The following is a 60948-nucleotide window of genomic DNA, read 5'->3' as shown; positions in this document are numbered from 1 at the left end:
CCCTCGGCTTCTCGAGTGACGCGTGGCTGGAAAATTAATTTTCTTGAATGAAAAAAACGGCTTCTCACAAAAACGCGGTTTGAACGACTCTTCCGTGTAACCGGAAAAACGGTTTATTAAATTCCGGAAAAGTGGTAGAATGAAAAATTCCCCCTTCTTGAGGCAATACCGAATCTAATTCACCCGAATCGGTCGAGTGATGTTTCGTCTGAGAACGATACAACCGAAACTCCACTCATTCCATTGTGGCACGTAAATTGTGCTGAAATCTTCCTCGGCGTGAAGCTTCATAACGTTGTTCCGGTAAATAACCAACCGGTTCAAGGGAATAGAATTAAATCGGGATTGAAAAAACGTACGAAACTTTCTTCAGCACGAGAAACAAAATCGGCAAGTCCGATCTTGATGCCGCGTTTTCTGACGGAATGAGACCTCCACGAAAAACGATCCTCGGCAGTTGCTCGACGGTATAATTATCGCCAACGCGTCGAGATTGAGAAATGGTGTGTCGAGGTGTGTCCAGCTTCACCTGCGGTTGAAAAACAAGATCAAGAATCCAGGGCCACGGCGAGAAAAGCCTTTTGGTATATTCAAGTAAGCAGCGTTGGGGCTCTTGAGGCGTCTTTGAACTCTTTGAGGCATCAAAGTCTCGGATCTTACCTCGCCGAGTCGAGGTGGCGTCATTGAATTTACAAATATACGAGAAGGCGCGGAAGACGGAAGTCGTACCCCGCCGGGTGCTTTCTCAAAAAGAAAGGATTAGCAGCGATCAAGGAGAGGAGCTACTGGGACGAGAGAGACGCGAGGGTTCAGGCAAAGAGACATCTGAAAGAGCTTAAATAATCAATTGCTCCTGCTGGCTCCAGTTAGGAGGCATTTTGACCCGGTTGACCTGTGTGTCGAGTGTTTGCCGACCCCCCCTCCCCCACCTCTCGCCCTTATTTCTCTCTGCTTCCTCGCCCTCCATATCCTCCTTGCTTGCCCCTTTCCTCTGCGCAAGAATAAGGCAGAGGCAGAGCACAAAGGGACCTTAGCCGTCGAGTTTTATGGTCGAGGACGGGGGAGGCCGACTTACTCGGTTTATGAGAGTGACCCTCCACCTACACCACCGAGCCACCCCCTCGTTCGAGGACCTTCAAGAGATGAGGTCCATGCTCTGAGAGTCTTTATTAAATTTCAGAAAAATATTTCCCCCAATAGCATGTGGTATGTCTACACACACATACACGTTCACAGCGGATGCACTGCAGCAGTTGTTTTTTAGTCTAGGTGGTAGGGATATTTGGAACGAATATTCCTGCAGTAATATTCCGTGTGAAAAATACTTCGCACGCGATACGAAAATTAATACGAAACTTTTAACGTGGCTTAACGCGATGCGACGACGCGCAATATCCGAGGTCCTTCAATTTTCGATGCGGGGCTTTCGTGACGGGTGTATTAGCGTTTGGGGAAGATGTGACTGCCTGCGCCCCCTCACCTCCTGCTCCGTTTTGCTCGGTTCTACATACCGTGGAGGGAAATTAACATGCAGCAACAAAAGGATGAATTTCAAGCGAGTTAATTCTCTCGCGCACGAGTTAATTTGGGAAACGTGCTTCCTGGATTGCTGCTATGGAAATGAGACCATCCTGTTTCCTTTTCCACCCTTCCTGTACCCTTCCTCCCCCCCCCCCCCCCCCCCAGTCACCGCGGGTAGATGCCTCGACGGTTTGTCCTAGTTTTCTCAACCCACAGAACAACGCTTTTTGGATCGACATACAACACGGGGTACAAGAGAGCGCAAATCGTTGAACCGTTTTACAACGATGCTTTGGAATTTTAGCATTTCACAAATCGAAGCTTTGCACTTGTTACATTCGTGCGATTTTTAACTTGTCTAAATACTACGGGCACGTCAATTTTACTTAGACAACCATCCTCGCGAAGACCCATTCAGTGTAACCACCATTCGCAAATCACTTCACCGCAATTACGCAACGTGTCTCGCAAGTTTCTTCGGTTGTTAAGACGAACCTCTCTGGCGCTGTGAGTTGCTAAACTGTTACTACCTATCGTTAGCATAATGAACTTAGCGATGTAGCGTCAAGCATCGTCAGTGATAAGTCACGTGCCTCTGCTTTCAACGCGCTGGCAAAGTGTCGTTTCTTATCATGACGGAGCGTGTTGCACTGTGGTTCAACCGTTGAATTAATAATAGAAATATCACGATAATTATGCAGTCGTTACTGTCTTAGCAGATCCGTGCCTTGATCTTGGCTGATATTGCCAAATACTAACGGATGTCAAATAAAAGTATAAGAATTGATTTAACTTAATTACTTTTCATTATTCAGGGCTTATGGGGAAAGGGGGATAAAAGGATGGTGTGCATGCACCTTATACAAAGCGGGTGAATAGTGAATATCGGTAAAACTGGCGATAATTTATTGACGGCTGATAACTGATCATGAGTTGCAATATTTACAGAGGAGTTGATATACCAATGTGAAGAATTATTTGAACATCATGCGGTGAAATTTATGATAGAATAGCAACTCTTCGGAGACCTTAGCGAAATCTGATGATTATTGTGAATTGGGAATGTGATCATTGAACACGAATACCGTTAATGATTAGTTGAACAATTTTGTGGTTAGTGCTAAAATCGCGGTTGCGCAAAGGATTGTTGGACTAGACGAGGGAGTGAGCCCTCCACTGGTGCTTTCACTCGTCGTCTCTTTACCTAGAGCTTCCCAATAACTTGCTTCTACGAAATAGGGCAGGATCTCCAGGGGAGCTGGGTAGTCATAGATCCAGGTTGGACCCTCGTAAGTTTGGTACGGACTGTAGGAAGCGTCACGCCAAGTTCCGCTGGGCAAAAAGATGTCTCTGGTTACAGCACCCTCCTCGATGACTGGAGCCACCAGGATTACTTCACCCAGAAGATACTCTGCGAAGAGAGTTTGATTTCGCTTTGTTAGTTATGGTGCAGAGGCTTGAAAAGTGATACTGATATGCGGAAAAAGTAGAACTAAAGGTTTGACATATTTGTTTGCTGGAACCGGGTCAATAATGTCGTAACGCATGATCTTATCGATAACTTCCATGATACATAATATTGCTCGATAGATTAATTGCGATGTTGTAAATTCTTGATGCGATCTCGAGTCGCTTTCAACGCGTGGACAATATACTTAGAAAACATTTGAGAGATAAGCGCAGGCTTGATTACCGTCGGAAATGTTAAAGGCTTCACTGTTTGTTGGGTCGAGCCACCAAACCGGAGGATTGACGGGGGTCCCATTGGCCACGAGGGCGTTCATTGCCTCAATTATTGTCGGAGCATACTCCTCGTGGAGGTCGGTGTATGTGCGACAGATTTCGACAGTCTGCGGGATGAAAACGTTATGAAAAACACTGAATGATATTGGGTATCAAAGTCCATTTGTTGCCACGACACTTACTTCGTTGTCATAGTCCCAGGGCACAAAGGAGTACTGGATCGAGGGCATGAATGTGTTGGCCTGCAGCCACCTGATGAAGAGCTCCTTGCTTGGGTACTCGGTCAGAGTGCTGGAGCTGTTGATGTACCCGTTGCCACCCACCATGTCCGGAAGTACGAACCCATACCCAGCCAGGTTCATGGCCAGTAACGTCGTGATCAGTGTCGGCAGGCCATTGTCTATGGTCCAGGAAGTCTCTTTGTCCAGCATCCTGACAAAGATCGGAAGGTCCTGAGTCTGCCATCCAGTACGCACCTCGATCGCCGTTCCAAATGCCGCTACGGCTCTGGTGTACTGGTATGTCAGGATCCCGGGTGATTCTTCAACGTTGCCGGTGAGGACCGCTGGTTCCGGGGCCCAGGATGCCTCTCCGGCATCGAATTTGAACGAGTCGATTCCGGCGCTTTCCTTCAGCGAAGTCAGTCTCAAGCTGAACCTGTGAACATAGATACACCATTTCGTTCGATACCTACTTGGCACAACCATTAACACAGAGTGGAATGTACTTATTCGCTGGTTACCATGTCACAGCATCTTCGTTGGTGAAGTCTATGAGGGATGAGTTTTCCCCCCGCCACCAGGTGGTCAGCATATTTCCACTTTCGTCCTTAACGAAGTACCCGGCGCTCTCGGCGATCGAGTAGTACTCCGTGCAGTCAACATTGATGAAGGGGTGGATCCAGAGGGTGACCCTGAATCCAAGATCGTGGAGATCATCGGTCAAGTTCTTGATGTCCGGAAACTTACTGTCGCTCGTGTTGAAAGTCAAACTGCCGTAGCAGGTTTCCCAGAAGTCGTCTATTTCCACCTGACTGTGATTGAACCCGTTGTCGAGGATTTCCTGGGCGTATTCACGAACGATGCTGTCGTTCACGTTCACCTTGTACCTCGCCCAGGTGGACCAGATCGGTAGGGTGATCATCCGCTCATCCGGGATGTCAGTTGGCTTCGCAAAGAACTTCTCCACAGCAGCTTCGTGGGCAGTTTTTGGATCATCGTATCTACCAATCCAATACTCGAGGCTGGTGTAATTCCGAGCTCTGTACGGACTCACGTTCTGTGCATACAAGCAAAGGAATCCGTCGTGGAGATGGTTTTGATCTGAAAAATTCGACCCGCTATTTACTCGGTTCGGATTCATCACCACCAGATCTCACCTATGAACAGAGAAGTCGCAGGATTCGCGTAGAGATACGTTCCCTCGCTGCTGACCCAGTACGGTTCTGCTATCGCGACTGCATCGTCCTCTTTTGTATAGTAAGCCGTGTAGTTCCACTGGTCATTTTCAATGGGCCAAACTTGTGTCCACTGTTCTGGTCCACCGAACCACTCTACCCCATCGACAAGTTCCAGACAAGTTCCAACCGTAGTGTTGTCACTGGTAGCATTTAAACTTGCGTGTGTGTACCCAACTCGAGAACTGACGTCTCTTGTTAGAACCAAAGTTAGGTCATTCGCGATGAATATAAGGCAGGCTTCCTCATCCGACGTGCAGTCAGTTACCGAGTATTCTTGATCAGTCTTCACCGAAGCCGATTCATCCGTGACAAAGCTACTCCTGATCGTTGGCTTATCTATTTCAAAATGCGTAAAGGAATAGTTAGCAAATTAATATGTCAGAAAAAGAATTCTATTAATGGTCACTGGTATTTGAGTATCCTCACTAAATAATGAATGATAATAATTTTAGATGTAGAAATAGATTTTATAACTCCTTCAACAGTCCACCTTCTTCGGAGATTGTGTAAAACACGCCGTTAGTTTCTTCTGAGAATGTTACCAAGCCATCGCCGAATTTCACGGATAATGGTAACGTGATTTCGGAAGTGGAGATCGCATCACCGATCAACCATAGAGTCAATACTGAGCTCCACATACCGCGCATTTTGTGCACTGTAGGTATACTGTTTGCGAAATACACAGCCCTCTCTTTTATAGCCGTTATTGCACTGGAATTATCGTTTTTACCTGATGAAAGCAATCCTACCTTGTTAGATGCAATCAATTCAGTTTGGGAATTTGATAAACTGGAAGTATGCCTTGTTGAGTTTTCCACTTGTGTGATCAATCAGAGTTTCGTCGATAAGAATGTTTACAGATAGGAATTTTAACGGAACTACCGACACCTTGACATTCAATTCCCATCGCAAAGCGAAAGATTCGACAATTGGTTTTAGATATTTTATATTTTTCTCTAAAACGATTAGGGCTCTGCTAATTATGGTATTAACGAAATGGGTTATCGCGATAAGAATAATAACACAACTTTAATAGCAAGTACAATTTTAACGATCAGTAACTTTCAGGATTTTTGAGTCCTTATTACTAGGTAAAGCTGCTTTACAATATGTTATGACCTCAAGTTACATGTTTGAGACGATTATGGGTAATACCGATATACATATATCTATTAACTTATTAAGTTACATAATATTTACAAAACACCAGTTCACTTATACATTAACGTACACAGACTGTGGCGTTATTTTTTTTTTTATCGTTAAAGAGCGGGCATTTATCGGAGCAAATATAATTGTTCCGTTCTTATCTATCTATGGATCCAAATTTGAAATGGATTGACCATAACGCTACTGGTGATCAATTGAAATGTTGTGTCAGCAAAGCTAAGATTGCTGACGCGTAGATCACTGTTAGACTGGACGATGGAATAAAAGCTCCGCTCCCTGCACTCAGCGTTTCCCAGTAACTTGATTCGACGAAGTAGGGCAAGACCTCTAGTGGAGCCGGGTAGTCGTAGATCCAGGTCGGACCCTCGTAGATGTCATACGTGCCGTAGGTGGCATCGCGCCATGTTCCGCTGGGCAAGAAGATGTCTCGCGTTACGGCACCCTCAACGACGACTGGAGCCACTAGGATTACTTCGCCGAGAAGGTATTCTGCAGAACAAAATCCATTTTACTTGGTTGTCGAATCATTTTCACCCTGACCCAAGCGGATCAAGGAATGCGGGCACAAAGTCGCAGCTGCTCAATGAAACTAAGTAAGTGGATCTTATTTGGGGCATAGAGAATAATCATAAATTTTCTAGATATCATCGAATATCACACTTCACCTTCGTCTTACAATTACAAGCGGTGGATTCAATACCGCCAATAGACTATGGCACGCGGTGTTATCTAAAATTGCTTTGAGTACATGTAAGCGGTCTTGATATGCGATAGCCGTCGATCTGATTACCATCTGAAATATTATAGGCTTCACTGTTCGTTGGGTCTAGCCACCAAACCGGAGGATTGACGGGGGTCCCATTGGCTACGAGTGCGTTCATCGCCTCGATTATCGTCGGGGCGTACGCCTCGTGGAGTTCGGTGTACGTGCGACAGATCTCGACAGTCTGTGGGGGGAAAAAATGGCATGAAAAACGCAGAATGATATCGGATATCGGCGTTCATTGATCGCCACGACGCCTACCTCGTTGTCGTAGTCCCACGGCACGAAGGAGTACTGGATCGAGGGCATGAATGTGTTGGCCTGAAGCCACCTGATGAAGAGCTCCTTGCTCGGGTACTCGGTCGAGACGAGTACGCCGTCAATGTAGCCGTTTCCGCCCACCATGTCCGGAAGCACAAATCCATAGCCAGCAAGGTTCATGACCAGCAGAGTGGTGATCAAAGTTGGCAGCCCGTTTTCGAAAGTCCAGGAGGTGTCCTTGTCCAACATCCTCACGAATATGGCAAGATCCTGAGTCTGCCAACCTGTACGGACTTCGATGCCGTTTCCGAATGCTGCCAAAGCCCTGGCGAACTGGTAGGTGTAGATGCTCGGTGATTCTTCCACGTTACCAGTCAGGACGGCTGGTTCCGGTGCCCAGGATGCTTCGCCGGCGTCGAATTTGAACGAATCAATTCCGGCGCTGGTCTGCAGAGCTGTTAGCCTCGAAGTAAACCTGCGAAATTTTATTCACATCATGGACAGGTTGCGGGAGGCAGAAGTTTGGTACAATTTCTGATACTACTTCCGCTGCGAGATAAGAACTAGGCAACTGATGGGTACCATTCAACCGCCGCTTCGTTGGTGAAGTCGATGACAGATGCGTTTTCTCCTTGCCACCACGTGGTCAGTATAGTTCCGTTAACATCCTTAGCGAAGTACCCGGCGCTCTGGGCGATCGAGTAGTACTCCGTGCACTCGACGTTGATGAAGGGGTGAACCCAGAGAGTGACCCTGAATCCAAGGTCGTGGAGATCATCGGTCAAGTTCTTGATGTTCGGAAACTTACTGTCGCTCGTGTTGAAGGTCAGGCTGCCGTAACAGGTTTCCCAAAAGTCGTCTATCTCCAGTTGGCTGTGGTTGAACCCGTTGTCGAGGATCTCCTGAGCGTACTGTCGCACGATTGTGTCATTCACGTAGATTTTGTACCGCGCCCACGTGGACCAGACTGGCTGAGTGATCATCCGTTCGTCCGGGATACTGGTTGGCTTAGCGAAGAATTCCTCCACTGCGGCTTCGTGGGCTGTTCTAGGATCTTCGTAGCTACCAATCCAATACTCGAGGCTGGTGTAATTCCTTTCTCTGTACGGCGTCACGTTCTCCGCGTAAATGCAGAGTGATCCGTCGTTGAGATGGTTTTGATCTAAAAGACACAGTGCGACATTTGGTTCCAGTTTAAAAAATCTTCAACTGGTTGTGTCGGTTTCAGGACTCACCAATGAACATGGATGTGGCAGGATTAACGTACAAATACGTCCCCTGGCTACTGAGCCAGTACGGTTCTGCTATAGCAACGGCGTCGTCCTCCTTCGGATAGTAACCTGTGTAATTCCATTGGGCATCTTGAACTGGCCACAGCTGGTACTTCGCCTCTGGACCGCCGAACCAGTCAACGCCATCGCCTAGTTCGATGCAAGCACCAATTCTCACACCATCCATAGTCGAGTTTACTACGACATGTGAGACAGACGAAGCCCGATTGCTGGCGTCCTTTTTGAAGATGACATTCACGTCATTTATGACAAATTCAACGCAGGCTTCTTCTTCATCAGTTGAACACTCCGTCAATGAGTATTCTTGATTATTCCTGGCTACGTTAGATTGTCCAATGGAAATGCTGTTCTCCACGGTTAGTCCATCTGTTTGAAAGAGGTAAAAAAGCATGGTTAAACACATGAAGGTGCAAGAAATTCTGCCTTTATAATGAGTGGACATGATGTGAACGTTAATCTACCTTGCTCGTTAATGGCGTAAAAAACTCCGTCAGTATTTTTTGAAAAGCTTAGTAGGCCGTCACCAAATTTCACAGAAACCGGCAAAGTAACTACGTCGGCGAAAACTGCGCCGAAACCAGCGCATAGGAACAACACTGGCCACCACATGCTGCTTGCCCACATAACCGTGTACTGTTCGAGAAGAGCTTAGTTTGCTTTTATATTCTCTGTTAGCGATTACCATTATCTGCTAAGCTCAGCCCTGGAGTGTCCAACTTGGGCGATAACAGACTTTTTCACTGGTGCAGTAGATCGACTCCCATTTGATTTCCCAGGGATTAATTCATGTTCAGCCTCCATGAGCAGCCTGATGATAAATATCTGATAGCTAGTCAGGAATGCTTTCCTTTCGGTAACGGAACGACGTTTCTCGCGTTTCGATACATTCTATGATGATTGTCGAGAACTATTTTACACGTAAAATTTTTATTCTCAAGTGGCACCGTGTGTCTTCTCAATCCCATTGCAAATCTCGCAATCAAACTCTATTGGTACAATAATCACGTTATCAGGAAATATGACTGATGAGGTTTACAACTGTCAAAATCAGCTCTGACGAATTTCTACTTGTTGACATGGATTAGGGCGAGCAAGTTGACATTGTTGAGTCAAATTGTCAGTATAATATTTAGGTCGATGAAAATGCACAAGTGGTAATTTTATAGTCTCGTTCATCGTGGTATAAAATAATTCCAGTCCTAGAGCAGACCAAATAATTCCTAGAATGAAATGTGTATTCTTCATTGAAATTGATTGAACGGGATTACAGGCAATTTGAGGCAGTCTACCGTTGAGGATAAGTGAGGTGAGCGGTATTCCATGTCTGCAGGACCCGCGACGTGGTGTGCAATTCGGTCTGGCAGCAGTTTCTATGAGCTCACAATCAGCTCAAGAATTCAGTGCAGTTTCCTCGTGCAATAAGGTTCGGGCGAGATCTCGGTCCGGAGTTCTGCGGCTTCTATATTTGCGACTGAGGATCGGGGAGGAAAGGGATTGCCGAGTTTCTGGGTGAAGGGGGAAGGTAAACCCGTTCCCTACAAGCTGAGAATGGCTGAGCTACCACACCTGGTTCATTAGCGGAACACTGCCAACGTAAGCATGCTCATTTGAGCCACTCGCTTCTGAATACGTGCGCGCAAAGTCTGCTCAATGTGTTCATGTGGGCACATCTCCACGTGCGATAATGTACATGTGCAGCAATTCAGCGGCTGTTATACTGACAGATGTGGCATGAATTTAGCGGTGAATTGAAGGGTCTTTTTTTGCCGATTTCAGGGCAGGATCCGTTAAAATGTGCTCCCCAAGGATGAACATAAGATTCAATAACATTCCTATGTTTCTCGGCAATCTGAGTGTCGAAGAGAGCAAAACAGGATGTTCAATTGATTATAAATTTAATAATAATATTTTTCAAGAATTTCCTCAGCGATTTTTGGAGGCGGAAAACTTTTTTCACGGAATATCTTGTCTGTTTGAAATACTTGATCTAATATTTCGCGAACAATACAAGTAAAATGTAATTTGACGGTATATGTTTATTAAAGGACATACGATCCTGTAAAGACAAGATGGAAAAGTAGTGAAAAAAAAAAAAAAATGCAACGGTCGATAAAAATTCCTATATACATACACTCTTCGGTATTCGGGAATTTATATTAAAATATGCAAATTTATCGTAGCGTATATTTGAAAACAGATAAATTATGCCCCGATTTTGTACATCGGGCTCCTCGCTCGTGATGTAAAATATAGGTGATCGCGACTATCGCGAGCTGTTCTTCGCCCTTCGTTCGTTCATTCGTTCGTTCGTTCGTTCGCTCGTTTCGTTGGTTGGTGGGCTCAGATGCAATTTATGACGGTTATTGTGTGACGACCATAAATTAGGGTGTTATTCCACCGCGTTTCACCGATACAGCCCGTTGTTCTGGTTAGCCGCTTAAAGGTATACGTCCTTTATTTATTTTTTACTTTTTTCTTTTTCCTCTTCTTCCATTTTTACCACTTTTTATCCTCTTCTATACACCTCCACATCTAGCACATTCTTTCTTTTCCCGCCTTACATTAACGCCGATGCAATAAGATGAAATCCAACAACAGAACCGTGGAAAAATTGTTACGGAAATATGGAAACCAGAATTTGATAGAACATTTCTCTTCTCGAATTCTTTTCTGTTCTTAATTTTTGTCTCTCCACGATGTAATACGAATAGAAAAGTGGAATTTGAAATCAGGAGGACATCTACCCCTCTCTTGTTTCTCGAAAACCTAATGGAGTTAGGAAAAAGTTTTTCTGGGAAAAAACAAAGGGGGAATAAAACAACCGCGGCTGCAGTTTGTTACAAGGGTGAAAAAAGAGAGAGAGAGGGAGGGATGGATGGGTGGATGGACGAACGACAGCAGAGTGTCAAAGAAAAGCAGTGAAAAGAAAAACTAAAGGCACAATCATACAGAAAGAGAAAAGGAAAAGCACAGTCTAGTCTATCCCGATCTAGAACTAAATCTAAATCCATCGCCAGCCACCACTGTAGCAATAGCTCTCGAAGACCAATGGTTCTGCAGCGAGCGAACGATTTACGGAGATAGTAGCAATTGACAGCAACGAAGAGAAGTGAATTAGCTCCATTGGTTCCGGTGATGAGACGACGCAGCCGAGGCCCAGGAAGGGAGGATCGCCATACGCCTCGCAGATTCCAACGGCGAACCAGGAGGCAACTTGTCAGCTTTAAAAACTTCCAGATCCTCAATTGAGCAAATACGGTTCCTTAGCTTTAGCAGCAGCGCGAGTAGCGACAAGAAGTTTATGTTTGAAGATCCCCAGGGAGAGCCTCGTTGACATTTATCACTGTAACAGAGCCGACCGGCTTGGAATTGAGATCTGAAGACTTCCGCAGACCACGGCTCCTTTTATCACGTAAGCAGCAAAGCTTGGCGAGGATTGGGACGCATCCATCCTTTGAGCTTCTTCGAACGAAGAATTAAGAAACGTGCGGAGACCGTGGCTCTATCACCGACGGTCGGGCCAAGCACGGTGACCACCTGTATGACAGAAGGAAGAATGGCGTGCGAAGAAGGACGGGGAACCCCGGGGAAGAGGAGCTCAGTGTCAGCTTCGTGGATATGTGCTGAGGTGCGCCGTAGCTCCGGTTGATCCGCAACCTGCAACTCGCGGAGCTCCGCAACGTCAGTCTCGAGGCAATTTTTTTCGTCAACTTGAGCGCGATTTTGCTGTTTGAGTTCACTGAGCCGAGATGTGTTAGAGTCGATCTTGAATTGCAGGTAAGCAATTAAGCAATCCCTGTGGTATAGGACGGATTTGGTGTTGGCTATTATTTATGAACGGAAAATAAAATTCGCTGGATTAATTTAACGCTGGTACTAAGGACAGGCGTCCTAAACACGGTTTAGGTACCTGTGACGAACGCGGAGTTTTCCTCTCTTGGTTGAACTTCGTGTTGAGAGGATTCGAGATGAGCTTTTGAAATCAAAGCTGTCACTTATCTTTCGTTGATCTTGATGATTCGGGCTGTGGGCGGCTCTGCGTGCTCGACGGTGACTGTATATGATATAAATTTAAAATATTTACATGCGATGGGATACGAATTCGGGTCGCAATGATTAATCTCATAGAGTGAATCGATACCAAGGAAAGGCGGAGACGTCACTGGAGTGCAAGTTAGTTGACCTTGAACTTGTCTAGGATACGATTCCCTATCTAACACGTTAACGCACTGGATTCGACAGTAACGCAGTCCTTCTCAACACTTCGTTGTTCGTGGAAGCGACTGCGCGAGAGGCATGTTCACGTTTACCCCATCGTTTTCAGTCGAGGAAGAGCAGAGCCAGAAATAAGTGGAGGGACTACTAAATCTTCGTTGTTCATGTATTTGCCATTAAATAAATTAGTCTAATTTTTCTGAGCATCGGATCTTTGCGAACGTTCACATTGTTCCCCAACCGTCGACGGTCTCCAGAGATCTGGATCCAGCTGTGATCTCTCTTTCTAATTATAGCTTCAGCTCTCTAGGTCTACAAACCGTGCAGTCTATTTATAAATTTACGAGTACGAAGCGCCTGCGTCTAGACAACCGGTGTTACTCCTTGCACTCTAAGCCATTCGGCTACTCGATACTCCGGTGGTCTTACCGCGTTTTACTTGCTCGATATTTTACCCTGTTTCTGATACTCTCGCGACTCTTTTGTCGAGCGCTGCATACAGAGCATGACAACTATAAGCTATTCTAGCTATTCTTAATACCATCGATGTACGGAGAGCCGAAATATAACAGTTGTAATGTTTCGAACATCTTCGAAATCGTCAATTCAATAAAAAAATTTCGTTCTTTTTCAGACTACAGACTTTTTGATGTGGATAGATGTAGAACCAGTGATAAATGCGGTTGCCCATCTCGCTCTAATTGACCCGTGGTATAAGCGATTTGTATGCTTAGTAGAGAGGCACTAACGACACTACAGAGATAGAGTCACCAGCGGAGCGACGCGCCGAAATCGGTGGGTGGGAAAGAGTGAGAGAATCTGAATAGGCGTGGGGTGACAGGTTATGTTGGCCTGCCAGCAACTGGATTACGGCAGGAAATGTGCAGAAAAAAACACTGCAGAAGCAGAGAGCAAGCCGGAATGGGTGGCTTGCAAAAGGGCGGATGTGAACGCATGCAAGGAAATAGACACGGAGAGAGAGAGAGGCGACTCGAACGGTTCGGCGATATCAGCGAGGGGATGCAGCGGTTACCGATTCTTATCTCATCAATGCGATGGTCATCGCGTTGTAGGTATAATAAGGGTAAAACGAAGTTTACGACGAGGGCCCGAGACACGGCAGATGTTATAAGAGGCTGTAATTTCTGTGGGCATCTGCAGGCTCGGTCATTTCACCGCGATCTGCTTAATATATAAAACAAACAATAATAAGAGTAGGGAATATTGCGAAAAAGTCAAATAAAGAAAGCAAAGGAGCGATAATTAAATGTACACAGCGAACGAAGGCGTGCACGCATCGTCGTCACGTGTGGCGGCTGAAAGGAGAGTTGGGTAATATTATCTGGATCATTTTTCTCCCGGGGGTGAATGCGTTTCACTCTCTCTTCCCGCCTCTCCTCTCCCTCCAGGGTTCCTTATATCCCTTTGTCCTGCGCTTTTCGGCTCCACTATATGTATACTTATATTTTCTATGTGTATCCCTCGTGCCTGTGAATTTTTTGCGATCCCTTTTATCTTCCATTCGCGGTGCCGCGAGTCATGTAAGGCTCTCAACACACATTGAGGAAAATCTCCGCTAAACACTCCCTCGTTTTCTTTGACGCTCAAACGATTTTCTCGCAAGAATCCTGATTCAAACATCTTTCATAACGTATATCGATGCTCAAAAAATATTCCAAAACGTTGTCAGAGCGAAGAAAATGGACAAAAGCATTGGAGTATTAGAATCCACTGAATTACTAGACCGAGTTTTGACTTTATTCTCGTAAATGGTACACTTTTGGAACTCTGACCGACCGTCGTTCAGCTCATACTTCACGGTTCTCCGGTGCGTCTGATGGTTAATTCGGTGACCTGCAATGGAAGAAGAATTTTCAGTTTTGGTTAACAGTCTTTTACTATTTTCAGTTTTTACCATAATCGAAAAAAAAAGTTTTGTCTAAGAAATGAAAATCAGTCTTGTGATTAATCGATTCATCATTTTTTCGTTTAATCGATGATTTCGATTCATATACCGATTGAAAAACTCGATTAATCGAAGCTGTCGATTAATGTCAGCCCGGCCATATTTGTTTCCATCTTACTAAGACAATTCGAAGATGGTGCAGCACCAAATCCAAATTAAATCTTTGTTTGATTGAAAGGATTAGACAGCCAACCTGAATGTCGCAGTAACCAGAAAATGTGGTACGGACGCCAACAAGTCACTTCAAATAGTTACGTGTACCATATTTGCTTGTAATATTTCCATTTCACAGTAACATTTCTTATTTTAATGTTATATAACTATTGGAAATTAAGTTTTTTTCTACCTGGACCTCCGGTCGAGTGCCCAAAGCGTAGGCAACCGCGTCAGCCACGTCAGTTGGCTCGAGAGCCGGGATTCTTTCGAACAAGTTGCTCAGTTCCGGAGTTCCAGACGTTATCTCCGTCTTGACAAGCCCCGGACTGACGCTCTTAAAGGGAATATAGTTGCGGTTGAGATTCCGCAGATCCTTAGGCAAAATCGCTACCATACTTACGGTCATCCTGACTTTGGCCTTGACGTCGATCAGCTCCCGGCGCACGATGCTGGCCATCGCAACCGTGGCGTGCTTGCAACTCGGATACAAGTTCCAACCCCGGTGAAGAACGCCTTCGGGAATTTCGTGGCCCAGAAGGCTGAAAGATATATTATATAGTGGAGGAGAATTCAGAGGTGATAATCCGGCCGGACAGGATCGGCCTTCTCACCTGTTGATGATGAAGACGTGGCCTTCGACGTCCCTGACGCGCATCGACGCCACGGCTTCTTTCGTGCAAATGGCGACTGCCAAGACGTTGACGTCCAGCATCCGCCTGAAGACCTCGGTGTCGCTTTCTACAAAATATAGTTTCACATGGTCCTGCATGAATGTTGGAAAACAGTCGATTCCATCTTTGAGAACTGTTTCTTTTTTTTTTAACAAACTGGCGACCGTTCGACTTTTTTTTATCTCATGAACGAAAAGCATACGATAGATTTAGAAAGAATTGGGATCGTGGTAAGAAAGATAAACTGTCCAAGCATGCTGTCTCCAAATTTTAAGTAAAACATGGTCGACGAGTTATTGTCAATACCAATTATGCTTCCTAGTAAATAATTCGGCGTGATAAAAAAAAAAAAAAAAATTAAATTTCAACGAACACCATCCAAGAATGAAAAATGCCAATTGAATTGAATAATTAATGAAAATTCATCCACTTTACTACCTACTCGCATGAGACACCACCTTAATCTAATCAACGTTCCCAGCTAAGAATAACCGTTCGATAATTGAACGGGCAATGAATACCGATCACTTTCGAGTAGTGGGTGATCCCGGCGTTGTTGACGACGACGTCGACCCCTCCTAGGTTCTTCGCCACCCATTCAAACCCAGCAAGGATCTCGCTCTCGCTCGTCAAGTCGCACTTAACTGGGAAAAGTTTAGCCCGACCTTCCTTCGCCCCCGTACTTCTCATCTGTGTTTCCCTGTCTCTCAGACGCTGGTACTGGATGTCAAAGGCAGCAACGTTGATTCCCTCCTCGATGAGCCTCTCGGTAATCGCCGAACCGATCCCAGACGCTGCTCCAGTCACCACGGCCGTCTTCCCTCGCCATCGATTCATTGGAGTTAGAGTGCTTGAAATATCGCCTGGAGAACAAGAAGTTATGCTTCTGAAATGTGGTCAAGATTCAATCTAATTATTTAGTCAGATCGTTGAAAGAAATTTCCGCGGTCAGCTAGAAAAATAAGCACAACAAAGCATTAGAGTTGGATACAGACCATCAAAGTTATAAAACATTTTATCACATCGTTCATGTCTTAACTTGCGACATTACAATTTTTTTGAATTCATTCCTATTACGAAGTATGAACGTTGTTGCAATTCACCCTCTATTAATGGCCGGTAAAAATCTCCCCAATCAAATCTCAGGGCAAAATTCTTCTGGATAAAATCAGCCATGCAAAAAAAAAAAAATTATTTATATACATAAACATAAATAAGGATATAAAAAATTAAATCGAAATCGTCGTAATTGACGATTAAATGTGTCGATTCGACGATTGCTCTAGGTGAAGAAAAAAAAATTCTGCAGGCGGGGATTTTGTCCAGGGAGATTTTAACAAAGGATATTGTGTATGGTAACCTCCTTATTACACGAGTTCACTGCCAGTTGATTTGTAAGCACTGATCAGCTGTTTACACAACTCTTTCAGCTGATATCTTATCAGTCGAAATGAACTCTCGCACTCTGTAGTCTAAGATTTCGGCAGATTCATGCACCGCATCGAATACAGACGTGCAACCACTTGGCAAGCTTCCGTTTTCCGCTGGTCGATGCTCTCGAAAATGATGAAACCGCGAACTGGCCGTTGAATGAAACTGAATTGACACTTCCTCGCGTCACGACTCAACTATCACAACTAATAAGTCTTGAAGGCCGACCGCCTGCCAGGCGCTTCATGGAGTGGGGTTAACGAGTTTCATTCGTACATACATAACAAAGTTTGGTCTTCCATTGTAGTGACGACCTTTACTCGCTGGTCTTGTTCTCCATTCATTGCTAAGAGGAGCGACGAACCGAGCACAAGTGCGTAAGACGCTTCTCATTTTATTTGTTACGTTGTTCATTTTATATAATTTAGTTGGTAATTTATTTCACGTTTCGAATGAGAGACGTCTCACGGGTGCCTGTAATATCATGCGCAAAGTGTTCATAGTCAGGAAAGTGTGAAAAGAAGATAAATTGTGTGGTCACGTGAGATGTTGAAAAAAGTGTAAGTATAACTGTGGATAGTAGAATCGTGGTTATTGTTTTCTTTTTTGTTTTCTCAACAATGAAAATGAACTGTTCTTCTAATTTTGTCGGATCAGAAACTTAGTTTCGTAAAATATCATATAAATTTTTTCTCTTGTGACCTGGAGCATTCGACAACGGATGTGATATTCAAATTTTGGCAGCAATTGATAAAACAATTGTGCGATTCCAGTTTGAAACAACTGGAATTACACGAAAAGTTATAACCATGGCTTTTAAATTGAGCTTTTTCATTAAAAAGCCACGGGCAGGAGGCGGTGGGCGTGTATTATAACATTCGGAAGACCCACTTCGCGTTGGACAAATGCTTTTAGGTGAAAAATATGAAAACAGTTGTGAAAGGGGCGGGGGGGAGGTGGGTGCGAATTAAATAAACTCAGGAAACTGGCGGCGTTGGTAGAGCGGATTCGGTATAAAGGAGTCGGGCTGAAATGGGAAATGGAACCACCAACCCTCGTCTCTCAGCTGGTGTCGTAGAGAGCGACAATTTATCGCAGGTCTAAGTACACACGCGACGGGCGTTAAAATTCAGTTAGGAAAATGGCAAACCTCTTCCCCGAGGCCACACTTTGAATGTTCGGAGAATTGAGGTCTCTGCATGCGCGTTTGGCCCTGAAAGACAACAGAAATTAGGTGCCAGCGCTCGTTGACTTTACAAATTGGACCGAATTCTGCGTCTAAGGTATTCGTCAGGAATTTGAAATTATTTTGTCGCTTTAAATTCACACGTTTCGTTTGACTACGTACTTCACTATTCAGAGTCGAGTTCGACGACGGTTTCGAGATTGTTGAAGTTTCGCGTTCTAATGAGAATTCGTTAATTATTAACGGTGCAATCGGTTCAAGACCTGCGAGCCGTCCAAAGTGATTCACGAATATTACCTTGACGAGGGAATGACGGGAATTGATGGCTTCGCGATTAGGACAGACTTGCGTAATTTGCCAAGTTTGATTAGGTACTACCGAATTTTTTCGAAACTGCCTTAAATTCAATGCGAAGGGAAAGAAAAAGGTGAGAAAACTTTCTCCATAGAAATTTCATTCTAAAGTCTTTAACGCAGCTGTCGGTGGAAATTTCTGGAAAAGAAAGGATAGAAAAACCGCGCAACGCGTCCGGAATAAAAATGTCAGAGTTGTATTTTATCGGTGAAACTGGCTTTCACCGTTTATACTCTTTACGAGTGACGTTTGGCTAAGCAACGGATGTTTCCTTCTAGATTTTACGATCATAGTTCCGATAAATTTTCTCGCACAGTTTTACAGCGGACGGACACTATACTTACCCCCGTGAAATATACCGCCTCGCCGTATTATACGTTTGTCTGGATATCAGAAAAGTATCCCCGGTTTACGATGCAGGCTCGTTTATCACCACCACCCCCCTCAAAATTATTTTCGTGCCAAATTTCCAGCGGCTGAATTGCTATTCTCTGATTTGATCCTTACCGCAGTAACGTCAATGATCTTTTGGCCAGCTTATTCCAAATTCCAAAGCATGAAGGAAACCGCGTCGAGTTCAGGGTCGAAAAGAAATTTCGACCATTTAACAGGTATAACTGACGCAGAAAAAGGACAGGTGAATTTTCTTCAATTCTTTCCGACGCGGATCTGTTTTCTTTTTCACCCTCTTGGCAAGTCTCCCGAAATAAGGGTGGAAGAAAAATGTCTTCGACTCCCCCAAATTCTTTTTGGCGAAAGCTGCAGGCACCAGGTGATGAGCTTCACAGATCAATACTCCACTCTACTCGGCTCGTATAGAAACGGTTTTACTCTCGGCGAAGACGCCTTCCGTATATCAATTCGGTTGATGGACTCTTGATTCACGTATTAGGCAGCGTATTTTCACAACGATTATCCAGATTCATTCCTTTCACTTCTTCACAGCTCAATTATGACACCTTCAATTTTGGATTTGAGTTTTGTCATTCTATCTTATAACAAAGAAGGTATCTCAGGTCGATCACTCCCAAAAACTAAGCGACATTTTTTTTTGTTTTTTGTTTTTGAGATTTAACAATTTAAGGGGGTAAAGTCATCCTCCAAAGTAAGGAATGTCAAGGAGCGATTTGGCAGTTTCACCCGTAAGGACATAATATTTTTTAACCAATCCAGCTGGAGAAGTTTTTTCATAACGAGAAATGAGAAATGTAATGTTCTCAATTGAAAACCAAACAAAAAAAAAAAAAAAAGAAATGACCAAATCGCCTCTGACATGCCTTAGTTGCTTTGGAGGGTGGTTTCACCACTTTGAAGTGTTTAATGAGGGATAAAAAAAACCGTTTCGCTTAGTTACTAGTCTACTATAGCATATTACAAACGAAATCAAATCGGAGAGATCGACTTGGGATATCTTTCTTGTAAGAATAATATATTAGATACTGAGAAAGGATCAGCGTTTCACGATTTCAAGATGCTTCCGTCGATTCCATGAATTTTCAGAAAAAAAATATCAACACGAAAGAGACGTAGCCTCCGATTTCAGAGATGAACGGCTCCCGGGTTTCAGCCAATGTTTAGCGATGTGAAAATATGAGAAAACGGAGCCTGTCGGTGATGGTTTCATCGAAACAAAGAAAACGCAGCGTCAACGCCGGAGGAGGACGCGGACACGGAAGGATGGTAGGTAGGTAACCGGATCAGCCTGAGCCGAAGGATCTTGCAGCGAGACCTGCATCCTCTGGATTTGCTTTTCGTCCTTTTTCCGCCTGCAGAATTCGTTGGACCGTAAAACGTGGATTTGTTTCCACGTAGCGGAGGGGCCATTTTCACTGTCCGCGAAAATCCGCGACGACTTGAAGGAAGGCGACGAAGGACCTCGAAGCGAATCCTGCACGCAAACTCGATTTTCAATTTTCCCGAAGAAAGGGAAACTCCAAATCGCCTTTCCGCTACGGTAGATATACTTTTTTATTCTTTCACACTCGAACCGAAACTTTCGTCCTGCAGTGAAAACTTGGCCGTGGAAAGGCAACTTTCAAAATTTGGTGTCGCCTCTCTCGGACCTTTGGGAATATAATGCTCCAATCTACATAATAGGAACTATTCGGTTAAGATTCGGCTCGAGATGTAGTCGGGCTGGGCTTCCCTCAAATCTTAACCACTTAACAACTTTGGCAAGTGTAAGGAGCACCCTCTCCCCTCTCTCTGATCCTGCGCCATCCTGCAGAGTCGACGGACCCTTTTGCGGTTGCCTCGGGACGCCGCAGGTATAGTCAAACCAGCCTTTGGCGACATTTAAAGGGAAGGGACCAATGCGACGGAGCAGGAATCGGGTTCCTGATCGGATCGTCAAATCGTCGGAGACTTCAGATTTCGATGAATTTTTCGTGACGCTAAATTTCTCGATATCCTAATTGGTGGAAAGGATAAATGAACACCGTGAGTTTCAAAAAGATCCAATAAAACGTTCGTTCATTCGGATTTTGGTGCCCTGAGACCGCAGTTTTGACTTTTCTAGTGAGGAAGTCGACGCTTCGAAATTCTTTTTCTCGACAATGCGATGAGCGAAATGCAAGTATTAAACTACCCGAGGGAGGAGCTGCTTGACATTTACGGTGTCTTGATGCCCCATCAAGGGTGAACTGCGAAGAGATTGGTCGCACGGTTTAAGGATCGTGATTTAGGCATAACCCGGATGAAGGGATCGAGCAGCTCAGCGATAAGTGGCTCATATAACCCCCGTGAACTACTTCCTGAACCTGAGCCCCGCTGCTCTCGCTTCTTCAATGACATACCGCCGCGAACCGCGCTCTAATCGTCGCAGCCCAATTTCCCACTGCCAAATTATCTCTTAGCCTAAGCGAAGTTGCGCTTCGATGGCGCCAATTCACTCTCGGAGATCCCAATTTCTGCTGGGGGATTCGGGCTGCCAGTGCCACCGAAGCAAAGAGTAACTGGAAGGTGGAATCCTGATTTTATGTAACAACATTATTCCCAAATCATTACTTTCACAACTGGTTTTTTTCATCGAGTTGCAATGCAAATTTCGAATGGTCAACCATTCGGGGTGATTGCATTGCGTCGGATCTCGTCAGATCAAATGGTCGAAATTTGACCTGTGGTTCCAGCTTCGGGAAAGATCGATGTTCCGAAAGTTTCTACCGGAGGAATCGTCGATTATATTATTCAACTTGGGAGTACGTGTGTGGAATGTTGACTTATGGCGAATTTGTACTTTTCGGAATTTGAAATAGTCGACATTTTGATATGATCGCATTTTCACCGTACCTAGTAATGGGATCCAATACACGCTGTTGGAAAGGTGATTACAAATTTAATACCGTTCTAGTATAATACACTTGATCAGGTGACTACCACACATCAACACCATTGAGATCAGCGTCGTTCAACATTACCAAGAGGTCTCTTACTTTCAATTAACATCGGTTGATATTTTGTAAAAGTTTGCAGGTTACTGTGTTGAAATAGCGGTGTTTTATTTATGAACCCCGTATAATTTGTAGGTTTAGCAATAAATGATTAGACAGATTTGTATTTGATTATTGGCATGGAGTCAAAAAGTAAAACAACCACACAATCAAAGGGTAACTATATCGGATATTAAAAGACATAAAAATCCATTTTACACGATTTTAAAATGTATAAATCCGAAATATGATAGATTCAAAATCCTGATAACTAAAGTATGGAAAGTTGAAGTAAAAAGAATCGACGAATTCCAACGATTCTACTTTTTGGCTTGGAATATATTCTTAAATACACTCTAAGGATTCTATATCCTCACTTTTTACACTTTGCCGCTCCACATTCCAAAGTTCCATGATTGCGGTTTTCGCATCCTTTTTAAAATCGATATGATTTCATCCTTTTGAAATATGCTCATTCTACTTCCTGGCCATTGCAAACTACTGAACTCTTACATAAAGTTTCTCAAATATTGGATAACATCTGAAGATGTATTCTGCATCCTAAATGACGAGCGAGACTTGCTCACTCGATGGAGTGAAGGTGTCGCCGATTTTTCCCGTAAGCAAAGCTCGCCCTTTAATATACTTCAAGACGCAGCAACCACACACGAAAACCACGCGACGAGAAGAGTAAGGCGAGGGCATGCAAGCGAGGGTTCCGCTAAGCCGAGCCGAGGGATGCAGGGAGGAAGGAAGGATGTGGAGATGCTGGGGGGTCGAAACGTGCCCGGCTGAAGGTGAGGGCGATCAGTCCTCGGCCCAAAGTAGAGTAACCTAATGCCACCGAGGAGCTAACCGACGTCGTGCGTCACATCGTCGAGAGGATCAATATCGTTCCGCGGGGTTTTACTTTAACGGTGAAAATTGAACCGTGGATTAGGTACTCGAGGCTGGAAAAAGTATAAAGAGAGAAGATGGAGGAGGTTAAATTAATAATAGAGGTAAAAAAAAACGAAATCAAGCAGATCATCCGAGGGAAAAATACCCCGCGAATCACGAGTCAACCGACCCGACGAGTGATGCTGCCGAAATGGAGGTTGACAACCCCTTTCAGGCAGACTTCCGCTTTCCGTTCCGTTCTCTTCTTTTCACCACCCCCGAGTACAGAATCCTTGGCAAACTTTTCCATTCTTTCGCAGTTGCGGTGAACCCGTGAAATATACAGCGCATACCTGCAGCAGGACCCTGAAGTGGTAGCTCCTCTCAGGAGTCATAAGCCCCGAACTGCGGACATAACACACATAAACCACCGCAACCTCAACCCCTTCTTGACTCCTGTCTCGCGGTGATATTAAGCCACGATCGTGACTCTCGAGTCGTCGACTCCATCATCGGAGACGCAGAGCCTGGGTGTGAATTTCGATCTCGGTTCGCAGAAGAATTAAGAGCCGCAAAACTATACTCCGAGCCAAATATTTAAGGGCCAAAGTAGCTTAATAAGTCGAGTTCTGCGTACAGATCCCAATACCGACATTTATCCACTTTACAGCTCAGACGCAAACCCTTTTTTCGAATAAGTGTAACCCACTCTGGCTGACTTTATCAATCATCGAAAAAAAAAGGTTTGCGTCTGAGCTGTGAAGTGGATAAAATGTCGGCATCGGGATCTGTACGCGGAACTCTCCTTATTATGTTAGTAGTGAACTTTTTTTAGTTAAGGTCCGATAATTCCTAGAGTCACGCTCCTTTCCTGGTCCTAAACGCGCCCTGAATTCAGCCGAGAATATTTCTCACACTTTTCCGTCTGCAGAGGCGCTTCGCGTCGCGAGACACGTGCGTATTCTCTCGTTATCATCATGTCGCGCATAGGTAGATAGATACTGTTTTCGACGGTGCTTCGCCTCTCTCAGGGATCCTGAAGTATGTCCAAAGTTTGATCCTGGAGCCAGGTTTCCCCCTTTAACTACACTATACGTGTGTAACACATACACAGGGATTGTTTTTCGGATGCCCTGCGCCCGGCTGTCCGTGACCGTAAAACTTTTTTCATTTCTGCGACCCTCAAAAACGATGCCAGCTCCACCTTTTTCAACATTTTATTGAAAAAAAAAGAATTATTGTAATATTATTCATTTATTTTTATGTGTACATCTTACGGACCTGTATAATTATATATATAGTATTATTTTTTTGGTATCGTGGTCCAATAATCCAAATTTCACAGCCGAGAACAGCCAGCTGTGGAATTATTAGGCGCGATTGCCACAAGGTGTACAAATAAAAATGAATAAAAAATATTACAATATTTATTACCGACCTTTAAATATTTTCCTACCTCCTTCAGGTCTTACGACAATTTTTTCTCAAATATTCTTTACCAATTTTTCGCGTAGCACCTTAGAAAAAAAAGTTTAAAATTAAACCACCCTGATGTATACGTGACTATCTATCGTGCTATCAGTCCTGATCTCTGTTAAGATATCGTTTGGCTAAAAACAGCTGCCAGCTGATTACGTACAACACTTTGGAACTGACGACATGTAAGTGTAAATACATTGATTGATTTGCTACTAAGCGTTTAATCTCGGAAAAATTTTAGGTCTTCGTGTTTTTTATTTTTCTTTTTTTTTTAAATAAGTTATTGGTTTGGAAGATTGATCACTTTCTTAATTTTTTTCTTTCGTCAGGCTGATCAGCATAAATTCCATTTTTGTATTTAGATGGGTTGAGAAATTTTGGCCGAGAAGTTTTTACCCCGATCGTAGAATGTTTTTGACGAGTGATGTCGGAATCGAAGCGAAAACTTCCGGTTTGACCTAAATACTTCATTCGATTCGACGTATAAGGTTATAACTAAATAGAAAGCGACGCGACGCGGTGTTATACAATGTTGAAAATCTCGACGTTTCAAGTGCTATCTAAACAGGAAAACGATAAGGGGATACTGGAGTGCCTCTTGGAATTTTTGTCTCTCCCGTGGATCAAATTTCCCGGGAGTTCAGTTTCAACAGGTCCCAGCTGGATGGATAGAGGAGGTATATTATACATTCAACTTTCTACGCTGTAATTATGAATACCCACAGTGCACTATTTTCATAGTTCGACTGCTTAGATCAATACATCTAATTTCCATTGTAACCCTTGCACAATACAATAATAATGTTGTCAGCGCGGTTTAAGATGTTGGATAAAAAGATATATATAGTCGGTTGTTAAGCGGTGGTAAATGCAAATAAAAAAAAAAAAAACCTGAATGATTACATAAAAAAATTGTTACCCTTATTTGGCATTGTAAGAAAAATGCGTTGTGAGTGAAATTTGAAAATCTGGATCAGAAAAGAGAAAAATACAATAACATCGGATATTTGAGAAAACGCGAAATATCTGTTTAACAGAATTTGAGATTGTATAAAATTGAAAGTGACAGAAAGTCGAAGTGATAAAGAATCGTCAGAGTTTGAATTTTCAGGTACTAAAGTTTGTGCAAAATAAATTTCGCTGCAGTGGTAACCCCTGCGTTTTCCAATCTTCCCTCATCTTTATCCCAACTAATTTTCAATAACAATACGTTTGAACGACGCCGATTAAAAGATACGCGCGGTAAAAACTGGCGGAAACAAAGAGTTTAAGCGAGAGATTCGAGCGCGAGGCCGATATAACCAGCCGTATGAGTACTGATAACGCGGTTATACGCAGGGAGATAAACGCGACGATAACCGTGCTGGTCTCCAGAGTCGGCAGTGTCTCCGGTTCCGCGATGGCGGAGGACGTGCAGGAGGCAGAAATCCGCGAGGGATCGGTTCTCCGGGTGTCGTGGAAGCCCGGCGGTGGTCAAGAAGTGCGGCTGCAGAATCGGGGGATCGGCCGCATCGCCGGAAACGCGTTCGCCGAGGCGCCGTCAGACCTGGACTGCGTCGACTTCCGGGACAACAGGATAGCCGAACTGCCCGCAGGCCTCTTCGCCGGGCTTTCGATGGTCAGCACCTTGCTGCTGTCCCGGAACAAGATCGGCCAGATCAACAGCGCCGCGTTGGGCGGATTGGCGAACCTTCGGGAGCTGCGGCTCACCCGGAACAAGATAGAGGAAATCCCGGCTCGCTGCTTCGTCGGGACGCCGTTTTTGGCGAGCCTGAACCTCTCTTACAACGAGATATCCCAAGTAGACCCGGAGGCCTTCCGGGGACTCGGGAGGCTGCGGGAACTCGATCTGAGCAACAACAACATCTGCACCCTGAGTGATTCTGTTTTTGAAGACCTCGCGTCTCTGGAGTCCCTCAGGCTCTCGTGCAACGGGATATCCGAGGTGAATGCTCGGACCTTCGGGAACCTGCGGAGGCTGAAAGAGCTGGACCTTCATCTGGTCCGGATAACCGAGCTGAAGGAGCGCGGGTTTGGAAACCTTTCGAAACTCGTTAAGCTAACTCTGTCGTGGGGGAAGGTCGACACCATAGCGTCGGGGGCGTTTGAGGGGTTGGAAAGCCTTGAGGTTCTCGAGTTGAACAGGAATCAGCTGACCTGTGTACCCGAGGGTGTTTTTCGCCCCCTGGTGAAACTGAGGAAGCTGGTTTTGTGCTACAACGACATCACTGACGTCGAGACGAAGGCCTTTCAGCGACTGGATAACCTGAGGGACCTTAATTTGAGCAGGAATCAAATCGCTCAGTTACCCGACGAGGTCTTCGTCGGTACTCGGTCTCTCACGCACCTCAATCTGTCCTGGAATAAACTCTCCGAGGGTCTAAACCCCGGGACTTTCGTCGGGCTGAAAGACCTCGAGGAACTCGATCTTAGCAGGAACGGTATCCATGCTCTTCAGAAGGGCCTATTCTCCGAGCTCGGATCTCTCGGGAAATTGATTCTATCGAACAACGTCATCGCCGATATCGCGCCGGGCGCTTTTCAGGGATTGGCCAAACTCAACGAGCTCAAACTCAACTGGAACTACCTCGTTACCATACCTCAGGGAGCTTTTCTCGGTCTCGATTCCCTCGTCGTTCTCAATCTCTCCTATAACAAAATAAGCCAGCTGGACGCCGGTGTTTTTAAGGGTGTCGAACGGGTCAGGGATCTCGACCTTTACAAAAACAGACTTGAAGTATTACCGGACGACGTCTCGAGAGTTCTCGTCTCCATTGAAAAGCTCAAGATAACTTGATACCGTCATTCGATATCCCGTATAAAAGACTTTCATTTTCACTGCACGAGTTTCTATTCCACCCTGATCGCGTTGTTTGCGTATGGGATTACATGGATTAGCATCAACAATTGATTTGTGAGTTACCTTGCAGTTTCTTAATCAGTGTTATCGTTATTTTTTTACTCGATGACGGCACACGTCAACACTTTCCCCAAATAGTGATTCGCCCACACATATCTACACACAATCGTAAATCATTAGTCATATATAACACAGTTAACATATCAAACAACGATAAGGTAAGATATCTCAGACACCTACACTTGTACATTTATCTCTCGATGTACGATACACCTTGATAAAGAAAAAGAACGCGCAATGTCTCGCGAAAACTTCATTTAGCTAATAAACTTCGCCTCATCTACCTCTCTTCATATATTATACAAATAATGTTGCACATTGTAATATATTCTGCCACTTAAGTGTTTTGCAAATACATAAATCGGTGTCAGGCACCAAGAATATCTTGTACTCATTCAACACCATCCTTGCACCTGGAATCTTCCATAAAACTAATGCTAAGCTAATCAAAGTGTGTAGATAAGCAACAGCTTTCTTGATAGAGAAAATACATAGTAGAATTTGCATGTGCCTCCAAACTCACAAGAAAGCTGTACCAAGTCGATCTCTTCGATTTGATTCCTTTCATAACACGTTATAGTAGACTAAAAACTAAATGGCAGATATTTTGTTTTCTAAACCACCCTTCAAAGTAAGGAATGTCAAAAGGAGATTTGGCAGTTAAAGAATAAATAAATAAATCGAATCAGAGAGATCGAGCTTGGATACCTTCATTATCGGTGGGTACGGTATTATATTTTGGCAAATCAGTCCAAATTGTAATACCTACACGTAACGGACCGATTGCAGGAAGAGACTGAGAATCAGAGGTGGAAATACGGAGGCAAACCGAATTGCTGAACAAAGGCGTGTCTTCGACTAGCTGCTACGCGTTGCAGGGTCGACAGTGAAAGCGGCTGCTGCCGGGGTTGAGGGTCAAAAGTAAGGGCTGCCGGCCGTAAGCTCGGACCTCGACCCGGCATTTGGTTCCTCTCCTTTCATTCTCCGAGTTAAACCACAGGTAGCCCTTGCAGAGGGACTCCGAGTTTCCGCCATCCTATGTACCCCGAAACCTCGGGCCATTCGTTCCTCCATTAGGGCTGACCAAGGCCTGTAAATAGGCATTCATGCACAGATACCCATGTAGACTCGTGTCCCAACTCTCCCCTCTTCTCCTCCTCTCCCTTTCCCTTCTCCATCTATATGTATGTCCAGGTCTGGAGTTAAATGAATGCATTAAAAGGTCCTCGCGTCGCTCTTTCCTGTCCAAGTTTAATGCTTTATTGCGATGCACTTTATCGCACGAATGGAAATTTACTTTTTATTAAGTTGTTATAGTTTAACACGAGATAATCGAATATTGAGACTCTGTAGAGTTCGCAACTTTGTGAAACTTTAAAATGGTATTAAATCTGATAGGATTTGTTCTATTTCATTTGACGATAGTTTATCTGGTTCAGATATTTTCAGCTACAATTTCACTGCCAATCAAACACTTTTTTCATCACCTGGGTATCGGGAAATATTCAATTTTCTAATATTGCACTGATTTTATTTAGCGTAAAAAAGGAATATTGAATATCAAATTTACCCCCAAAAAAATAACCCATCGCGTGAATTACATCGCTTTTCAACCGATTTAAAATGAAAAAAATTTACTTTCTCCAATAATTCCGCGGAAAATGATCCTAACCGAAGATTATAAAAATTAAGAAAAAGGTATTGAATTTGAAATTCCCAAGCACCTGAAGAAGGAAATAGCAATTTGGCGCTGAAAGTGTGAAAGATGATTAAATTATTGCCGGTGCTTTTGGAAGTCAGTTTTCACCGGAATTCAACGCTGGCTTCTATTCACCGAGCTGATGGGCCGAGTAAAATCGCTCGATTGAATTCCCGGATGATCGATTCCGCCCGGGTTTACAGTCAGCTTCCGGGTAACGGGTTATAGGTATGTACTCGAGTTAATAGTCGAGTGCGTTATCGTCGTCGGCGGGAGAGGATGGCGAATTCGAACCCAACTATAACTCAGGCTGACAATGCGTTTAACAAGCGCGTGCATTATCCGTCCGCCAATTAAGTGCCGGCGCGTTGTAATACGCCTCGTAATTCACGCGCGAAACCCTTTAATATTCAGGGACCCGCCACTGGCACCGCCGTCGCTGTCGCTATCCTCGTCCTCGTCCTCGTCCTCGTCCTCATCCTCATCCAGAGCCAAAAACCATACGTCGTTTCCAGATCCGGAAGGAGGTTTTTTTTTTTTCGTTATGTACAATCTATGCTCATCTTTATTTGACTATTGCTTCTGTTGTGTTAAATTCTTTATTAGGAGTTGGAGAATCTTACTGCGGAAAAATTAAGGCGGAATATTAAAATAAAGAAATTACGCCATCTTCTCCATCTCCTTCTCCTTCTTCTGTTTTTTTTTCTCAAGTTTCATTCAACTCTGGAAGAACTTGTAATGAAGAGGATCCAAGAATTGATAATAAACTATTTAGTTTCTAATTTAAATAGTTCTAAGTTTGTCTAGAGTTTTGATGTGATTTATTAATTGGCTGAACTTAGGGATTCAGATTTTATAAACAACTCGCTACTATTTTTAGGAATCGTTGGAAAAAAGATAAAGAAGGGAAAGAGACATTTGGGAATCAATACAGGTAACTTTTGAAAAATCATTATTTCTGTAAACATCTAGTTACGAAATAATCAGTTTATTTGAAAGCAGCTTTTTCATCTTAACTAATCCTCCTCAAGAGTAAAAGTACAATCGAGAAATTCTGTCAACCTTCGAATTTCATAAAGGAGTAAATAAAGCTTCAGAATTAAACTCACGAAAAAATTGAATAATATTCACGAATTTAAATAAACGAAATTAACGTAAGATGATAAATCTTCTTGGTAGAAGAATCCATTTCAATATTTATCTTGGAGGCTATGCTTTAAACGGAAAGATAGAAGTCAGATCTTCCCTCATTGCAGTCTTTTACAGCGTAAATTCGATCGGCAAAATCTCCGAGACTTTCTAACTCCTGCAGTGCACTCACGGGATCGAAGATGAGCGGTAGCTTTCATCTCACGACCATCTAACAACTGGTAATTATTGGGCAAGAAGTTACGTCCGACCATCGCTTCAACTCGCGACTGGCGTTTTCCTCGTTCCGTCGAGTTGAATTTAACCGATAGTTTAAGCCACGAGGGAATGAACTTCCGAATCGATAGATTACCTTTAACCAGCATCCCGGAGTTCCTGCAATCTTGGAAAATCGTGTTATCGCCAATTATCGACGATCATCTCGGATTGATCACATAAATCCACCGTCACCGGGTTTTTATTCATCAAGAAATCGGTGACGAATTTCGAGACCAAAGTTGGATTAACTTCCGGCTTCACCAAAGCTCCTCATCAAAGTTTCGCACTGTAAACGGCTGACTTTTGTAGAATTGGATAATATAATTCACCTGCGGTCGGATTATATTCCAGATCCATAGCTGAGGATCTCTTGTCGGCGCGAGTTTGTCATAGTATCGGATCGATTAATATCGCCGAATAATATAGATCGCTCGAATAGTGCAGCATAAGCTCGCGCCGCACATCAAGGCGGGAAATTGCTCGCGTGCCTGAAACGCCGCCGTCAATGTTGCAGTAATTTGCGTGATAACCGCAAGGAATTGGAATACAAGATAAGAATCTTTCCCTGAACTCGATGAAAAATCGGGAGAAAAAATGAAACGTACATCTAATTTCGTCCAAATTTTGTCTTTCATAGTATTCAGGGATTTTTGGAATCACTGATTACGAATTTGAGATCAGATTTAAAAATCTCAAGATGGTAGATCCAATATGGCAGTTGAAAATTTCAAATTTCATCAAATCCGGAGGGAAATTTTGTATCCAGTTGGATCTTAACTAATCTTTTTCACTCTCTCCTGGGAAAATTATCGCAATTTTTGATACGCTGCCAGTTTCAGCGACGAGGGAATTTCTGTGCTGAAGCTTCCGGTTCTCGAAATCACAGTTCAAGATAGTTGGGAAACGAGCGGAGAGCACATATCCTCCGGGCTTTGCAGCTCGCGTTTGTAATAATGGCACCCCGATGCCTGTGCAACGAAATTTATGCAGCAAGCTGCATAAGAGATTAAATTATTCAGTCATCGCACTGCGGTATAAAAGTTAGCGAACCCTACACGGTAGAAAAAGTGTCCCAGTAGGTCTACTAAAATTTCTGGGTTTATCTGACCATTTTTTAATGCATTACTAAGTGAAAAAAAAGGAGAAATGACAAATTAAATGTTAATATAACAATTTAAATGTTGATATTATAAAAATATGTTTCATATTCACGATCAGACATGTAACAAATAATCGCTTTTCTTTTTATTCGCTGCGGATATTTCGAAAACGATACGACCAATTTTTACCAAATTTCGACATAATGTTTTTGTAATGAAATTGAAAATGGAATTAAAGAACAGTAGAGAAAAGACTCTAACGATTATTGAAATCTGAAAATAAGATGATCGTTTTTAAACTGCACGAGACGCGCTGATTTCCACCCTTCGTTTTGCGGTCCTCGACGCATTGGCCACCTGTTCGCGAAATAGAGAGCAATAAACCCGAAGCTGCAGTGCAGAGGTCGCTTGCAAAGCTCTCGCCAAGGAAAAGCCTGTATTTTAAGCGTATTACTGTAAGCCGATTACGTAATTGCCGCCGGCTATTCGCATGTGGATCGGATGTACGTGCTTGTAAAAAATGTCTATATATACATTGGTGAAAATTTAACGTGGATAAAACTCGCGCCGTTTTCCATTCGGGCGTTAAAAACTGGGATCATATAATCGAGTGCGACAAATTATTTTCGTTTATCTATTCGCAGCTTTGAATAATAGAGAAAGAGAGAGAGAGAGAGAGGAAGTCGAACTGCGTTCCGTATAGACTTGCACTGCGAGCAACCCCGTAAATTTATGGAAATATCAATTTGCGGCAAGTTTGCGGTCTTTGATGTAATCAGAGCTCAATTAACGTGGTATTTACACTCCTGCATACATCACCTACGCGGCTCCGAGCCTTGGGGATAGAATCTGAGGCGAGATGCATTATGCATCGACTGGCTCGAGACGAGCTATTAGTTACAAGACGTAAAATGGAAATCAGACTCAGTCCACTTCCCCCCTCTCCCCTCTCTTCTCCCTCCTCTCCCTACTTCAGGCGACAAAATCTATTCCCGATAACTTGACACGCGGGTACGAATTATTAGACTGGCAACCGCGGAGAATCGATGCGGACGCCGATTCTCGATTGGAAAATAGTCACGCAAGCTCTGCTGGGGAAGAAAGACGTCGATGCAGTGATACGCTGCCACTTGTTACGCGAACCGATGAGAAACGGTTCAATTCATACACAGTAGACGAAGTGAAAAATTCAATACCCTACCCCTAATTTCGAGGGATGATTTTTTCCCCGGTAATGAGAGTCGACGAAAATCTCGGTGCCTCGACGGAGCTTTCGTTCATATTTTTACCCCCAAGGAGGTAAAACGCTTGCGCTAAAAAGCATCGCGAGGTTTAACGGTAGCCTGTTTTTGTTTCATTTAAGACATTCACCGAGTTAAGTAACTTGTGTTACTTAACGAACGTTGAAAAACAAGTAAAAAAAAAAGCATCGGATAAATCACGCTCAAGTTCCCTCTAACTCTTAAATTGATGAATATTTTTATTGCAGTCTGAAGTTAATGAAAGTTCATTACCCCGGAGAATAATATTTCAATAATTATTATGCATCTCCTCTATCGAGTTTTCGAGAGAATTTATACTACCGGTTGAGAATAAGAAAGAGACAGAAAGAGAGAGAGAGAGAGAGAGAGAGAGAGAGAGAGAAAGAGGCGGGGTGGGAGAAAAAGGGAAAAACTCTTCGTTGCGAAATCATAACGAATGATAATTAACTTGACGCAGTGAGACGAGACGAGAGCCGTCTGCTGGTGACGGAACGAAGGCAAACTTTCAGCTACGACTTTGGTTCTGAATTGAAAACCGGCTGTTTGACGGGCGCTCTACTCGGCGGATCCCAGTCTCGATCCGCTGAATTTTCCCCATTAATACTTCCTGCAGCATAGGATGAAATCAAAGTTGTACGTATAGTACCAAAGTTGACAGCGTCAAGTCACTTCGGAGCTGGAAGTAAATGCCGCTTCAGACACAACTGAGAGAGCTCAGCGCGCTCAACTTTATGGCTAATAACTGTGGAGGGATTCTGCGGGTTTACATCCAAGGGTTTTTGTCAGGTTTACTTGCAGGATTCAATTCATCCCAACGTAGAGTCGCGAGATTATATAACCGTGTATAATCGGGTTGAATTTAAGGAGAGAATCAGAAAGCGCTGTGAGTGTGATTTTTTCGAAATACATTTTTAGAATTTTTCGTTTCTGTTTAACTAATTTAGAAGATTTCTTAACGTAGGATTTGTGCTGAAAATGTATGAAATTTATCAGCGTGGAATCCTTGGATCAAAAACTGGACGGTCTAATAATTTTTCATTTTTTATAACCAATCAGTTTCGAAAGCTTGATAAGTTTATTGTTTAAATAAAATTTGGCGACTGATTTTCATTCTGCTTTCACGTTTCCAGCTGTCGCAGTAATCGTTTATTCATCTGCTGATAAGAAAATCAATTTGCGGTAACGCGGACTGCAATATTATTAATTATTTGCATCGCATTGCACGCGCTTAGGGGTGTCAAGTGGCCTATGCCAGATGGAAATAGCCGAGAGAGGATCAGAGCCAGACTGCTCTCACAATCAGTTAGTGGTGTAATTATTGAAATTTCCAGCTCTAAACCGATGCGTCAAAGGCGAGATTCTCGTTACCTGACCAAAATTGGCGAGTTGAATTCCTCGCAAAATTCTAGTCCATTCATCCGTGCAGGGACGTGATGCTCGAGATATATCGAAACCCGTTAATTTGTCTCGATTTCTGGATGATAGGCTCAATACTCGCGTTAATTGCCGGATCGAACTTGGACGATTCGGTGACGAGAAGATATATTTTCTCCTCAATTATAGATCCGTGAAATAAACCTTCGATCAGTACGAAGACTTGTGACTATAAACTTTTTCAAAGTCTTTTGGTCTTTCAAGAAATCGGAAGAAGCTCAGAGCTGATTCTGAAAGTGTCAACTGCATGATCTAAAGCTTCGAAGTATCCTTGGCAAGAATTGATATTCAGAAAAGGACTGTGTATCCTAAAAGGCTCAGTGTTTACGAGGAGGTTAAGGAAGAAGTATCGCTGAATGTAAAATGGGGAGAGTGCAGTAGCAGAGTATAAATCTCCGCGCGCTCGATCCCCGGATTGCTAGATCGGTGCACTTTCGCTCTTGATATTCCTTTGCCGGTGCAGGTCTTTAGGCAATGTAAACTGAAACCGAATAATGCGTGGGATAAACGGAGGACGGGGATCGAGCTCCGGGATAATGCAGCACTTTCGGGAGATGATCCAGCGTTGGCGTAAGTGTACGAGGTATACATATATATATATATATATAAACGTTGGTATCTCACAAGAGAATATCAACACACCGTATGCCGTTTCAGCCCAAACACTCGTCGAGGATCAGAAAAGGCAGGAAAACATACGAACCTATCATCTAGCTGCAGAGTTGAGTGGTAAATACACAGAAATATAAGAACACCGTTCAGGATTGACGCTCAAGTCGGGTGTAATTTTACTCGGTCTTTCAGCGACATGTTTTTCTCGAGGTAAAATATAGCTGTCACCCTGTATAATTCCTACCCATTTAGGAAATCAACGTTTCGATTTTATTCCGGAGAAAGTTTCCCGCGAATTTCAATTCTCGTTTTGATCAATGGTCTCTTCGCTCAGAAGCAAACTCGAACAGTCAAGTGTAACACAAGTTTTGATGATCCTTTTTCATCCTTTTATCCTGAGATCCCTTAACGTCAGCGAGGATCGAGTTTTTCCTATCGTGATCATAGTTCCCGGGATACTATACGCCGATCTTGATACCGGATGCCAGGTAGTCGGATGGTTGAAGAACTTTTAATAAGACTTTGTAAAAGTCTGTCAATAAGAGGGGAGCAAAGATGACTTCCGGTGTCCAATCGGGACGGGCTTCAATCAGAAGAAGCTGATCTACGACTGGCTGAAGAATTTCGACTGTCTTGAATCGCGTGAATTCCAGTCCGGATAAACGAGGAGGTTTTGCGTGGTTCTCCAGCTCTTGATCATGCAGTTGATCCGTTCGTCGACGCTAATGAAGTGAGAGATTCGGGTTGTATTGATCCTCCGTGTTTCCTCTGAAAGTGCGGATCCGAACTCGGCGGTCATCAATCCTCGAAAAAGGCGTCGAAGCCGATCGAAGCCTCTGACCCAGAGACCCCGGAAGACTGTGAAGAAGACGTTTCCGGTAATCGATGTCGCCGCTGAGATTGACGAGCCGGATCGATGGAATCGGGGGTGGATTAATTCGTGGAAGAAAATTAGAGGGTATCCTCAAGGCTTCGGATGGACAAAAGTCCCATTTAGACGTCTCTGAAAATTGGTGACAGCTGTAAACATCGCAGGTGTTGGTTCTGGAAAATGCTTTCATGAGGTCAGAGGCTGGTTGTCGGCGCCATTTTATTACCGTATAACCTATGATTTTCAATTTTAATGGAGAAAAATTGTTATTCTTGGGCGTTCAAATTACTCATGAAACGTAAATTAATTAGACGTAATGAATATTTCAGATCTGAAATTCAAAAACTGTTCAGGTTTTTTGTGCCGTTTCTCAAAGATTTTTAGTCACTGAAATCGGGGAATATATACAAAAAAAATCCATCACGTCAGGTTTTTTCTTGAACTGGTGTTTGTAGTTTTATTTAGAGTGATATTTGGTATCATATTCTTGATTCTAAAATGATCCTATGCACAAGTGATTTCCTACTTTCATTTAATATGTATTAGAGTAATACTCAAGAATAAACACAAACGGGAAAAGAAAAAATGAAAGAGAAGAAGAAAAGGTTTTACAGGGAAAGAGAATGATCGCGAAACGTTAAGTGCATTTCATGAAAAAATTGTTTGTTTAATTTTACAAGAAATATAGTTTAGTTTATTGTAACGAAATAGTGGTTTTTGCATTATTGTTATCCTTTTTTTTTAATGCAAGCACCTTGTATTTTGTAAAAGTATTCGAGGGAAATGAAAGTGATTTTTGGATTCAGTAGACTCGAAACCGTAATACTTATCACTTGATATATAACTGAAATGAAACAAGTCTTTTTCCATCAAATGAGACATTGCAAAGTGAAAATTCCAATCTCAACGGAGCCGTCTTCCTCACGGTTAACGAACAAATTTGCGTCGAGACTCTATCTCGACTGGTGTGTAGTAATACTAAAGGCTGGTCCGCCGCGGCGGAAGTCCCGATTCATGTAGATCCCGCTAAAGTCCTTATTACGCACGTATATCCCCGTCGAGGACGTGACCAGTTTGAAAAATGACGTAAGCCGCTTACACCACTCCTGATACCAGCAGCCTCCCTTCTTCCATTTTCCTTTTTCCTTTTTCCTCCCATCCTTTTCCTCTCCGGATCCTCGACTGGGCAGCGCTTTGCCAGCGTATGACATAAAAGAGGCGGAGTGATGGGAAGTCTGGAGCACCGAGAGGCGCTGAGAAAAATTTTGCCTATGTTACAAGTGAAGTTCATTAATTTTCATTTTTCACTTCCCTCGACATGTTTTCTCTCATTAAGGGGGGGGGGGGGGGGGGGGGGGGGGGGACTTTGGTGAAATTTCGGTGATATCGAGTTTTTTGTTTTTGAAAATTACTGAAAAAGATGTGACTAAAAATTTCTTCCAACAAAATCTAGACTATGGTAGTATGTGTACTGAAAAGAAATTTCTGCCAAAAGTTCCTTGCTTTTTTCAGGACCAATTTTTTTTCCGAACACTTACTATCTTGATCTAGATTTTGTTGGCAGGAATTTTTCATCGCAATTTTATCTTTGTTTGCAGCCTTGATTATAGTGCAAGGATAACGTTGTATCTTCAATTTAAAGAACTGTCAACTTAGAAAGAAAAGAGATATAAAAATAGAAATAAAAATTGTCTGGGTTCTTAAATCCTGCGTAAAATCAACTGCTCGATTCTTCGAACCGTCGACTGAATTAAACGAGGCACGCGGTCTGCAATTTCTTCGGCCCGTCTTTTTCGCTTTTGTCCTTTTCTCGATCTCCTCCTCGAAGGAGTTGATAGACACCGGAATTTCATATATAGATCGCTCGCTGCCCGTTCCATGGACTCTTCTTCTCTGAATAGCATCGGAGGGGGTGGAAATGCTGGAGCCTGTGGCTACGGGGAAGGTCAATTCTCGAATATCTTGGTCGCCCTGAAAACGAATCGTGCAAGATCGATATGGTTTTATAGGGTTTTTCGACAGAGCGCGGATTCTTGTGCGTGAAAAGTTGAGCCATGAAAATCGATTCTTTTAAATACTATATATTACGAGATCGTCGTGCTTTGAGGGTTGAATAAATTATTATATAGGAGAGGGTGGCTAAGATCTTTTAAAAAATAAAAAGATAGCAACTATATTGGAATTATAAACAAAAGCTTCGATATCCATGCTTTATTTCAAATGGCTTCAAAAGGGTTAAAAATCTACTAGTAATTTCGTTAGATTTAATTATATAGAGGCTCAATTCGTTTGCTATATTGGATAGCCATTTTGGATTTAGTATTCTGACTTCAGATTCGTGATGAGCCACCCAACAAACCGATGAGTATCAATTTTTATTAAAATCCAAAGGATTTTAATATTTTTCAGTTTATTGAATACGCCAGATTTAAAATTTTGCAAATCTGACATTAGATTCGTGATCACCGATCCAAAAAACCTGACGGTACCAATTTTTCTTCAAATCCATTGATTCATTCTCAAGATATCGTTATTTTTATTTGGTTTTTCGGAATCTTCTTATTTAAGTGATTGAAAAAGTATCGATCAAAGCCAAAATCCAATCAGTTTTGAGTTCAAAAAACGCCGCGTCGATTGACTCGAAACTCATTGAAATCCGGTAACTTGTTTTCAAGATATCGTCGGACGAAATAATTGATCATTGTTTATACATATGTTTTTACGGCATGGGCATTGAAAAGTTCACTTTTTGTGGCAGTTTTCGTTCCGTAAAGTGACGCTTTATACGGCAGCGAATAAAGACTTTATTCCGCAGTTTTGATGCGCAGTTCGAAGTGCGCATGCCAAACTGCCGAATAAAGTAGCTTCGTCGAACAGACCGCGACATAACCTCACTCTTCGTTTTGCTTTTCAATGCCCATGCCGTAAAAAATATTGTATGTGGCATACCCGTAAACCGTTTTTTGGCTCGGATAATTTCAGTACTCGCTTCCGGCTCGCCTTCAGCTCGTCCTGAAATCTTTATCCTTGCCAAAAAAACAGCCGGTTTACGGGCATGCCACATAAATAGCTATTAGGTATACGTACTGATACACATCAGAGGCGATGCTCTAGACGTTGAAACTCAACTTTTCACGAGTGTAGAATTTTCGACGCTCTGGACACGAATGGAGGCAAATGTGTGGGCATGGTTCTTAATCTTATCAACGCATTATTCAACCGCGGAGGCTGTTCAGGACTCTAACTGCCTGTATTTGCATAAATCCATAGATCTCGGGTCCGCCGGCCGGTGTCTATCCGTCTCTGAATGCATGCATACGGCAAATTACGGTCTCGTTGGCAAAATTGAGGGAGGCTGGTCGTCGAGGACGAGAGGATACGTCCTGGGCCACTTCATGGATCCTGCGCATACATATCCAGGCCGTGTTGGAGCTCGACGCAGAGGAAAATTCGTAACGAAGGACCGAGTTGCGGAGGAAAAAGTGCCAAGTTCAGCTTCCGCGGAAAAACCGGGAAAGAGGGAACGAGGATTCGAGGATTTGCAGTACAGGAGCTAATTTAGTGGAAAAATTAATCGTCGGGGTAAGAATGGCGCTACGCCGACCTTTTTCGTGGATGTCGCGCGTGGAAACCGGCGGTTTGTCCCAAATTTATTCCAGGGTAAATTAAGGGTTGCGTGGCCTCTTAATGGCCGGCGAAAAAAGACGGATCCATTTTCGCTCTTTGCTAAATCAGGATGCGAAGGCGAAAGGAACCCGCCTTCTTGTTTATTCGTTTTTTATTCTCTTGCTGATTTTCTGCCTAGAGGAATTGCTCGAAGCTTGAAGTGAAGAAATCAAACTTTACGAAACGGTAAAGTTTTGAATGATCGAAAACTTGACGGCTCAAAATTCCGAAAATTCAACTTCAAATAGAGCAAAGTTCGAAAACGTGGTGAAATTTCAGTGAATCAGAAAATTACGGAACCGAAAATCTTCGATCATTCGGAATTTCGATGTTTTAGATTTTCCAATTTCCTCATTTTCGCGTTTTCGGAACTTTGAAGTTTCTTCAAAGTTTAATTTCCTTTCTTCAAGTTTTCAAATTCGGAAATTCAACCCCGTCACTGCGAAAGCGGTAAGAACGCAATTGATCGACAAATAACTGAAAGCCTTTGACGACTTTTTAATTTTCACGTACTGTTTTTAGCGATCAAATTTTCGAAATGATTAAAGTGCGGAGAATTGACCCCAAATTTAAAGGTTTGACAAAGATCTAGTTTCTGCGGCCGCACTTATATCTTCGCATGATACAATATCGATCCATATCAAGAATGCAAAGCCGCGCTTGATTGATCCTGTGATACAATGGGAAGAGAATACGTCGACGCATATTTCTGTATTCGTACTGCAGGATGAAAGTTCTGTTTTGAATATCACGAGATAACATTCAACGAAAATTTCGCCTCTTTTATCCACACATTGTGCAAGGATACACCATACAATATAGCGATTCAAAGGATCCAGATACGCCGAAAGCTCCAGACATCTGACCCTCGCTATATGATGGAGGGATAAAATCCGTGCAACAAAACCATTTATCATCGTTCCGATGATCTTCGCACCAATTGCATAGATCGATCTGTATTTCCGCGATTCGTATACAAACCGCAGGACCGAAACGCCAAAAATGGCGGCTCGTAACGACTAGAAAAAATAATTCTCTCCACGATTTTAGCATTTTTATGAAAAATATAGGAAGAATAATTGAAGTGTAAACAAAATTTGTTGCTAATACATTCATTTGCCTTTGCACAAGCAAACAAGAATTGCCTGAAAGTTGCGAAAAAAAAATAAAAATTAGCTCGTTATTCCACAGGGTGCGTTTCTTCGGAACGATGTGAAATTTCCGTTTGAACGGTTCGAGGGTTAAGCCAGCTATAGCTGTACAAGTCTGGCGTCAATAATGTACCTTCTAAGTCGAACATTATTGGCGTGCGATATTCGCCGTCGACGGACGTCGCGAACACGTCGAGGGGGTGGCGACACTCAATAATTGTCTTTTTCAAGGGTGAAATTGAATTTCGCTTTCGGTACAATGTTTCGTTTTGATATTAGGCCGCGTCGAGAAAACGGTACACGAGAGAGAGAGAGAGAGAGAGAGAGAGAGAAGATGGAGAGAAAGAGAGAGAAAGAGAGGAGAGACTGCCAGTACAGCCGAGTTAAATCGAGCTTTCGCTGAATGTCTGTGACGCGGCGCGAGTAGTTAATTAACACCTCCCTTCACCGGCTCCCTTACTTCTTCGCCTCCTCCTCCTCCTCCTCCTCTTCATCCTCCTTCTTCCCCCCTTGACGCTCTCTCGACATTTGTAATTAAGTCGCTCTCTCGCCGAAGAAGAAAAGAATGAACATCCTGCACCCGGAGAGCCGGGCTCATGTATTTTTAATTTAGATAGCGCCAGCCCCCGAGCCGGGAAACGCGGGGCGGGAATAAAAGCTCCACTTGCGAAACGCTATGGGGGAAGGAAGTCTGTTCCGTTTATTCGAGTTTCAGTTACCGGCCGGCGACCCGCTAACTAATATAGTCAAGTGCTAAACCGTGCTCGAGACAACCCAGAGGCGCCCTCTTTCATCCCCCTCTCCCGTCTCCTCCTCCTCAGGGACAAGGTGCACCGGGTGAAAATTCGCAAATTGGAAAAACGGTGGGGTCAGATCTGCAGTTTTTCTAATTCAGAGAAACTGCGTGGAAGGAATCAGTCGCGTCAATCGAAGCCTGCATTGTTTGGCAAAATTCTTTCAGTTTCCGATCAATTACAAATGATTCTTTGGATAAATTATTACGTTCTACGTTTGATACAATTTTCAGGATCTTTGATCAAACGAACGGAGAAAATCATGATAATAATTTCTTTGTCGACTAATATATATTCTGGTTTTAACCTGACCGTGTTCGAATTTTCATTTTCAACTACCGTTTATTTTTCCGAGTCTAACCAATGACCGAGAAATGATAGTTAATTTAAAAATTCAATCTTTCAATTTTCAGCATCGGATGAATAAAGTTTGAAACCAAAAATATGGATGTCTCTTGTTTTGAAACATGCCACATGAAAGCTTTTTAAATATTTCCTCAGAAATTTTCCGACTAAAATTAGTCTTTTCCAATCGCGTTTTCTTCTTCTGTCAATATAGATTTGCAATGAAATTGGGAGCAGATAAAACGGCGATAAAATAGTAGGTATGTGGCAAACGATCGGCGAAGAGTATTTTCCTCGGGAAAAGACCGGCTCGCATCATGTTAAATTACCGTTTACGATATTGGCAACATTATCACCTGTACAGGGGAAGCTCGAACTCCGGGTTCGTCGAGCTCCGTTCGGTGGCTGGGATCGAAAATCGATAAGCTACGGTGTAGACGTACCTGCAGAGCAGAGTAGACAAAGAAGAGCCGCAGACTGTTCTGCATGGAACAACAAGAAGCCGGTTAAAGTAGTTCGTGATTAAAGAGCCGGTTGTAGGTGAGTCGAACCCGAGAAGCAGCCGGCGCTTTCGCCTGTAGGTATAACAACTACTCAACGCCTCGTTCTACAACCTTTCAACCCCAGCCAATCGCCCGCGATAAATCTTTCTCGATATTATAAAACCATTAGAATCTCGCCGCGGCTGCGAAGCTCCAAGACTGACTCGTTATTAACCCTTAGAGGCAACCGGCATCGCCATTTGGCGTAAGGTCATTGACCTTCGAATACTTGACTTTAATTTGCTAGAATGTTCCGGAGTTTGGATCATTTTTTTATAGGAAAAAAAGATTTTTCCTGTTCTCTAAGGGTTAACCACCCGGCCAGCCGGCCTTGTAGATGGTGAGGTTGTGCGAAGGTTCCAGATCCTTCTCCACCTTACAGAACGCGCGGAAGTTGTACTTTGTAAAGCAATTTACACCGAGGCATTGGAAGCCGCGCCAGCTCTTCACCACCCGTTCAGCCAGAAGTTTGCCTAGCTTGAAATTACTTTTCTCCATAGCAGAGCGATCGTTGATGAAAAACGAACGCAGAAATGTTCAATCCCAAGTTTTCATTCCAGCCGGCGATATCCTCCGTTAAATGGATCCTGATCTCTTATACATTTTTCAACAATCCTCGTTACACCGCCCCGGCGTTAAAAGGATCGAAAATATGCTTGAACAAGCGTCAGAGTTTTTCGTATCCCCGTGCAAAAAGCTTTTCTCTCGCAAGCTCTGCTAAGAGTAACGCAAAAAACTGATCGATTCTATCTCGCAGACATTTTAAATACACGGAGTAGAAAAAAAAAATAAAATAAAAGAAAAAGAAATTCAATCAATCTTAAAACCCTGTATAATTATTATTTTTATTGGAAAGCAATTCCTTCAAGCTTTTAATTGTTTCCAGATTAATATAAAACCTTGTGTCTTAAAATTCAAACAAGGCAAATTACGAACGACAGGATTGAAAAACAAAAAAAACAAAAAAATGGCAAACAAAAAAAATTTTCTTCCCACTCTTCACCCAGATTTTCCATATTTTACCCCCTCGAAGCTGCTTTGCGTTGCGGCTATTCCACACGGGGTGCAATCCCCTACGTGCAGCCTGCGCTGCAGCTGGGCTCGACTGTGGATCCGAATGGGGTTGGGTTTGGGGGGGGGGGGGGGGGGGGTTATTTTGAGCGCGTTGAACCGAGTCGTGACGCGCCGGACGTGGAGGCTTAATTGTTTCAGCACTGTACTTAGCGTCCTGGGCGATCGGTCAAGGGTTCATTCCTGGGCTTCATCCCCCTCAAATTTCCCTTCAATTAATGGCTGCGCCGATGATTGATCGACAGTATCCCCTGATTGTCCGTTCGAGTTCTGTTCATTTGTGGACCAACCGCGATTTCCTACCCATACCCGAAGCTTTTCTCCCCCGTTTCACCCCTCCCAAAACCGATCGTCCTGTCGGCATTAGCACAACCGATTCCCTTAGGCAGAAATTATTCATTTCGCGATCAATCCTCACTTTTATCATTTATTTTACGAATAGAGACGGTAAAAGATTAATTTTTTTGTGCCAAATGTGTCGATGAATTCGGAAACGAACGGATAACCCTTATCGATGGTTTTGGAACAAGCTGTAGACGCGAATTCGACGCGATGTCCAGATTCCGTTAAATCGCATCAACACGAAAGCATCCGATGGGATGTGTCAGGGATTTTCGGGCTGATCAAATCCGGCGGATGATTGTTAATGCGCGTGACAGCTCTTTCGAGCTTTCCTGTATACAGATGTGCGCAGTCGTCCGTAATTGAAAATTGTGATTTGCGAATATGGAGCGTTTCGATGCGTGATATGACTGTATATCGGTAATTGTTTTCACTTTTCCACGAGGCTGTATAGTAGGCGCGTTACTACGTCAGATAGCGGAATATTGATGTGTAGAGTCAGGTGTGTGCAAAAGAGGCTTTGGAACGAACGAATCCGATTCGATCGCGTATAGCGAAAATAAGAATTGTGTGAAACGAGGCTGTGCGCGGATGATCGGGGCGAGCGAATATCGGATAAAGAAGACTGAAGCTGCAGCCTGAATCTCTATAAAAATCGGAATTACAGCTGCTTTCAAGGAAACGCTGGACTGGCCGATACGTGACTTGAAGCTTTACTACGGCAATCGAGGGAAGTCAAACTTGCGGCCAAGATAAATAGAGCCTGCACGTACTGCCACGGCTCCTCGGCACAGCAGTCCTGAAGGATAAGATGGCTGCACACAGACATACCAAATGCCGGGGAGCTTGAAGGGAGGAAGAGAGAAATCCTCCCCGAGTCACAAAGTTCATTTTACAACGCTAGGATGTTTTATGCGGTTTTCCATGCGTGTTTGCCGCGAGATTCCAGTGACGCGATGGTTTTTTCAGTTGAATTGATTCAAATTAATTCATGTAATTCAGTTTGATTTCTTTTTATTCGGATCGATTTCTTTGCTTCAGCTTGATGCATTTCAATTCTTGAATTTCAATTTCTTTTTTTTTTCCCGGTAATTTTCAATTCACAATTCATTCGAATGCAATTAAGTTTCAAAAAATTTCTATTCATTATTTTGTATTTCCCGTTAATTCAAATTCATTTTTTTTTTTTTGATCTCTTTAGGCAAATAATTCTGGTAAAATTCAGTTATTTCTCAGTTAATTCGATAAATTGAAAAAATTCCGAAAAACCTCATAAAATATGTAAAAAGTTTTTAAACCTATAAAAAACTAAGATTTCATAACTTGAGAAGACAAGTAAGAAAAATAAAAACAAATAAAATAGGATTATTATTATTGGATTACATTTTTTGAGGTAAGAATGAACTCTATAAAAGCTCATTATAATATCTCTCCGAAAAATGTCTATTCAGAGAGATATTATAATGAGTTTTAAGGTTCATTCTTATACTATTCTTGTACTTTATTACATTCTATATACTATTCCCGTCAATGCGAACCACCGCAGCTGCGGACATATTTGCTCGGAATTCCGGCTGCACTGCGGAAAATAAAACGTGGCTCATTCGGATGCGGGAATAAATTGAAGCCCTGAAGCCCGAGATAGACGGAGACGAGGGGTGAGAAGTCCATTCTACAATACCTTTTGCGAAACTGGGAGAAATATAAAAAACAACGCCGACGGATTAATGGCGTCAGGTGTGGAGCCGAGTCCTGTTCGAAACTCCTGGCGATCACTACGTGTAAGATTGGGTCACGTCTCGCGTGTCTAAAGTAACGGAGTTTGATGCTCGAGGAAGCAGTCAGGGCTTATGCGTTCCCTTCGTCGAAGGGCCACGTCCCTTCGTCAAACCGAACATTCGAACTGACTCTCGGTCTTTCTACCTCCAATGAATGGAAGCCGGATGTGGAAGACCGTGTTCCTCATCCGGTGTAGCGGTGAAAACGGATCGGCAGAGGTAGTGTTCTGCAAGGATTTCGTCTTTAAGAATGAAGGGTGGAAGTTAAGGAAAGGAAAGGAAAGGAAAGGAAAGGAAAGCACTCGATCAAACAGCGTCGCCGAGGGAGCTTAACAAGGACACGTAATTCTCGTCTGAAAAATTACGCCCCAAGAAATAACAGCGAGAGATTCTAGATCCTCACGAGTCCTGGAAAAGACTGGATAACGAATGAATTAAACCCACCAAGGACTCGCAAGGAGAGTAACCGAGATGTCCGTCACCGATCTTCTTGATTTTGCGACACGTTGTAGTGCATCGAAAAAACATTAGATGAGAAGTTTTTTTCAACTGCCAATTCAGCAGTTTAAGAGGTAAAAACAACCCCGAAATTTACCCCGAGGATAAAACGTTACGCATATTAACGAGTTTGTTGTCAGTGAATAATGTCAATTTTACATCTTCATCGAGGTTCCATTAAGAAAATCGATTCCTGGGGTAAACTTTAGCGACAATTCTTACCCCTTGGTTCGTAAAAAAATTGTGTATCATGTTTTTTAATGTAGTACAACGTGTCACAGAATCAGAAAATCGGTGACGTGCACCTCGAGCACTTCCTTTGCCGTTTCAAAGGTTCAACGTTGTACCCACTTTTGCAGCGATCGTTAACCGAACTTTTTACGCGAAAATATAAAGTCCTCGTAAACCTGGAACAAATCAGACCCAGAAGTCAGTTCTCTGCACGTCCGCTTCACGCTAGCAAAGGAGAGAAAAAAAAAACAAAACAAAAAAAAAAAGAAGAAAAGTCAACCGAGGGTGAATCCGAGTTAAAGGACAGCCGCCATTGGCCCTTTGCCACTCTCTCTCTCTCTCTCTCTCTCTCGAGCTCTTTAAACTCGGAAATATCCGATCCATCAAACTGCACCGAGTTCCGGCAACCCTGACTGGCTTTCACGATCAAAGAGAAGTCCTTAATCTTGCAAGAAGAGAGGGAATAAGTGGGCCGAGGAATGACGTCGCGGCGATAGGTTGACAGCCTGCACTTCAACTTCTTCTTCTTCTTCTTCTCCTTCCAAGGTTCTTCGATACATTGAGCGATGATCTTGGAGAGAGTCTTTTTGCCGGAGTTCAACATTAGACTATTTGATTAATATCAGTCTGACCTTTGTCAAGCGGCTGACTCAGCGGTCGCAAAAACACAAAACGACTTTCGAAAATCGGGAAAACTTTGGAGAATTGTTGTTTGATTAATGTGTTCCTCATCCTCGCAACCGGCGAGCGCAGCTTTGAATGCATGGAAAAAGCTCGAGGTTTTAAACGATCGAAGATGTATGTCAGGGGGTCGATAAAAATTTTTCCTAAATTTTACTGACGACGACGGGAATCTGTCCCAAAGCGTTATGGCGGTCGGTGGACGACTGGCTATGGGTAAATAATGCATGAGGCTCCTCGCGGTCTGCGCATGGACTACAGGCTTCTTATATCCTGAAACGTGCGATCAAGATTTGAAAACAAAATTTGCAATTTAGATGTCGCGCGGCAGCGCCGCGAATTTTCCCGAAAATGGGAAGAAGGAGAGGAGAAATCGCGGGAGGAAGGCAAGGAGACAAATGTTCGGAGGGGGACGGATCGTGTACATATAATAGATGATGTCACACTGCTAAATAATCACGTCGGCAGCACGTTTTCTCCTAACGAGCTCATTTATCAAGGAAACAACGACCGAAAACTAATTTACAACTACCTCGAATCTCCTTCTCCTTGCCTTGCCTTCTCCTTGGCTCACCGGGCAGCCTCCAAAGCCACAGAATCGTTTTCAGATCCCGATTTCGAGTTTTATTTTTCGCGCCCGTAGAAGGTACGCGATCCTTCCAGATCCTCGAGATCGTACCGCACAGCCTCCTGCATCAGGTCTCGTAGTTTTTTCTTCCAACTCAGCTTACATCCTGGCCGTGAATTTAATTTATGGGTTGAGTTAGCTGCTGGGCGAGGGTCTAATCTCTGATTCCTGATTATGTAGTTTACGAGGCCGGCGTGCCGGAGGGCGGAATAAATCGCAGAGAGAGAGAGGAAAAAGTAACACTAATTTTCGGCATTTATATTCCGCACGAATTTAGGGGGAAGGGAGTCCTAAACGAAGAGGCGAGGACTTTTCGAGGAACCTAGAGGTGTGGGAGGAGGAGAGGAGAGGAGAGGGAGCGGGGTAATGTAAGACACGCCACCCTGTCTCCGGGGAAATCATTTTCACTAAGATTGGAGGCCGATGACATCGCTCCACCTACCTTCTTCTTCCTTTCACGGGACAAGCTTTTACGTCGAATAAATTATTTAACGACCTTCTCGCCACGTGCCCCTCGCGCGCGAAATTTGGCCAAACGCAAACGAATCCGCGAGCTTTCATGCAAAATTCGCACTCTGTGCTTGCGAAGTAACAAGGAGAAGATCGGAGGCTGGAAAAGCAGGATTTCTAATATTTTACAAACCTTTGTTTACGCTTGACAAGAGGTCAAGTTCGCGATTTGGTTATCTTGAATGCCGAGGTGTAAGAAGGAGGCGAATCGGTTAAAAAAAATTTCCATCAGGGATCTAACCGTCCGAAGAGAGAGAGAGAGAGAGAGAGAGAGAGAGAGAGAGAGAGAATCGTTGACCTTGATACATAAAATATTGTGTCTGAACAAGAGTTGGGACGACGAGTGAGGGGTAAAGGAGGAGGAGGAGGAGGGATGAAGGGGCATTAATCAGACTTCAAGTTATGAAAAACGGAGCCAAGTTACGAGCAATTTACAGAATAAATGCGGGGCATTTTTTATTTTACATTCATTACGCAATGCGAGAGGAGTCTAACAACCGTGCCTCTCGTCCTTTCCCCCTCGCCTCCGTCTTCTTATACCTTCTTATTCTTATTTTTATTCCCATTCTTATTACCGCGGTTTGTCATCTTGTCTTTTTCGCGACTCTTAAATCCCACCGACTCTGATATATTGCTCTGCATCCCCAAGGCTTACACAACCGCTCCAAGGACATTGCCTCGGCTTTTTCTCCGACTTGAATTTTTTTTTTTTTATTTTTTTTATTTTTGTCTCGCTTATAATACTGAAGATGCAATTAAACGATTAACTAGAACGCCGGAGGCGTTCTGCGGAACAATTTAATTATCGTTACTCGCAACGGATGCTGTGCAATTTCATTGCACCAAAAATTTATACCAAATTATTGTGCAATGAATATTTTTTAGTAAGATTTTTCGTGATTGTATTACTAAAATTTGTAACTCATTGTGCTAGAATTAATTAAAGATTCTATGACTGTAAAATACGTTAAAAAAATTTCTACCACCTTGGAATTCTAACTTACTTTCTCTGCAACGCGATGATAACAAACTTCCGGAGTCTTGGAACTTCCGGAGCGAACAAATTAACGGTGAACGCAGTCTGGACGGAAGTGATCGAGGTCCGAGCGGTCGACCATCGACTTTGCTAAGTTTAGATTGCGGTGTGGACGAGACGCGGCTTCAGTGATCGGATGAGGATCCGAATGCATTCAAAAAGCCGTTGCAAGCCGTGCGGAAATTTTGCGCGACGGCAGCAATTGCCCGATGTAGAAACGCGAGCGGAATTCTCGAGGCTTGGAGGAGGATATGCATGCAGCCGTCTCCGAGTGACGAAAATCCGTGGCTCCCAGGCGAATTCTCCGACGGACCGGAAATCGAGGGCTTGCATAGTGACGAGGGCGGAAATAACTGGGAAGCCTGGGGTACTCGAGACGGCTTTACACACCCTGTGGAGGGAAGTCGACATACGTGTCGCGGTGACCGCTGCCCGAAGAATAAGCACTCGAGCTTTCGACTCCGAAAGGACTCTTATGCTCCTCCTCGTTATTATTTTGTTTGTTAGTACACAGCGGAGCTTCCGGTTCCTGGACAGAGTCGACGAGTCGTATTTGGTGCTTGAAACATTCTGATCGTTCCTATGGAAGGGGTTGGAGGTTCCGAATTTGAAAAGTCCCAAAAGCGCGTGATTCGGAATTATTTAAAACGAATGAATTCAACTTTTGCGAATCAACAAAGTTTTGTATGGTTGGAAACCTCACGAATCAATTTTCCGAAATGCGAGATTTGGAGAGTTCAGTAAAGTGAAGCTCCGATGAAGAAAAATTCAGAAAAATAAAGTTTCGGTGGAGGAAAATTCTGTAAAAAATTAGAAAAACCGATAGTTGAAATAACCAGGACTTAAGATGTGAAAATCGCAAAAATCCAAAACAAAGAAAGATCAAAGTGGTGAAATTTTACGGAGACAGAAATTCACGGAACTGAAAATCTTCGATCATTCGAAATTTTAATGTTTCGTCAAAGTTAGATTTCTTCAGTTTGAGATTCGCCAATGAAAAAATTCGGAATTTGTCGCTTTCGGAACTTTTCAAATTCGAAATTTCAATCCAGCCCAATTTCCACGCAATTCTTATAATTTTCAGTTCCAAAGATGCTTCTTTTTTTTTCGTACTCTACGCGCATTAATTATTCAATGCTTCAATAATCGCCCACTTATTAAACGAGGTCAAAATCGTAATCGCGAACTTGCGGAGCTCAGAGGACTCGACTTCCGGTTCCGTTTCCAGCACGCACGTTATTTATACGTACATATGTATACCCTGCGGCATCTTTATCCCATGCACCTTAACCGTCGGGATGTGGCATCATAACAAAACCCATTTAGAACCCGCCGTAGTCTCGTCGTAAAATAAATTAAATGCAATATCGGGGGCGTTGCACCGTCCGCTTACCTACACACGTACCTACATATATATATATATATATATATTATATACATGTAATAGATAATACGCTCCCGGAAACGGTATTCTGCAAGTATTTCCTTACTCGTCATTGTACATAGAATAAACCTTGTAGTAAATAAAAATCAGTTTGAAAAATCTAAGCTAGAAGAGACAAAAAATGTAATCGAAGAGCCTGAAAAATCGAGTTTCATCCCTCTAGAATTTTTTTACATTACATCCCCTCTTACAATGTTTTTCCTTTTGTTTTTACCACCAATTTTGCATCTGCGCTCTCAGATTAATGCCAGCGGGCGAAATTTGGAGCGAGAGAAATCGGCGTGTTTGTTCATTACACGCCGGGAATAAAACAATGCGATAGTCGTGCCGGCGGGTAACACGAAATATATGCGGATATCTATCGTGAGCCGTGAATTAATGCACGGGGAATGATAGTGGGTGGTAGACAAACAATGAAATTTAAGCGTCGTAATTCGAGTCGGCGTGCCGCTGCAAGGCCATTAATAATTTACGTTATTCCAGCAGGATCCTGATCCTGTCTATGTAGTTACGTGCAATGTACATACATATAGCGCATTACGTATGGGGAATGGTGTATAATTTAAAGGGGTTTCAGACTCGCGGGCAATCAATAACGCGCTCTATTATCAATGATGAAATCGCGATCGAGGCGTAAACTTGACGATAAATCAGCGCGAATCCATAAGATTTTACTCCTTTCGATTTGTATAATGTAACATGTCTAATTTAGGGTGATTAAGGTGGGAAACCAGTTTAGGAGGCCGAGATTTTTGTGTTTTTTGTGAATTTATTTCACAGGGAAAGAATAATCAGAATCTGTTTAAACTTGGAGGATATTTTATTCATGTTTTTAAGTACACTTTGTCATTTTTTCAAGTTATTTCCGTCGGAAATAGTGGAGCTATAGAAGCTGCTGTCCATGAACGATCGCCATCGGAGTTTTTTGCTGGTGGGCATTCCGGAAGTCACAATTTTTATCTGTAATCTGAAAAAATTACAAAGTGTACTTCAAAACAGGAATAAAATATCCTCAAAATTTAAAAAAATTCTGATTATTGTTTCCTTGTTAAAAAAAATTCACGAAAAACACGAAAAAATTTCGTCGTCTTAAACTGGTTTCCCCTTCTCGAAAAAAAAAAAAAAAAAAAGAATTTTTTTTCGCACAAACAGGCTTGAAAGTTTCGTTTCGGTATAAAAATGAGCGTGTTAAAATTTGAGCTCTTAATATTAATATTAAGATGCTCCGTATTGCACTTTTCGATTTTCCATAAGAATAACAAGATAAAATTTGTTTTTGCTTCTTCTCATTTTTGTAACTCGCTAACCAAAGGTCATGCAGGATATATGTCAGCATTTTCTTGTAGAGAATTGAACGGTCTACAAAAAAGGTCTCCTCTGATTTTTCGCTAAACTAATTGGCTCAGACGTTATCCAAGATCAAAGTTCAATTTACCATCAATTTGGCCGATTTTTGGGTCTTACAGCGAAACAATATAGTTTCATTAAAAAATGTGCCCGAAATTTCATGTGCCAATAATTTTTTTTCAATTACAAAAGAAAGTCACCCTAGTGTCTATCCTCCTGCAGGATCAATTCGGTAGGTATCGCATATATTTAGCACCACGGCGGCGATTTAAATACCTCCTTTGTAATTCTTAACGGTATTAAACCGCGAGCTCCGCGCGTGTCACGCTCTTCTCGTTTCATTCAATCGTCGCAATTACCCGGGGAGCTTTTCGCTAATTTCCTTAATCCCGGGCGCGACAAAAACCTGGCTGGATATAACGCGGGAAATCAGTTATAAACGGCATTGTTTAAGCTGTCAGACGCTGTCAGCCACGCACTAATTAGAGACTGAAAATAATTCTCGTCCTTATATTCACCTGGGGATTAGCTTTGGAACACCGCGTGGTTAAAAAAATGTCGGTATCCTTTTTCTTTTCACTCGTTTCATGCATGGAATTCAAACAGATTTAGAATCATTTGAATTAATTATACGCGGTGAAAATTTCGAGGAAAACTCTGCGATCGAGCTTGAAATATCACGTTCGAATTAGAACTTTGCTGTAAAGTCAAGTTTCAGCTTATGAGCATGTAAGAGATCGCCGGAGTTAGTTAGGTGTACAAATTCCACTCTGAAGTACCAGAAGAATCTTTCTATTAGCATTTAAATGCAACCTCGCTCGGTTGAGGCGAGTCCTGGGACTAAAATTCATTTAATTAAATTTAATTAGAAATCAAATCAAGAAATTTGGCAGAGCTACGCAGTTCTCTCCATGTCTTCTTCTTCTTCTTCTTCTTTTTCTTGTTTCACATCTTTCGTACGAAATCCCCTCTCTTATTTCCACATCTTACAGTCTCTTCGGTCCGAGAGAATTTTTAATTGAATCTCCATCGATTCCCAGCTGTTCCCGTCTCTCTTTCTCTCTCTTGTTGGGATTAAAATACGAAGGAGGGGGAATGGTGGTAGTGAATTTGCCCCTCTTCGTACGCGACTTAAAACCAGACGGCACTCGCTCAAGTTTGATTGCCTCGAGATGTTGAGTCGCATATTAAACTCGATGACATTTGAATATCAAAAGTAAGCAGTGTGGTAATTTCCTCACAGCAGTACCTAGTGGTTGTCGTCGTCGTCGTCGTCGTCTTCTTACTTCATCACTGTTGACGGTGAACCCGCTGCAGTGTGATGCTGGAAAACACGGGCAAGATCCGAGGGTTTAAAGGAGAGGGTGAAAATACACGGGGATGAGACGTTTCGCAGGGAAATTTTGTCGCATGAATTTTGAGAGGTTATTATGAGACGGTAGAGGATAAGCATTTTTGGAATGTATATGTCTCGTCCTCTCCCCTTTATACATATTATACATACGTATATACAATATAGGTACCCGAGAATACTTATGCGGGAGGGGGGAGGGGAGGGGGGGGGGGAGAAAATTTTTATTTTATTCCACTTCCACTACTACTTCCTTACCTTCGCCCTCCTTTTTTATTCTTTTTTTATTTCACTTTTAAACGAGACACTTTTCTCACAGGTAGCCTACAGCGGCTTACAGTAAGTACGAGTTTATCGCCCACTTGGCGAATATATACGAAATTTCTGTAACCATTTAGACAAAGCCACCTGCCCACCGAGAAGGAATTTTTATTTTATTCTTAGATCTCAGGAAAGGGAGAATAAGAATGAGAAAATCAAAGGAGAGAAAATACGCTCAATTTCACCATTTTTTCCAATGTTTTATTATTCAAACCTTATTTTTTTTACACAATTATACACACGTACTATTCTGGCGTAACAGATTTATTATGAAAAAAAGAATAGATTCCGTAATGAATAAGAAGTTTAAACAAAATATTATTAGATTGTAGACTATTATTGCAGATACAAAAAAATTAACGTTCATTGCATATTACTGTGCAGTTCTCGCCTTCTCTTTACGCGAGAGAGAGAGAGAGAGAGAAAGAGTTGAGCACGATGTGAAATTCGGTGACTACAGGATCAATATAATTGTACAAATGGCGATTCATACTCTCCGAGAACACTTGATTGAAATATAGATGAAATTTTCCATCTTACAATTTCATAGTTCTGTATAAATTTCCACCAATCTTACATCGTTTTCAAAGATCTATTAATACGAATCAAAGCTGTGTGAAGCTGAAAATACGTAGAAGAAAAATAGAAAATAAAAAAAAAAAAAAAAAAAAAAAACGAACAAAAACCAACAAATAAAAAATAACGATTTCCATCAACATCACGTGTGAAAAAGCCAACGTAGACTGGCCGATAATGAAATAAAGATCAATCTTTATGCTGAAAGCTCAGCTTAGGTATACGGAGGTTATCAGAGCCAAAGAGTGAGGCTTGGAAAAGGAGGAGGTAGACACAGAAAATGCTGAAATAGCGGGCGGTCGTTACTGCAGCGCTGATGCACACAAGCTGTAGCAGCAAACAGTTCTCGTTCAGGTTTTTAGCCTGCAGATTTTTTATCTTTTATACTCACCGTTTCTTACACATATATGTATATATGTATAGAACGCAGAGGTACGTCGTGTAAATTCGAATTTATCGTTTCAGAGTACGCGACCCTCGTCTAGCTTCGTTCTTGGCCACCCCCACCCACCCCCAACCCCCTCTATGTTATTTACAAGCTGCAATATCCTCCTCGGTGTATCTAATGTGCACTGAAAGCTTCCGAGGAAGCGTTTTCAGCGACTGGAGTCTCACAACTCTTTTTACGCCCAGTAGAGATTGACTTTTTTAAAAAATCGATAATTCGGAACGACCGAGGTTGAGATTGAGAATCGAAAAACCGAGATCTTTGGAAAAGTTTCTTCGAATGGTTCACAGAGGGTGAGAACTATCTCCTATAACGGGGGTTTAGATGACAAATAAGTGTCCACCAAAAAACCACGGATCGTGGTTTGAAAAGTCACTAAAATTCCGATAATAAACAATCAGGGTTCAATCTGAACTTGGCGGTTATAGATAAAGTGAATTATTGTTACTCTGTTTCAAATGTCAAACTTTTTCTAAGCAATCCTATATTAATTTTAATCTATTCTGCTCACATTTTCTATACCTACACGAAGACGGTCCTCCATATCTCTTCCTTTCTTCCAAAAATTGGAAATTTGAAAATATTTCGAGATCATTTTGAGACTTTATTATAGAAGATGCGGTAAACTCGGTTAGACTTATGAATACGCCTCGTTTCGTTACAGCCTTCTCAGAGTTAGCAGAGAATCGTGTACCTATAGATATATGGAGGGTTAAAAATTCCGAGTTAGCGATGAGCCCCCCCCCCCCCCCCCCCTCCCCTTGGCAGTTTTGCGGCAAACGTGGGGGTGGGAGGACCGAGTCCTGCTGGAAGCTGACAATTTATCAAGCGAGTCTCGAGTGCCGCCCCTACTTAGGAGCCGGGAAAAGTTTGTCAATTTTTTTGCGTCTTCGCGCGGTGTCGCGGAGTTGACAAGGGTCTGACTGGTATTAATAAAATAGTCAAATCACTCCATAAACTTGCGAGGAGAAACGGGAAGCTTGATGCTAGCTACTGCGCAAGCTCGAACCGCAACAAACTACCGAGTCGTGATAACATGATTGATAAAAAATGCAAAGATCGAGGAGCTCGGAATTTTTTGCACACTTGTTATACCTACACTCGTATCGCGAATATCGTTGTTTCCTCATTCCACAGCGACTTCCGGAAGCTCACAATCCTCCCCCAGGTCTTCCCAACTCGTCGGCGGTTCTTACCGCGAGGACTATTTTCGTCCTGGCAAAAAACACCCTAATGGCGACGTGAACTTTTACGGTAACTACTTGCGAACAGCAGCGAGTGAGCAGGGCGGACGGGTGCAACGATGCCAAATTACCGTAGCCAATGTCTGCGTGTTACTCTCTTTGCTCGTTGTGTAAGTAACCCTCTGTTCCGCACTCGTTTCCGGCTCCGGTAACGCCGCGAATGCGACGAAATCGTCGCACCTCAACGGTTTAGACCGCTTCAAACGGCGGAAATGAAAGTCGAAACAGTGACGGAGCTCGATCATGGCGCTAAGTGGATGGTCTTACTATTTTCGCAAAGTAGGATATGCGGCGCTGACTGCAGGAAACGCTGATAATATCAATTTCAAGAAAAAGTTAGGTATACAAGGACCTGATAAAATAATAACGTTTTTTTTTTTTTTTTTTTTACAGCATATCAAAATTTATATTTATGCAAGATATGCATATTTACAGATTGTTCTAACAATTTTTATGAATATATAAAACATAATGAATTTAAAAGTAATACAAAACTCAAAAAGAGACTGGCCAAAAAAAAGGACATGATGTATTTATCTAATTTCTTCAAAACTTCTGTCACATATTTTTCTCTTGTACTTACGTAGCTTCAAATATGCTTAAAATAATCATAAATAATAACTAGCGAGGGTAGATGAATATTTAAATATCAAAACTACCATTAATAGATATAATTAATTTAATGAATTAAATGACTTTAACTCTAGCAGTACTAAAAAAATAGGGCAAAAAAATTTCAAAAAAATTTACGTGATAGAATTAAAAAAAAAAAAAAAAAAATCCGTAGATCCCCACCTAACACCCATTGAAATAATTACACAGTTATGTCAGGTGAAAGCCATCGCAAGTCTGTATTATTTATTAAACGAGACGAAACGTCCCCAGGATTGAACGTTCCATACGTTAAGCTTTGTAGTTGTCTCTGAGATGCATCATTAAAACAACGGAGCGAGCGAAACTTTGCGAGAGATTTGCCTCTAAGAGCAGCCAAGTGCCATCTTCTTGTATACATTTGTTGAGAAAAGATTCTTCCCATGCAATTTAAGAGTACAAAAGCATCAATTTCAGCTTCTCTTGGGAAACGCGGGCGTTCTAGGTTGAAAAGAAAAAAAAAAAAAGGAAAAACAACACAAAAAAAAAAAAAAAAACGAGGAACACGGTAGATTGTCCTTAAAGAATAGGCACCGTGGGTGGAGGACGAAAAGGTAGAAGAGATATATACACTCGGATGGATGGGTATCAGTGCCGCAGTCCGAGGACAAAGACTAAGCGAGCTGCCACTCACTGCCAGTCACTCGAAGTCCCCTCGCATTAGTCAGTCTTTCTGGGAAACCTCGTTTCTCCTGAAAATTTCCTCTAAATCCCGAAACCCTGGACTTCCCGCATCCACGCTTCAGCCGGACATCCCCATAAAACATTCTCGTCCCCAATCGTCCGGAGGACGAGTTCCTAATTCAAAGGGGGAAAAAAATGAAGCCTGTTTCACAAGTTGCATAGCAATTAATCTATACCTACGTGGAAAAATAAAGTTGTATAAGAGAATTGGAAGTGAAAAAAGTGAATTAAAAGATGGAAGTGCAAGGGAGGAACCAAGCAAGTGAGTCGTGTTGTATAATGCAGGCGTGTTATAGTGTAGAACCAGGTGTTGGCACAGCGATGAGTTCGAGTTTGAGGAGTTTAAACCGAGCGGGTGAAAGCATTGATGTAGTTTTCACGACGTGCATGGTGCCCCAAGGTGTCGGGGTGGCGAAATCCGTCGGTGGTAAGCAAGACCACGCGCGAAACCGTCCGGATCCCGGGTGTCTAGTCTAATGAATCTGATCCGTCCTATTCACGGGGGAACCTCAGGCTGGCTAATTAATTCATTGTTAGTTTCCCGGGAAGAGATTTAACAAGTTTCAACTGACCAAGCCGCTCTGATCGCCTTCTTTTCATGCAGGAATCGAGCATAGATGTGTATTTATAAGTTTAACGAACCGATCGATGGTGCGTATAATATTGAAAATAAATTTTTTTGGGAAAGTGTATTTTCGAGGGATTAACGGTGAGGAGATGCAGCTAAAACGCGTGATAAAAGGACGAAATTCTTGCTGTTTTTTGTATATTAAAGTTTTTTATACTCACCCCGCAAACGTTGGGTATGGTTTAATATGAGAAAAGTTTGAATAGTAAATATTATTAGTTGGGGTATAAAAAAAGGGGGAGGAATGATGCTGCCAACTTTTTACGGCTTCGACGCGGTTTACGGTCCGGGTATCGTAGGTATAAGGTGTAGGTATCCTCCTCCACTCACCTCCGCATTTCGCCGCTTATGAAATATCGGTTTTAATACATTCACCCAGCGGGTATCGCGGCTGAATGCAACCTTCATTATATTCCACATCATGCGAACAACCTCGCTGGCTAATTGAAGTAAAAAGAAATTAGTCCACGGTTAGGGTCTTGTTAATTTCGAGGCAAAACGCGATCCATCTGGCGATAATATGTTCATCATTCATAATATTAGATTACATACTTAGAACATTTTCAGACTGACACCAAATTTAGAACTCCTCGGAAGTCCAGACGACATTTTTCTTACAATACTCGGACTCTGTTCTTCGATTCGAGGATGGCGGAGCCTCTCCGAAGGGTCAATTTCCCTAACGAGGATCAAGGATCGAGGATCAAGATTCCCTGGACAAGAGCCAATTACGTTCGAGAGGCTAGACGAGGACAAGTTCTGGATGATCCGGCAGGTATTTCAAGAAATCGGAAGGAAAGAAAAACGAAGAGTTGGTTCTGTCGATCGTCGATACGTGTCGTGTATGACTGAACCTCGACTCCTCGCTGGGTCCATCAAAATTCATCGCGAACCAGCTGAGGCCATCCGGGCCACCAGGGACCGTTTGAAACCGATTCGAACGGCTCTGGCTCCAGTTACCTGATCGTAGCTTGGCGCCCGCTACCAGCGTCGATTTATCAACCCCACGAGTCCGTAGGAACTATTACGCTCGTACGTCAACACCGTTCCAACTTCGAATGTCCTTTTGCTCGCCTTGGCAATATCTGCAGTACGCTAAGATTTACTGGTTCAACTGCAGTTCGTCCCTCGACAGTTTAGATTTCCCACTTACCTTGGTTTTATAACCCGAGGTTTGGTGATGAATTAAACGGTTGGACTAGTTTGTGGGTGCGAAAAAGGTGTGTTGTATGAATTCTGGGACAATGGACTTAGGTATTGAGTGCGTTATTCGCGGTTCGGCAACACGAGATGAAAGGTACAAATCGGAAGAGTCGTTTCAAAGTTGGCTACGCACGTGAGTCGTGTGAATTGACTCAAAAGTCAAAATATGCTGTTTATTGTTTCGATGGTGGTTGGAGGTTGAAGTCAGCAAGTCTGATTTAGACCTTTGGACTAGCTTCTGGGTTGAGAAAAAAGTACAGGATCTGAACTCCTTGTGGGATTCCAAGACCGCGGAGTTGGGTATGAAGTGCGATTGACTATAATTGGACAGCAACCAAGTGAGGGTGAAAGTTGTATGGTTCGTTTCAAAGTTGACTACACTCGTGATTCAAAATTGATCCGCTGTTTGTTGTTTCCTTAGGGGGGGTTGGGAATGGGAGTGAGATGAGTGGTGGCCGTTGTGGCGAAGACAATATACCAAGAGCTTAATTCAGATTCTGATCTCCTCTCGTCTGGTGATTACGGCCACCGGAACTTCCGTAACGAAAAGTTGAACTTTCAGGCATTGGGTTGCGGGGTGGAGGTGGAGGTGGAGGTGGAGGGTGGTCCGTGCCGCATAAAATTCTACGGCCGTGTCGGAGAACTTTGAGATAACTAGGGCTAGCGTGCGAAGCGGAAGAGCAAGAAGAAGGAATAAGAAGCTCAAGGAAGATATTCCTGCAAGTTGGACGATCTCGCCGATCCGTGCGGCGCGCGGTTGTCGCTTCGAGGCATCGGGCCTAATTTCGTATTCATGACGTCGTACTTTTTTCAGGGGAAAAACCCCGAATTCGGGCTTTAGATATCGTGTAATTTTCTGCTTCGCTCAGTCTGCCGTGCCCGCCTGCCTCCCAGCACGACAAGACTCTTGACGTTTGGTTAACGGCTTTTTTTCCTCACCTTCTCCCGCTTCCCATGCCTTATCCTTATCCTTATCCTCTTAAAATACGGGGAATTAACGTCTGTCCCCGACATCCCTCAAGTCCTTTCCCGGCCGCAAACCTCGGTACCTAAAAAATCGCCCCAACGTTAATCGCGAATTTTCAAAATTACTAACAACTTCGTAACACTCAAAAACTCACACCATACCACCCACTCGAACTTTTAATCAGTACAATCAATTCTCACCGACGAATTATTCCCATGATTGCTCAAAACTGTTTCTGCGCTTAAATTTCTTGGGATAAAATTCGCAAGCTTGTCGTCCGGTCGGTAAGGTAGATCGTTGGATAGGCCTTTTCGGTGCTTGCGGAAGCGAATCGACCCGCAGGGCAAAAGCCCTTCTTCCCATCGTGGCACCGCTAGGACACACAGACTGAAGGGTACCTGATTCGAAGCGCACTTCACCCTTTCACCGCGTAGTACAAGAGGACCCGATCCTGCGGCTAGGCAGGCGCAAAACCCTCTACCAAACTGTTGTTTGTCATCGTCAATGTCAGGCTGTTTCTTTCCCTATACCACCTATACATATACGTACACCCTTACCACCTCCTCGACATTCCTAAACTAATTAAAACACCGCCCCTCACTTCACCCGCCGCAACTAACGGAGGTAAAGAGACTCGTGTGTCCTAAAAAGATGAAAAATTTCTAAAACCGAATGAAAGCGGTACTCGTTTACTAGAAATAAACCGTTGCGGTTCGGTTTGAAATTTATGACCGTTTGATGTTTATACGGATATTCGACCTTTATGAAAAACCATATTCAAAGATAAAACCGTACTAGCGAATGAATTTTGAATGCGCAGTGCTGCGTGTGGAGGGAAAAAACGTCGTCTGATGGAAAGTAGGGGGAGAAAAGAAAAAAAAATAAAAAAAAAAAATAACAAAAATAAAAGTGAAAAGAGAGTTTGGTAGGTATGTACCTATGTTCGGGACTCTTGATATTCGGGTGGGAGCGACAAGTAGCACTGATCGATTCGTAAGACGGAAAAATATCTCTTTGGTTATTGATCAAATGCAGATGTAATATTCGGTATTCGGTTCGCACAGGCGGCGGACGGAGGGTAAAAGCGAAGGGGTGGAGGGTGTTTGATATTCACATCGCGTCCTATTGGATGAGACCGAGGCTGACAGATGCTTGCCGTGTTTGCGTCGCAAATATATTGGTCCAGAAAGGGGGGCGCGAGGACCGCGAGTCTATCAGTTGCCTAGGGGCGTCTTTCGAGTTCCATAATTCAGACCTAGTGCAGCCTCGACCTTGTGCTTTGCGTGTTTACCTAGTAATAATAATAAAAATGATGATGATAATAATGAAGATAAGAATAATAATAATAATTACGTTACAGCTGACGGATATGGAATGGTGAAGTTTTTTTTTGTCCTTCGCTGTATTACGAGACAAAACTAGTATTTTGAGAAGATCGATCATACAGGCGGGCCCTGAGAATCGACCCTTCGACCATTTTCTTTCTCTTTCTACGTATACATCTCAAGGTATATATAATATCTGTTACAGTT

At 43.0% G+C, this 60948-nt stretch overlaps 4 protein-coding genes across 5 annotated transcripts; 1 reads left to right on the top strand and 3 right to left on the bottom strand.

Moving 5' to 3' along the window:
- Positions 1-2404: 2404 nt before the first annotated feature.
- On the bottom strand, positions 2405-5537 carry LOC124404302 (myogenesis-regulating glycosidase-like). The gene is made up of 6 exons (XM_046878329.1): positions 5214-5537; positions 4643-5059; positions 4007-4586; positions 3447-3921; positions 3215-3371; positions 2405-2932 (listed from the first exon to the last, which is right to left on the bottom strand). Exons 1-6 carry the CDS (start codon positions 5368-5370, stop codon positions 2616-2618), a joined length of 2103 nt encoding a protein of 700 aa, XP_046734285.1. The 5' UTR covers positions 5371-5537; the 3' UTR covers positions 2405-2615.
- Positions 5538-5980: 443 nt separating this feature from the next.
- LOC124404303 (myogenesis-regulating glycosidase-like) lies at positions 5981-9041 on the bottom strand. The gene is made up of 6 exons (XM_046878330.1): positions 8671-9041; positions 8153-8575; positions 7500-8079; positions 6918-7392; positions 6684-6840; positions 5981-6382 (listed from the first exon to the last, which is right to left on the bottom strand). The coding sequence occupies exons 1-6, from the start codon at positions 8831-8833 to the stop codon at positions 6084-6086; spliced, it is 2097 nt and encodes a 698-aa protein (XP_046734286.1). The 5' UTR covers positions 8834-9041; the 3' UTR covers positions 5981-6083.
- Positions 9042-10345: 1304 nt separating this feature from the next.
- On the bottom strand, positions 10346-37202 carry LOC124404395 (farnesol dehydrogenase-like). Of its 2 annotated transcripts, XM_046878484.1 has the most exons (7): positions 37193-37202; positions 16495-16501; positions 15739-16080; positions 15158-15284; positions 14947-15085; positions 14737-14880; positions 14147-14278 (listed from the first exon to the last, which is right to left on the bottom strand). In XM_046878484.1, exons 3-7 carry the CDS (start codon positions 16052-16054, stop codon positions 14240-14242), a joined length of 765 nt encoding a protein of 254 aa, XP_046734440.1. In that variant the 5' UTR covers positions 16055-16080; positions 16495-16501; positions 37193-37202; the 3' UTR covers positions 14147-14239. The 2 variants fall into 2 exon arrangements, with proteins under 2 accessions (XP_046734442.1, XP_046734440.1); XM_046878486.1 differs by lacking the exons at positions 14147-14278; positions 14737-14880; positions 16495-16501; positions 37193-37202 and adding an exon at positions 10346-11000 and having other exon boundaries at positions 15739-15955.
- LOC124404394 (insulin-like growth factor-binding protein complex acid labile subunit) lies at positions 25344-27255 on the top strand. Its single transcript, XM_046878483.1, has one exon. The coding sequence runs from the start codon at positions 25374-25376 to the stop codon at positions 26769-26771; it is 1398 nt and encodes a 465-aa protein (XP_046734439.1). The 5' UTR covers positions 25344-25373; the 3' UTR covers positions 26772-27255.
- Positions 37203-60948: the final 23746 nt, after the last annotated feature.

This window comes from Diprion similis, chromosome 3 (assembly GCF_021155765.1).
Source record: "Diprion similis isolate iyDipSimi1 chromosome 3, iyDipSimi1.1, whole genome shotgun sequence".
Classification (NCBI taxonomy): domain Eukaryota; kingdom Metazoa; phylum Arthropoda; class Insecta; order Hymenoptera; family Diprionidae; genus Diprion; species Diprion similis.
The sequence above is the reverse complement of the archived record's forward strand: the minus strand, read 5'-3'. Positions and strand labels throughout refer to the sequence as shown.

Excerpts from the sequence above, each read along its gene's own strand:
- LOC124404394 (XM_046878483.1), top strand. The coding sequence starts at position 25,374 with ATGGCGGAGGACGTGCAGGAGGCAGAAATCCGCGAGGGATCGGTTCTC.
- LOC124404302 (XM_046878329.1), bottom strand. The coding sequence starts at position 5,370 with ATGCGCGGTATGTGGAGCTCAGTATTGACTCTATGGTTGATCGGTGAT. Across the intron at positions 5,060-5,213 it reads TTACACAATCTCCGAAGAAG|ATAAGCCAACGATCAGGAGT; the intron begins GTGGACTGTTGA and ends ATTTTGAAATAG. Across the intron at positions 3,372-3,446 it reads CCTGGGACTATGACAACGAA|ACTGTCGAAATCTGTCGCAC; the intron begins GTAAGTGTCGTG and ends TTCATCCCGCAG.
- LOC124404303 (XM_046878330.1), bottom strand. The coding sequence starts at position 8,833 with ATGTGGGCAAGCAGCATGTGGTGGCCAGTGTTGTTCCTATGCGCTGGT. Across the intron at positions 8,576-8,670 it reads TTACGCCATTAACGAGCAAG|ATGGACTAACCGTGGAGAAC; the intron begins GTAGATTAACGT and ends TCTTTCAAACAG. Across the intron at positions 8,080-8,152 it reads TGCCACATCCATGTTCATTG|ATCAAAACCATCTCAACGAC; the intron begins GTGAGTCCTGAA and ends TGTGTCTTTTAG.
- LOC124404395 (XM_046878484.1), bottom strand. The coding sequence starts at position 16,054 with ATGAATCGATGGCGAGGGAAGACGGCCGTGGTGACTGGAGCAGCGTCT. Across the intron at positions 15,086-15,157 it reads CACGTCTTCATCATCAACAG|CCTTCTGGGCCACGAAATTC; the intron begins GTGAGAAGGCCG and ends TATATCTTTCAG. Across the intron at positions 14,881-14,946 it reads AGGCCAAAGTCAGGATGACC|AGCGTCAGTCCGGGGCTTGT; the intron begins GTAAGTATGGTA and ends ATTCCCTTTAAG.